Raw genomic sequence first — 72,089 nt, 5'->3', positions numbered from 1 at the left:
TTTATTTCTCAAAATAATATAGAAAAAAAGTTTGTTTAATATTGATTTATTATCAAAATATAAAGCAAAAACATATAATATCATAACAAAGTTTATTTAACATCTTCACAAAACTAGACGTTTTTTCCACGGCACACCAACTAATCACCACGGTACACCAGTGTGCCGCGGCACACACGCGGCGATACAATGGACTAGGAAGTTTGCAAATAAAATGTGGATATTTATTACTATGCGAGTTAGTGTCTTCTTGTAAACGTAGAAGTAAACAAAAATTTAGGGAGAAAATATAGGATTGTTTCTCGCTCTTTCAAATTAGAAACACAGTGCCATTTATGCCATTAAATCTTAATATGTAGTTAATAAATTAATATTGACTCCCAAACTTTTAACCTCATATCTCAGAGTTAAATGGGGTCTGTTTCTGCATAAACAAGGTTTTAACTAGAGAAATTTATAAATAATATATAAACAAAAACATAATTTGTACACATTTAAAGTAACACAATTATCCCCGTATTCAGAACTTCCTATATTTGATCTTGTAAAGGAAATACTCTATAAAAAGTGTTTGGGCCCTCATCCAGTCAAAACTTTAACAAATAATAGATGAAGAAGAATATGGAAGTCTGGGTATTTACAGGGCTTATGACTTGTCTATGTGATCACTTAACCAGTTTATGTTTAAGTGATCACTTTACACGACTGAACTGTTTTATCTAAAATATGAAATATAAAATTAAAATATGAAATAATGAAAAGATAATTCTGGCTGGTAATTTGAATGGGTAGGTTGGTACTAGGAGAGATGGTTTAGAATCATCGCTCGGTTTGTATGGAGATGCAAGAGTGAATGATAATGGGAAGAGATTGTTAGGGTGGAGACTGACCGGAGCCATTTCGTCGTAACGTAACACAATACGATGCGAGCATTTGTATGGTCAGTACAGCGAACCGAGCGCTCCATCCATAGTTTCGGATGCTCGCTGCGAGCGATGTATGGAGATGTAAGAGTGAATGATAATGGGAAGAGATTGTTAGGGTGGAGACTGACCGGAGCCATTTCGTCGTAACGTAACACAATACGATGCGAGCATTTGTATGGTCAGTACAGCGAACCGAGCGCTCCATCCATAGTTTCGGATGCTCGCTGCGAGCGATGTATGGAGATGTAAGAGTGAATGATAATGGGAAGAGATTGTTAGGGTGGAGACTGACCGGAGCCATTTCGTCGTAACGTAACACAATACGATGCGAGCATTTGTATGGTCAGTACAGCGAACCGAGCGCTCCATCCATAGTTTCGGATGCTCGCTGCGAGCGATGTTACGAAGTTACGTTACAACGAAATGTGGAGGTCAGTTTCTACCTTTCGAGGTGTGCCTGGAATGGAATCTCTTTATGTCAAATACATTTGTGTAGTCAGTACAGCGAACCGAGCGCTCCATCCATAGTTTCGGATGCTCGCTGCGAGCGATGTTACGAAGTTACGTTACAACGAAATGTGGAGGTCAGTTTCTACCTTTCGAGGTGTGCCTGGAATGGAATCTCTTTATGTCAAATACTTTTTTGCACACAAGGGAATCCATCAATATACTTGCTAGAGACGAAATGAAAGATCCATTATCTATTATCAAAGAATTAGTGAAAAAGCAGAAGAATATGTGGCTAAATTGTATAGCAGTGAAGAATAAAAACTCCACTGAGTATGAATAAATCAGTTAAAAAAAGTGTACAAGGAATGTAAAATGAAAGTTAAGCAAGGGGTGAGTGAACGAAAACGTTTGTTGAGAAAATAAGAAGGAGTAAATGTGACAAAAAAATTATTCCAGGAAAACATTTTTAAAAAATCTGGAAAGAAGTCAAAAACTCGGAAAAAGATGTATGAAATCGATTGCAGCGAAAGAGGAAAAATGGTGACGAATGAAAAAGATATAAAAGAGAGATGGAAAGAGTATTTCGAGGAGATGTATGAAACACATACGATTAATAACGTTAGTGACGTAAGTACATTTCCTCGAATATATGTGTGAATGATGTTTCAAGAGAGATAAGTATGGAAGAAATAAAGAATGCCACTAAGTCCTTGAAAAATTGAAAAGCTGTGGGATTCGATAATTTTGCTGCAGAATACATTAAGAATGGTGGCAAAATAGTTCTCACATGGTTACATAGGCTCTTTAACCGGTGTTTAGAGGATTATTATAATCCCGTAATTGGAGAAGGGCGGTTATAATGCCTCTTTACAAGGGAAAGGGATCTAGGGTGGAATGTGGGAACTACAGAGAAATACAATCGGTTTATTGAGTGCTGTTGGTAAAATGTATGGACGACTCCTCATAGAAAGAGTAAGAACCATAACTAAGGATAAAGTGTGGGATGTTCAGAGTGGATTTATGAATGGGAGAGGATGTACGAATCAAATTTTTGCTTTGCGCGATATAAAAGAAAAGTTTTTGGGGAAAAACCAAAAGCTTTTCTGCACATTTATAGATTTGCAGAATGCGTATGACCGAGTTGATAGAACGAAGCTATGGAAGGTGTTATCTGAGTATGGAGAAAGCAGTAAACTTGTCCGAGGCATTGCATCCTTGCACGAAGATAGCACTACATGCTGCAGGGTAAGTGGTTCATTTTCATCCTGGTTTAACATCTCTAAAGGTGTCAAACATGGATGTGTAATGTCTGTGTAATGTCGCCTTGGCTGATATTAACCAGCTTTAGATTACTAAATATGGATTAGCGGATGAAAGAGCTGAAAGGCTTAAATTTTAAATGTTGAAGAATGAACAATTTGATTGTTTGTTGCCTTTTGTTTGCTGAAAATGCTGTTCTTCTTGGCGATGGCAGAGAAGACCTGCAGACGTTGGTGACAAAAGTGACATGCCTCGCTTCCATCCATAAGGGTTGGAACCAGGACTCCGTTGCGTACTGCCAGTTTAGCTTTTGTTGATAGGTTTTTATTTGCTGTAACTGATTTCAGTGCACCATCCACTCTGTTCCCAGCATTCACTCTTCTTTCTATGTATATCGCTATCAATCTTTCCATTCCTAGAAAACATACTACCCCGTATATATATGAAATCATCTACCTGTTACAAAATCTCTCCATTTACTAATATTTCACACTCAGATCTACATTCATCTTTTTCAAAAACCACAATTTTGGATTAGCTAACATTCATCAATAAATCATTATCCTTGCACACGTTATACACCTTTGTCACCAACGTCTGACTTTTGCGAATACCAGGAACCACAATATCACTTCCACTATAACTTTCACTGTCACTAATAAAACCACTGAATCGATCCACCATTTTATCATCCTCGTTAGAACTATCATTGACGCTCGAGTTTTTCAAGTTGAAATTAGGGACGTAAAAAACATTTTTTCGAGATTACAACGTTAATTTTAATATCAAAGACTAAAATTTTACGAAAATAAATGTTACATTATCACGACATTCACCAGCACGCGTCAAATGTAAACTGATGTAAAAAGCGCAATCGCGCTGCTAGCGTATATTATAGCTATTATGCTAGCTATATTCAATAAAACTATCTAGAAGCGCGAACGCGCTCTCCGGCGCTAAAACGGTTCATTGCGCGCCACACTAAACTTAGCAAATAAATCTGTAGAAATCACTCTACTTTTTTTTCATGTGGCAACTTCTGTTGGTGAAACGCGCCAAATCGCGACAATAGCAATTTTTTCAATGTTTGTTGTCGAGTTCACATATTTTTATGAAAGTATGTAGATTCTTTTTAAGATCTAGTAATTTGTACACTGTTTTCTTGAGTTTATTTGTTTTTCACAAATATAAGGTATTTTTAAAATCTTTATACCACTTTTTACCGATGGTGATGTTTTCAAGTCTCGCAATGTTTTCAAGATGACTGCAGATATTTCGCAATAAAACACATTTTTTTGTTATCATTTTTACAACATATCTGTTTTCTATTATTACAAAATAATCCGATTCATATTGAGCGTGATCGCATAAGTAATTGTTATATATGAAATAGTTTATCTTTTCAAGTATCAATTTTTTGTATGCTAATTAATTAAGTTTATTTTTACTCACCTCTTAAAATATCAGTATATATTTAAAAGAACACATTTGAAATATTATTTATTTTGACGTGTATTGTGATTTGTTTGTCTTTAACGAAGTATAATTAAAATATGTATAAATACACAGACGCCCCGAGACACGGACATTTCCACTACTTTCAATATACTGTATATTTCAGCATACATTATACATTGCAATCATTTTTATAAATTCGGTTAACATTTTCAAATTTATTATACTTATTGATACCGGTTGATTCACGATATTTTCACTTTATCAAAAATTTTGTTTTAAAGATACTGGATTCCCTTCACTCGGTAGTTCGTATGAAAATTTTATTTAAATAAAATAAAATAAAAACTTCGTATGAATAACTCCGCAAGTTATTTATTGAAAGAGGAGTAAAACCAGCTTTGGCGAACAACAGCAAAAATTACAAACTCATAATATAGTTTTCCATACTTGCAGATCGACACTATTAACTGCGGAGTTTTCTTGTTTTTCCTCCAATAAAAACGAAATATATTATTCCAAAGTTATTCAGTAATCCTTCCCAAACATTATGTGCCCAAAAGATTAAACAAACACAACGAAATAAATAAAATATGCCTTTGTATACTTTATATGTTAATGTATTAAAATGTAAATCAATTAACTTCAGAGTGTCTCTCAACTCTCATTGTATCTACGAACCTATTTTCTTCTATCGGCTTCCCTATTTTCTTCTATTCTATGGCACACAAGTGCCTTGTTAGGTCCCCCCAACGTTGGAGATCACTATGGCAAAGGCTTCGCGATCCTGCGCCGTCCGGAACAGTTCCTCCACTCCTCTCGTCCCGGTCCAGTCGCGAATGTTACCAAACCGCGATGTTCGTTTTCTGCAAGGTCCTCGGCGTCCTTCTATTTTCCCCACCATTATGATTTGCTTCTGCAGTATTTTTCTGCACGAAACATGTGACCCAGATAGGAAATCCTCCGAACCTTGATAGTGGACAAGAGTTCTCTGCGTGATCCGGCCCTTCTGTAGAATACCAAGTATTTTGCGATGAAGCCACATTTCAAACGCTTCAATCTGATTCATCGTGTTCACGTTTAAGGTCCAGGTCTCAGAGCCGTATAGCAGTACGGACCACACAGCATTTCATAAGTCTCTGTACAGGTTTAAGGTTAAGATTGTCAAGGCAGAAGAGCACTCTCATTTGATTGAATGCAGCTCGAGCCGCTTCAATTCTGCATTTCACTTCAGTTTCTGGGTCGAGAGTCTGTGTCATCATACCGACGAGGTATTTAAATATCAGAACCCTTTCAATGTTAGTGCCCTTTAACTGAAGGCATGATCCGAAGTAATCCAGCCGCCCAATGTCATCCATTTAGTTTTGTTGACATTTATGGAGTAGGGTTCTACTTCCTCTCCGGCTGCATCCACACTGTCAAGTAATTCTTGGAGATCAAGTATACTGTCTGCCAGGATAACAGTATCATCAGCATACCGTATGTTGTTAATTACAACACCGTTAACTTTCACTCTTTTGCTAGAGTTTTCTAGGGCTTTTTAAAAACTTTATCAGAGCAAAGATTAAACCGTAGGAATATAATATGCATCCTTGTCGTACGCCCCTTTGAATTGCGATTGATTCTGTTTTCTCAGTTCCATGTCTAATTTCGGCTGTTCGGAACCAGTACAAATTTTTAATGAAGTTCTGGTCTTTGCTGTCTATATTGCACTTCTTCAACATGTCCGTCAAATCAGTATGTCTCACCCTATCAAATGCCTTCTCGTAGTCAATGAAACACGCGAATACCTCCCTGCGTTGGTCTCGACATTTTTGCATCAAAACATTTAATGCAAACCATCTTTCCCTGGTTCCAAAAGCATTTCTGAAGCCGAACTGTGTATTGTCCAGGTCCTGTTCACATTTAGTCCCTTATTCTGGAATGAATTATCTTCTGAAATAGTTTTAGTGTATGACTCATAGGGCTAATCAAACGATAGTCATTACATTTTTTAGGATGTTGCTTTTTGGGCAGTGTGACGAATGTTGACATTAGCCAATCATGGGGAGTAATCCCTGTCTCGTAACCGAATATAACCGTCACAAACCTATTTAGACAAAAAAATGTTTTTCTGCATCACAGACAACTGTACACCAAATTCTGTTTTTTTTAGCATTTTCTTTTCACCCTATTTTGATTATTACAAGCTAAAAAAAAAACATGGCAAACTCTAAAGTGACTTATTTCTTCCGGCCTTTCTGTATGAGAAATCATTAAAACATTTAAATTTATACATTGTATCGAATTTATTAGATCCAGAAATACAGCTTATCGTATTTATTCATACATATGAAACATGTACAACAAAGCGTATGCAAAAGTGTTTTAAAAATTGATAAATTACACTTGATTGTTAAATTGTAATATTTTTACTGTCTGATATCCAGTAGGCAATCAAAGATGAAATGACTCTACATATTGAGTCGATGATAGCAACATGGATTTTTAAATTCACGGTTAACTTTTAACTCGGACTAACAGTGAAAGAAGACCGTGTCAATTTTTGTTTTTTTTTTCTACCTGCGTCTGAAAAAGAGCACCTGAGATGATTTCTACAATGACAGTCGATATGTCAGAAATAAGTTAACATACATAGTTTTAATAAAATTAGTCCGTTGCTGAACTATTTCCTACTTACTTAATATTGCCACAAAAAAAATACAATGCACACATGATATAAACTCAGTTACCGTAACTAAAATGACAATAATAATAATAATAATAAATATGGATAGTTTATTTAGTGCCATTTTTGTAAAATACTAGCTCAAGGGCGCAAGATGGTTACAGTGGTAGTTTGCATAACTCAAATATTTTAGCCTACAATGCTTTTACATTACTTTTTTTGTTGTATACAGACATTCAAGATGCGCTCCATTCTCCAACAAACCACAGTAGGAGAAATGTCTTGGCTTCGGAATGCCAAAGCCAAGAAAATAGTAATAACTTGTCAAGTGACATAGTCGTAAGTCTTAAGGTAAATAATCTTATAATCTTATTTTACAACAGGATAGAAACAATAGCAGTAGGAGCCCAGATTAATGAAGGTAAAGTAGAATAGAAATAACTTCTTCTACAATATGTGACCACAATCGGACTAAATTTTAGCAATACAATATATGATATAATATGTGCGTAGACTTATTTTATGATTTCAGGGGAATAATTATTACACCATTGAAGATACAAAGGAGAATATATCATCAGGAACAGCAACTCAGAAAGCACCACTAAATCAGGTCAAAAATAATATTATATTTAAGTTCTTAAGAAAATCATAATACACAAAGATGCAATGAAATCTCTATATTCATTACCAAGCCATTCCTGAGATTAAAAAAAAATATATTTGATGAATAACGTAGTTTTGCAAAACTAACTGGAATACATTTTTTCATACCCTGTCCTAAAAAATGGCACACATTGATTTTACATTCCTTATTTTTACGTTTTCTCACTTTTCGCACCAAAATATTCTAGTTCAGTTTCACTTTCATACAAATCAATATTAATTTCCATGGCTTTCATGTTGCCCAATGATGTATACCCTTACCGCCTTTAAAATTCAAATTTGACATTCTGGGGGCAAATGGTTGCAAAAAATTTATTTTTTCACGTTATCTTTGACTGTGAGTAAAAAGTGCAGATTCAGAACAAGGATGACTTTGACATTGCCGTATTTTTTCTATTTGAATTTGGTCAGCAAACTTCACCCGGAATGGCGTCAGGACCATTTTAAAAATTACAATGGATGTTAAAACATTTTTATACAGAAACTTATCGAAATGTGTCTAATATCAAATGTCAGGAATATAATGTTTCCATTGTGAATTTCGGTCTGTGGCGGATCAATATTTACGTCATATTATGAGTTGTAGTGGCGGGCAGTATAGAAGAAGTAGGACATATTCGCAGAACTCTTATACCCGGAAGAGCCGAAGGTGACGCAAGACCGCTGCGGGAAACCGAGCCCCCAAAGTTACACTTGTACTATGTGGTCAGATTCCAGACAACATGTGGGCAGGGAGGCACCGTCCTTCGTACTGCCGCACCAATACGAGCGCCCCCCTCCCCCTCTATACTACATGTTTTAAATATCTTTGATATAAGGTTGTATATTTCTGTATGAATTTTATCTCCTCCATATTTTATCACTCATTGGAGGTGTTGTCTAGCCCGGGGTGATTTTCTATTCTTTAGTCCTTTGACTGCCTTTTTCACTTCGAGTTCAGTGACCTCTTCCGTACTGTTATTATGTATAAAATGATCCTGATATTCTTCTGCCGTGCTAAAAAGTCGTTTGAAATAGTCTTCCCATTGTTTAATAGTTACTTTTGTAGTTTGTGTATATTCGTTTATGGTTTTTTTACATTTCCTCAGCATCTTCCAGACCCTCTTTTGGGCTCCGTACAGGTCGAACTCCATTTCTTTTGTGAATCTCATCCAGTAGTCTTGCCTGATTTTATTTATGTCCGAGTTCACTCGGTTTCTTACTGTCACAAATTTAGCAAATTCTTCTAGTGGCGGTGAGCTTCTGTATTTCAGATAGCTTTTCTTCTTTTCTTAGGCGAGTTCCTTAACTTCACCAGTAAACCAAGGTTTTGTTTGTCTCTTTGCATTTATGTTTACAGTGCGTTTCCCTAGAGCCTCTTTAGCAGCATTGTCATTATTAGATTTAATCTTTTCCCATGCCTGATCTACATTGTTAGATTCGGTAACAGCATTTTGAGATATTTGGTTGATAAGTCTGTTTTCGTAAAGAATTTTCCTGCTATCTGTTTCTAATGACTCCATGTTATACTTTTCTATGTATTTTTGAGGTTTAGCTTTTTGTATTGGTCTTTTGATTCTCAATTTTCACAGTATAAGGTGGTGATCTGTGCCTATGTTGGGTGATGTCAGTGCACATACGTCAAGTATCTGCAGGGGTTTTATAGTTCTATTTGTGATGATAAAGTTAATTATGGATGTTTCGCCACGGGTATTGAAGAATGTGTATTTGTGTTGATCTTTATGTGGTAAAAATGTGTTGTTTATTCTTAGCTCGTTTGTCGCGCAGAAGTCTACTAAAGCTTCTCCATTTTCATTTCGTACAGGTTCATTATATTTCTGCTTAATGCCGTTTAGTTCGTAGTTTCCAATTCTGGCATTCAAGTCTCCAAATATTATGATTCCATCTCTACAGGAAATTCTATCAAACAGTGTTTGCAAGCTATTATAGAAGTTTTCGGTGTCCTCTTTTGGCTTGGTGATGTCTGGGGCGTAGGTGCTTATAAAACGATATGTTCGATTCTCCAATTTTAGAGAGACTTTATGTAATCTATCATTGATATACTCAATATCGTCAATATACTGTTCATATCTCTCATGAATCAGAACACCTACTCCAGAATGAGCTCTGTCTTCTTTATTTTTTCCAGAGTGTTAATATACTCTGGAAAAAATAAATGCATATAGTTCGAGTACATGGATGTACCTTTCCCTTTTTTATTAGTTTCGGAAATTCCGCAGATATCGATCTTATGCTTGTCCAATTCATTTATGATTTCTTGATCTCTCTTGTTCCATGAGGTGATGTTCCAATAGGCAATTCTCGTTTGATTATGTTTCCATTTTCTCGATGTCCTAGTCCTAGCATGGGTCGTTTTCCAGATCTGTCCTTTGTCCGAGGCTTTTGCGGCGGTTCTATGAGCCTTTTTACTATTTATAGATAGGTAGCTAGCCTAGTCTATAAACCCTCCTCCTTCCTCATCCGGGCTCGAGACCGGCAATGGCGGAGTGGAATCAAGATTCACGTAATCAAAAGAATCAATCGTCAAATATGTTTTTTTGTTTGTTTACAGACTGGTCTTCCCGGATTGGTCAGACAGTAGAGATGTATTTTGACAGTCCACAGGGCAAGTTCTTTGTGGAGTTGCGGAGCTCACACGCAGATAGCGCACATCCTTTGTATGGTAAGAGTGCCCGGTGTGCGGCCTCATTTATCGCAACACCAGCAGGATGCGAGCATGTCGCAGTCATCCACCCTCACTACCCCCTAGTGAGGGAGGTAGTCCGTGTAAGTGCGGCGCTATCCGGCCTCGACACATTGTTTAATAACGTTATCCCGGCGTGTTTCTTGTCTGACATTACAAAAGGATATATTTGAAATAACAAACATTTTTAGCCACAATCCAATAGGATTTGAACAATCTGTCGAAAGAATTTGAGATTTGAATCTTAGGTGGTGTACAAACTATGTGCCAAATGTGCGATAAGTATTAGCCAAGGCGATGCAGACTGTCCCAACTGCGGGTAAAAAGTTAGAGATGTCTATAATAAACTGTAAACTGTCGGTTGTGACACAAGTCAAGATGACACAAGTCATCTTGACTTGTGTCACAACCGCGATGCGAAAAGTAAAATATCCCAAATCTGTTTTTGTGTTTAATAGTGTTATCTGAATGAGGACAACAAACACCCTCTTTTGATCATTTTTTTATGTTGAAAGATTAACTATGTTTTTAATTTAAATAAAGTTTTTTGTTATTGTTTATGTGGTTTTGTTGCTATGTTATTTATTTTATTTCATCATACACAAAATTACAGTTTTAAATTTACAATAATGTATCCCCACTGGTTTTTTCCGTGCCGAGCTTTTTTTCCATTCCGGTTTGACTAAGCGGTGGATGCAATAATTACTGAGCTTTATTTTGTTTACAAAAACATAAACAATAATTTAAAAATTAAAATACCAAAAAAAAATAACAAATAATTGTTAATAAATAATACTCTGAAAGCTCCCGCCACATTCCCGGATCAGGTATAGAAACTCTTTGTTTCCATTCGGATCCATCCGATCAAAAACTTTTTTAATGGATGGGTCATAATAAATTTAGGGGATCAACTCGCTGGCAATCGCAACACCGAGATCCAATGCTGCCACATGTCCAGCGCGCATATGTGCTCCACAAGCAGTTTTGTGACAGCTACGGTGACCTTTATCTGCACATACTGAGTTAATTCAAACTTATCAACAATTTTACTTCTTCTCCGTCTTATTCCTCATTGCTGAGGGTAGTGACCCTTGCAGAAGCAATGACTCTTCTCCAGTTATCCCTTGACTGTGCTGCATGTAGCGCTCCAACCAATGAGGTGCCTGCTGGTGCCTTTATTTGATCGGTCCATCAATTTTACTTACTATCTGAAAATGTTAGGACTTAAGTTCTGGTGTTTTATATTGCGGAGTAGTAGAGTAGCGAGGTGTAATCCAGAATCCTTACATTTCGTGGACTCATGACTCACAAAACTCACTGCTGGCACGAGGTATGCGTGATTGCCCATTTAGACTTGAAATGTCTGCTATGAGTCCTAAAAACATGTGATATAATCATTTATATTAAAACGCCTTAGCTATTGCTATTACAACTTCTCTGAATTTGCCAATCATCTCGTAGATTCAAACCACGTTTTCAACAAAGAGTGGGAGTAAAAATATTAAACACAAACAAAAAAGGGTTAAAACTTAATAACATGGAAATTTTTTATGTTCGGAAGGCACTTAAAAAAAATACTCCTTTAATCAATAACCAAATTAATTTTCCTTTATTTTATTCAAAAATACTTACTACCTTGGCACCTTAATGCATGCTGGTCTTCGGGTCAACTAAAATATCATCAACATTTTATGTAGTTATAAGTGCGTGAATTAGTGCTATGGTCGTGACGTGTAGTATTGTTTGCATTCTGATGTTGTGATTTTCCTGACGAAGAGACGGGTACGTCTCGAAACCGGTAGTCAAAAAATCTCGGTGAATGGTTATATGCTTATATTACTAACAATTTTGTAAAAAATATAAAAGTACCAGTTCATCAGTTCATCAGTTCATCGGTACAAAATAAAAATTTTGGAAAAAAAACATCTAATTTAATTTGTTTTGATTGTTGTTTCCTTTCATGCAGAATCATAGGACAAGGACGGATGACAGCTGTGACGCTTCTTTTCAAATTCGCGCTTCAATTGAAATCCCTATCTATTCACAGAGCTCATCTGTTAACCTTTCTATAGAAGAAAGGATATGAGTTAGATGGGCCGTTTTTAGGGCTTTCCCATAAAAAATTATCATCCTCTACTTCTTCAGGATTTTCTGATTGAGTGTGATCTAATTCCTCCGTCAACTCTCTAATTCTTTCATTTGAGAGTGGTCGGTCATGCTCATCTCTCAGAAAAGGAGAATAACAGTAATGGATCAAGTACTCGGGGTTGCATTCCCATAGTCGTATTAGCTTTTATAACTTTGACACTGATAATTTGCGCAAGTCGCTTGAGGAGAAAGTACAATTAATATTTTAATTAGAAATATACATAATTGAAAGTCTATTAAATACGCAAAATATTGTTTTATTTTCATAAAATAATAGTTAGAAAGAATTTATTGAACTATTGTGTACTTTGTATATATATATATATACATATATATATATGTGTATTATTATTAATATAAATCAACACGCGATTTGTGATTCTAATTGACAGTCGTGCAAGACCTTGCAAGCCAGTGCCGGACCACCGTAGGTTAACTGACACAGGCTTCGAGTCACTTGCGTACAGTCGCGGGAATATATTGATTTAATAGACACACTTGTATATTCTGAGCTCTAGATCCCGATAAGCTCGCACATTTTACAGCTTGTACAGCTGTACAGCTGTATTACAGCTTTCAGGATTTTAAAGACATTCAAAATAATTTAGGTATAGGTATTAATGACGCAGTATAAAACAGTTAACATCTTAAAAATATTTATTTTTAATGTCAGAAGGTTATAGTAAAATATAATAAATTTCCAATTCCCGTGTTGGTTATGTTGCTGCGTAGCTGAAGTGGATCTTGTGTCAATATACATACTCCAATCGATCCATCTTGTTGACACATTTTCTGGCCACCTGAAGGAACACAATATATACTATTTATATATTTTTTTAAACTAATGACAAGGAAATATGTAGAATAAAACGCTGTTCACAGAAAACGAGTGAGGAGCGCTCTTTTTTAGGTCTGTTTGCCTAGAAAATGACATATTTGAATGCTTCCCGCTTACCTGAGCGAGTACATCAGTCAGCACTGTCAGGTGCGAGGAGACCTCGCGTTCCCCGCGAAGAGGGTCTCTCGGAGAGAGGAGGGCTCCCTCACGAGAAGGAAGTGGAACGGTCTGTTGGCAATAAAGCTCACGTGCGCTAGGATTCTCCCACTTCTCGCCACAGCCTGAAACTCTGCAAATTGTTACGTTTTATAGTACACACTATTATAGTGCCTACAGGGGGAATGTAAATCCAGTTCTCTGTTTTTTGCTGCATCAACCATCATCAATATTGTTATCACTAAAAATACTTAATTTAGTATTAATCATGTTTATATGGAATAAAATATTATTAATTAAAATTCAAAGTACATATTTCATATTTTGTTTATTTTTCGATTTATACAAATAACAACATTAAAGCGGTTAAAATCAACTCGCTTTACTTTTCAGATATTTTAATCAATTCTTTAAATTTGCATCCATCCGTTGATAGTAAAAAAATTATAAATGTGAATAATCTGTAATGTACTTTATATTTAAAGTAAAATAAAATTATTGAGCTACAATAAGTCTTTCTTGACCGAAGCTCCCGCTGAGAGATGACGTCAGCGCATAAGAAGCGCAGAAGCTTCAAGCGGAAGGGATGAGCTGCTTCAAATAGTACCGGAGCTGCTCAACAAACGAGGGAAAGGGCTGAGATGCAAATAGCTCAAGGGGGTGAAATGTCACTTCGTTCTAAATATATACCTGTATAATGAATATGAAACTGAAGTTCTTTGTTTTACCACCCGACATGCGTTATTTTAAATGACCTACTTAATGTTGTGCTTTGTTGCCGAGGAAGGCTTGCCTTGATGTCAAACTAAAATACGGAACAAAGGCAAAATAAAGGAATGGGTAAAAATGATCAAGACAAATCATATGACAAAAACGTTTTTTGTTTTTGTTTTGTGTTTATTAATATTACTGTTGTTAAAATATGTATATATTATATTTATATACACAAATAAATATTTAAAAAAAATATATGTATGTGTTTTTACATCTGCAATCAGCGTGTTAATTAAATCATTACTGCTGATTTAGTATTATGCGTATGCGGATAATTGACTAATGACTTTTGGATTACAGTGAATGCTTGATATATTATTTATCAAATTCCAATGCAAAATTGCTAATTTCCCGGGGTTCTTATGACGGAGGGAGTTAGAAATGTTGGTTGTATCGAATCCAACTCCCTTCCGACTCCCAACTCGGGTGTTGCGAATGTGAACTGTGTGTGCACAGTACGGATACCACATATTACGCTTTACTTTCTCTACCCAAATAGCAAGTGCATATTTTGTTAGTAATAGTGCTCAGAACAGAAATGGGTTAAGCCCTTATTTTCTATTTCTGCTCATCACTCAAATTGATGATAAGAGTAGAGCAGGAAAGTAAACTAACTAACCATCACGCCGCTTCCCCGCAGGGGTAGGCAGAGAGAATAGAATGCCACACCACTCTGTCCTTGCAAACATTCTTCGCCTCTTCTACGTTCATGCATCTCCTCATGCTTACCCGCCGATTGTTTCGGCTCCTAACCTGATCACTTTCAAGTATTTGGCATACTTGATCGTGCCAAGCAGTAAAGTATTACTTAGAATATTCAAATAATTATAATATAAATATTCTTATAATAAACATTATGAATCTCAATGTTTAGATTATGTATTTATATTAGTTAATTGTAGAAACATATGAGGTATTCCGAGATTTTAAATTATCGACTAGATATAAAAATATAAGTTTTTTAAAAGAATGATAAACCAGAGCAAACACTCAGCAAATACAACTTTAGATAATTAAATGTGAGATAATAAATTTTTAATATAAGTTTCCTATTGTCTAACCGAGAGAACTGAAATACACATGATCGGCAGAGGTAATGGACACCGCAAAGCAATTTGAAATATCGGCATCGATAATAAATGCGAATAACGTCCATTTGGAGGTACTCTGAATGTGATTTACTTTCGACTTTATTCTAATATTTTTCTACTACTTTTCATTTTATATTTACAGCAAATGAAAAGAGTATAATCACTCGTTTAGATCGGTGAGCTCTATCATTACTTTTTCTTATTGATATTATTGTTTAACAAACTGTATTTCTGGGTATGACTCGCACCTATTCTGAGCACCTCAAATGAAATTGATGGAAGATTACATAGGATGAGGCGCAGTGTGTGTTGCCCTACTACTACTGCCGGTACTATATTAGTATAGTACCATACAGTAGACGTGGCACGCAGCAGGACTAGCAGCGGCTAAGTGTGCCCGCAAACACGACCTCGTGTCCCGATGTGGTTAGTAAGAAGGAGAAGAGCCGGTCCGCCTCGAACCGCAGAGGCCCCCCTTTGAAAAGCGGGGCGGATAAACTTTGGATCGCGAATCCTGCAAGGCAAAAGGACACACGATACAAAGAATCAATCAAAACACGCTAATCTTGTTTAAAAAGCTTTTATTGGTCAACTCGGACAATGGTTAGAGTCCGGAGTAGTGGCCGCTGAAGACGACGTCCCGGTCCCGCGAGAGCAGCACTAAGCGGAAGGGGCGGTCGGCCTCGAACCGAAGGGGCTCCGGCTCCAACTCCCGGGCGGAAATAGTGTAGATGGCAAACACTGCAAGGTAGAAGGACGTACGATACATCCGATCAATCAAAACACACTAATCTTGTTTAGAAAACTTTTATTGGTCAATGTGAACAATGATTAGAGTCCGGAGTAGCGGCCGCTGAAAGCGACGTCCCAGTCCCGCGAGAGCAGCGTCACGTGGAAAGGCCGGTCGGCCTCGAAGGACACCCGCTGCAAGGGAGCGGGGAGGGCGAAGCAAGCTATGGCAAAGGCTGTCCAAATGAAATAATACACCGAATTAGTATGGCATTACAATAATAAGCAAATATGCTAGTAGCGAATGATCCGTGCATGCATACAAATATGTATATATCGCTCGGAGAAGATCAATAGTGGATACCGAAACCGGATTCTAAGTCACAAAATTATTTGTATCTACATGAGCAGCAAGAATTTTGAAAATTCACTGTAATTTGTATGGTGTACTCAATAATAACTTATTTTGTAGTCCTTCATACGAAATATTATGTCTTTTTCCTAGAGGAAGGGTAGGGTAGGTAGGGTTTTAACCCTACATGCACCTAGTGGTGCTCAGAGCACTGAATTATATTGATTCAGTTATATGCAATAGAATAAAAATCATAAAGATTAAATCATCGCTCTATTGTTACGGCTCGTATTTTAATAGATCTTCACCCTCGATATATTAATATATAATATGTTTAATACGAATATATATATATATATATATATATATATATATATATATATATATATATATATATATATATATATATATATATATATATATATATATATATATATATATATATATATATATATATATATTTGTCCACTGTTATTGCGATTGTGCGAAGAATCATTTATTAGTATGTATTTGTAAATAATTAATATTTTGTATTATATGTACTAATGAAGTTTATGAATGAGATAAATGATATATGAAAAATAATCAACCTAAACTACACATTGGTTTTCACTTTTTATATAATACATTTACTTTTGTTTAAAAAATATGTATGAATTAAAGTCACTCATCTCACTCTAGCGATTAAACAGTTTTGTTGCATAAAAAATACAGGATACACAATCTAAAAAGTACTCCGTATGAAGTAGATTTTGTGGAAATTCAGTAATTCGTTTACACCCATCGATGGCCATCATTAGATTGAAAAAGAAAATCGCAATTTTTTTTGGTTCTATCCAATTATGTATTGGAAAAAGTTCTTTGTAACGGGAATTTAATTATTGTTTATTGGTCCGCTTTTTTAAAAATTTATTTGTATCCAAATTTTATTTTGATTTCAATTTCCTTGTAATAATTCAACAACCAATTGCATGTTCACAATAAATGGTATAGAGAAATCAGAAGGACTACTAAGCGCCCTTGAGGTATTATTTTACGAAAATGGCGCTATAAAAATTATCCATATTATTATTGTTATTACTAGCAAGCAACTAGATGACCACTTGTGGGCACATTCCTGTCTGAACTTGCGAGTTCTATTGCCCTCAGCAACTGTTCCATCACCCGTAAAATCAGACGTAAAGGTTTTTTTTCACCTGTCTAGTGGTTGCATAAAAAATCACAAACAGGCAATTAACCATAGAGAATATGTGATTAAAAAGTTGTTTGGAAATAGTTGCCAGGGCACCCGTACAGACATGCTGTTACAGAAAGTGGCTGCTAAAGCATGGTAACACGGATTGAATTAATTCAGTACTATTGCTTGAAGTTACTGAAGCTACGGGAACAAGGCACACAACGGTGTGCGGCACATTGCGGACCTTGGCGCCTCATGCCGATTCTCTGTATCCCGTCAGTCTGCTCACGCGGTGATGAAGCTAATGATGAACGTAGAGTAGGATAGTATACAAATTGTGAAAATAATAAACGATTTCATCATGCAAATGAATTGTTAATGTGGTAAAAAGATAAGTGTCCATTAATCTCTAAATAATTATGGATGAAAGTATGAAATAATATAAGATTACTTCGATTTTTTTATCCTCTAAATGAACCGGAGAACGCATTGAAGGAGTTTTTCGGAATAATAAAGAACATAAAGGGGCTCTCGGCAATAAAGCTCTTCCGGGGCATCGGGACAGGCAGAGACAGCGTGACCGGCCGTAGAGCTGGAAGTGACAATGGGATTTGTTATTGGATTACTACTGCATACTGGCGCGTGTATCACTCCGTGCCCCCGCCTAGTATTCTGGACCTGGAGCGGGCAAAAAAAGCTGAAAGTGACAACGGGATTTGTTACTGGATTACCACTGCATACTGGTGTACTTATATATGTCGTACTATACTGTGGCTTTTCTAAAAAAATAAAAATATTTACCATTGAAACCTTATATTGTGGTACATCAGACCTGGATTTTGCAAAATAACAAACATTTTAGTTTGTTTATATCTATATAAATAAATGAGCATTTTTATTTCTTGCTGTGTTTAATCCAGGCACGTCAAATCATTCCTAGGTATGGGCTGAACTAAATTATTAAAGTAATATTAAATAAAATAAAACATGTTCCTACTTCTTGTATGTATCTGTGTGTGTATCTATAACCTTGTTAGGTTCTAGGATGCAATAAAGTTACGAATTTAGCTTTTGTACCTTAATCATTCGGATCAGTAGGTACTAGATAAAAACAATAATTGACATTACTGCCATCTGTACATCATTAGCATAACTTGATGCGCCCGGTAGCCAGTACTAACCAACAGAATACTACAGTAGATTCCTATTATAAAATGGTGTGCGTCTCTGCTAAAGCCTCACTGAAAAAACAATAATTATTTTCTAAAAATGTCAAAACCCTATAGTTTTGTTGATTCTTTCTACACTCGTCTTTTATGCGGGTAAATATTACATAATAAATAATATCTGTTCTAGTTGTAACTATCTTTATTTTTAGCACCAAATAATACAAAAATATTGATAGGGTAAAATATTTTATAAAATACATAATCATTGAAAATGTAATATTAATGGAATATTTTAACATTGTAGTTGGTAGAATGCATAAAAATAAGGATTTAATATTTTTGGTCACACCTTACACATTCTGTTGTTATTAGTCAGGTAGAGGTAGAGGTAGAGGTAGAGGTAGAGGTAGATGCAGTAGGTACAGAAGTAGTGAGTTAGTAGGTGGAATGGTTAGTAGAAAGCGGGGACTGGTAGCACGGTGAGCCATTGTGAGTTTGTTCTGCTCACTTCCGCAGAGTCTTGTTCGCTGGAAGTATGTGTAGTTACGGAAGTAAGCACAACTTCTCACTCCACATTACTCTGCAATCTAACATATTACTTAAGGCTGCAGTATCACGTGAAATGTTATCTTAAACACCGACCGCCCCTTTCCGCTGGAGGATACTCCTTATGCTAACAAAACTGTATATTTTGGCTAGGTTATGCAACCGTGTTACAGATAAGTATTACGACATATTATTCGAAGCGATGGATGTTCAGCGCAGAAGTGCTCCACTCAAAAGTAAAAATTTACTGGTACCGATAATTGCATAGTAGAAGAGATGATCGGCTGAAAATATCTTTGTATTTGATTTGTACATTTCAGCTATTAGCTGGCAGTCTAACAGCAGTTTATTAAAATACATACTATTACTACGCATCCAGATGCATGTAAGATTCTAACGTGACTAATACTGTAATATATATGTTAGAGGTGGAAATATGATGTATTATTTAACAGAGTAGAAATGTTTACCGATGTTATGTTTACGGTTGTATGGGACTGTCAGCCTAGAAGCGCTCCGCTGAACAGCAGGGAGTCGTGGAAGAAGAGCGCTACGTAGAAGGGATGATCAGCTGAAAAGGTCTTCCTCGTTACAGGAGACTTTAGAGACATTTTCTTGATAACGATCACTTCTGTTGGAACCAAAAAAGAGAAATCTAGCTACATATACATTAAATGAATCCAGCATAATGTTTACAATAAAAAATTCCTGGTTCATGCTCTTTTTTCCAGTTCTTAAATTTCTATTTAAAATGCGTTATTTTTAACCAAGTGTTACTATGTATATAATAGATAACTTTTTTTATAAATGAATACCACACTATTATATGATAGTGAATTAATAAATATTGAAGACATTCATTTATAAAAAGTTATGACTGCATATAATAATTCAAATAATTATTTGCGAAAAAAGAATAATTACATTTTGTACATTATTGCTAACTAAGTGATTAAAAACGGAACTATCACATTTAAAATAAGCTCAACTCCATACTTCGAATATATCAGATTTTGTATTGTAAAATATATAATATAATTAACATGTGTTTTGAATGAAGTACTCAAATGGCCGTGTGTACAATAAAACCTCTCACTAAGGGTATTACAACAGAATGGTAGTTATTGCTTAAGTTCTTAAAACAGCTTGCAGTAATAATAATTATAATTATGTCACTAAATACCGAAAGCTCCAGAAGATTATTATTTTTCTTACTTAAATCATAACTGGTGATATTTCATCAATGGCATTCAAATGCTGCGTGATATTTATCATTCTTAGCTTAGCTTGTACACTGTAGGAATTTTGTAGTTCCTTAAACAGCACCATTTCTCATAGCATTTTGCATAATATTTATTTCTATATTTTAACAAATTCAATTATTATAAATATATATATTCTTAAATAATTTAATTTCTTAAAATATGAAAATAAATATTATCAGCTATAATAAATGGTCCAATTAAACATGTAGTCGTATTATGCAAGGTCAACCGTTAAATGTGTGTAAAATATCTGACTACCTTTGTGCAAACACTATGGTCGTAACATTTTTTTTGAAAATAATGGCTGATGTATGTTTGTATGTTTACAATTTAAATACGTAAAAAAATTTGACAAAAGTCCAAAGCAGCTTTGTACTCCATGATACAATTAGTTCAGCAGAGAGAAATATGGTAGAAGAGTGTTAGTGGGAAGAAAATATGTATTCTCATCTAGTTGGGAGTAGCGTGAGTGCCGACAAACAGAGTAGCCATGTCCTGGTCCAAGAGCCCAAAGTAAAATGGCCGATCCGCCGTGAACTCTACGCTCGGCATCGGTGCGGATGGAAAACAACGCGCCATCATCACCATGCCTGAGGAAGTTAAACAATTTCACAACTTAGCAGTTTGTTTCACTGTGCGTAAAAGAGTACATCCAGTAATATTACACAACTACACGTTCACAGGACTCACGACACAGACCGTCACGCCCCATTTATCCAGAAAGCAACACACACCTACTATTACTTATTCTTTACCGCATATTGATTTTTACAACTACGGTTTATCGAGTCCCTCTCTCAGCAAGCGCAGAGTCTCTCTACAATGTATCGACTCTCTATAAATCTACCTACTGAAATCATCTTGCGAGAACAAACGCAAGCTCTGATACAGATATTATTTTAACTGTCATAATATGACATTGCGCTATTAAAATTAAAAAAAGCAATAAAAATGGCAACATTAAGTTATTAAATACAATTTTTGTAAGCCTAAGGGGCCCATTATTAAAAATAGGTACCGAATTATGGTCGAGTGGCTCGAAACCCAGAGACTCGAGAAAAACAGAGTTCGCCACACTGATGACAGGACCACAAACAGATATTATAAAATATTATTTTTACATTATTCTAGTGAATATGAAGGACATGACAATTAAGGTAAAGAAATAAAAGTGTAACAAAAGAGGGGAGATTGTTTCTCATTAGGGGTTAGGGGATGTAGAGCGAGAAGGGTGGATTGGCAATGAAGCTGGCGGAGGCACGGTGCCTGTACGGTTGCTCTGGGCCGAAACACAGTACATACTGAAATTAGTACGTATATAGCATTATCAGGCCCCCTAGGCAGAAATTACTCTCCCATTAATATAAGGAGAAATACAGATTAACTCAAAACTGAGAGAGATAAATAATTATTATCCGATCAAATATCTGTCTTTTACTTTAGTTGCAGAATACATTATTTTGTTAATCTAAAAGAAGACTTTTTTTTACTCACAGTTTTCCAATACAATGGTTACTCTCGTGTCAAAAGAGATCACTAAAATTATTAAATACTCTCGTAAGGAGAATTGAGTGTTTTTTTATGACCAAATGCAATCCTCCATATAGCTGATTGAGAAACAACCCCCTGAGAATATGGTAACACGCTCGACTATTAAGACTCTAAGAAATTAGAGTTGTAGATCCATCAAATCAAAGTGAATAATTTAAAACTCTATTATGTATATATGTATATATGTATATATGTATATATGTATATATGTGTATATGTGTATATGTGTATATGTGTATATGTGTATATGTGTATATGTGTATATGTGTATATGTGTATATGTGTATATGTGTATATGTGTATATGTGTATATGTGTATATGTGTATATGTGTATATGTGTATATGTGTATATGTGTATATGTGTATATGTGTATATGTGTATATGTGTATATGTGTATATGTGTATTTGTGTATATGTGTATATGTGTATATGTGTATATGTGTATATGTGTATATGTGTATATGTGTATATGTGTATATGTGTATATGTGTATATGTGTATATGTGTATATGTGTATATGTGTATATGTGTATATGTGTATATGTGTATATGTATATATGTGTATATGTGTATATGTGTATATGTGTATATGTATATATATACATATATATATATATATATATATATATATATATATATATATATATATATATATATATATATATATATATATATATATATATATATATATATATATATGTATATATGTATATATGTATATATGTATATATGTATATATGTATATATATAAATATATATATATATATATATATATATATATATATATATATATATATATATATATATATATATATATATATATATATATATATATATATATATATATATACATTAAGAGAGTGTACACTACAGATACTTTATTCAATATTAAAATTGAAAAGGGGAAGTAAAAATCAATGTTGATAATAAAATGTGATTTAATAGAGAATATTTAACTATTCAATTGAATACAAATAATATAAATAAATATTCAGTGTGAAGAATGGAATGTGCCCGAGAAGATGGGAAATTGTTCCTCTGAGAGGATGTGGAACACGAAGGGTCGGTCGGCCTCGAAGCTCTTGGGGGGCTGCGGTATGACCAAAGAAAACGCCGCGGCTATCAGAGCTGTTGGACCAAAACAAAGTACCATTAAGTACATCCCAATATGATTCCTAAATCGAGAATAGCCAAGTTTAAATTCAACGCACTGCGTAACAGCTCACCTAAATTAAAATATCTATGATGATTGTAAATAGTAGGGTAATAAATAATAGTAGGAAGCGGGCGCCGTTGTGTAGTTGGGTAGATGCTCGACTGCGAAACTGGCGTCGCGCGTTCGATTACCGCCATTGATGTATTTTTCAATTTTACCTTCCCTATCCTTACTATCCTACCTGCAGACAAACCTCTAATAGAGGCTTTGCGGTTTATTCCTAAAAAAAATAAATTCATGTGTTGAATTTAAGTTGACTGATTTGAAATGAAAGTGACTTCCTTAGCATTAATATTAGAATTGGAGATTTTTTAAGCCTCCCTCCGTTTACGAGTGATTTTAAATAGGAGATTAGAAGATATAATCACGAGTAGGCCAAAATTCACTTGGCAGAATTAAAGTCACAAAATACCTCATAAAGTGATATTTAAAAAAAATATATACCAGGCTTCTAATTTCACTTTATTGCTGTGTAATTTTCAAATTGTTTCGGCTTAAAGTAGTGTGTACCGAGGTTGATATCTATGGGTTCGTAATTTTTAAATAACACGGTAACAAAAAAGTAATATTACATTTAGATGGAGCCGATGTAACGAGCGGAGAAGAGGAGAGTGCCTTCTGAGCGACGCAATACGATGAAGAAGGGGCGCTCCGCCACGAACGAGAGCGGCGACGGAGGCGGGGAGCAACACGAGTCAGTCATGACCAAAACTGCTAATTCACACAAAATGATATACACTTTACCAGAGTACCACACGCACAGACATATTGTATGCAGAGTCTAAACCATAGGTTCCCAACGAGAGCCTTCTAGAGGCCCAAGGAGACAAAAAGAAGGACTGGGAAGTGGAAAATATCTTCTTATTTCTCTTCTCTTTATGAGAGAACATTCTGGGAATTTCCCCCGTCAAAATTATGGCAGGAGGCGCTAGATTATAAAAGGTTAGGAACCTGTGGCCTAAACTATTTGCCACCATAAATCTCAATCAAACAAAAAAGGACTATTTGATAAATCCACTCGAACACAATTGTAACGTTCATCGCACTGCTTAAAAAAGAATATGTATTCTAATTATAATTTTTTATTTATTTTATCACAAAAATTACATACAAAAATATTTTTGAGGCACTTAAGAAACCATTACTGAAAATAACTTAAAAGGAACAAATATTGTTTGTACATTTGTTTTTGGCTAGAGGTAAAGGGTGGTAGACAGTGTGCGGGGGCGGGTGTAAGCAGTGGGTAATGGATAATGGGCAGTGAATAGTGGAAAATGGTCTTCTGTGGACTATCACTGGGACTGTAAATATATTCTGATCACTTCTGCAGAGTCTTGTTCGCTGGAAGTATATCTAGTTACAGAAGTGAACAGAACTCCTCACTCCACATTACAATACGACACTTGCCATCTAATATATAACTTAAAACTGCGTTATCACATTGTCATCTTGTAAAATAGCTGCTCGGCTGTCAAAATTTAAAACACAGTAAGGGACATTTCTTTGTAGTGGTTTTTTTTTGCATTTATGGACTAAGTAGACTCTACTTAGTCCAAAAATGCAAAAAAAAAACCTACAACAAAAAAATGTCCCTTACTGTGTTTTAAATTTGGACAGCCGTGCTGCCCTTTTCTGTTAAAGTAGAGGGTTCCTACTAACGAGGGTTGTGGTTGAGGAGGTGGTCCTTAACAGTTACAGATACAAGAAGGGAAGATCATCGCAGAAGTGCTCCACCGAACAGTACCGATTTATCAGAATGGACTATCGCGTAGAAGAAGGAATGGTCGGCTGAAAAGATCTTCAACACCGGCGTGGCCCTTACAGAAGTAGTCCGGCACATCATCACAACTGTTGGAACCAAAATAGATAACCATTTATTTATATTTTGCGAACCCGATATTCATACCCTATCTGCAAACTGCGAATAAGTACGGCAGGAAAGATCTTCAGCCTTGAAAAGGCCACTTTTACACTTTCTCTCAAATGACCATAACTGCTATCTTTTCTGATAATAGTTCCAGTGAATAAATAGTCCTAAAATATATTGTTTTACATGTGATTAATATTAACTGCACTTTCACAATATATGCACAAAAATATATTATAAAGGCATTGCTGATTTATTAAATATAAATAAAAATATTATATTATATATGTATTTATAAATATATATATATATATAACATAAATATATTTAATATGTGTATACATATATTACATTAAAATAATTTATAAATATATTCTATAAAACAATAATAAGAGTATCTCAAATGAGGTAAATTAGTTGCATAATACAACCTTCTTTCTAACAGAATGTTATGTACTCGTAATGCCGAAATATTGTATACTTTATTTGGTAGAGTAGAAATGCGGCAGAAGAGGCGGTAAGAAGGACGCGAGTGGGGAGGAAAGGAGTGGCTCTCCTCTAGTTGGGAGTAACGTGAGTGCCGACAAACAGAGCAGCCATGTCCCGGTCCATCAGCCCAAAGTAAAATGGCCGGTCCGCTGTGAACTCTACTCTCGGCTTCGGAGCAGAGATAGAACAACGCATCATCATCACCATGCCTGGGGAAATTAAATCATTTGTAACTTAGTGCTGTTTGCTTGGCTGCATTGTGAATGGGGTGGGGGAAGGATTATACAAGTATTCAGAAATGTTTTTCATACGGACATGACTCGCATCGCAGATGCCATTACTACTCTGACACGCATATCACTCGGCATCTATGGTAATGGTATACCCACTCGCTCTACAAGCGTAAAGTCTCGCTAACTCATTACGCGCTCCATTACATCTATCCATTTGGGTCTTCGATTTAAGATCGATAATAATAACAGTCGGCTCTAAGAAAACAATTTGTGTCATTTATAACTTTCTTCAATTACGAAGGGTTTGAAGAATGAAAAACTCAAATTTTCAAACAGAAAGGAGAAACTAAAAGTCTAAATTTATGAAAATATTTAATTAAAACAGGATAAAACACAAATGTACAAAAGATACGAAAGTTTAATGTGGAGAAAGCAAAGTGGCGGAGAAGAGGGGAAATTGTTCCTCGGAGAGAAGGCGGAATGCAAAGGGTCGGTGAGCTGTGAAGCTGGCGCGGGAGCGGAGTCTCTTGCCAAAACAAGTTTTAAATCCCGCGACTGTCAGATTAAAACAAAGATCCTTAATGAGTACATTTTCTAATAGATCAGAAGCTGCTCACACATTGTCACTATGGGAAATAGGGAATCAGCTCCCAAACAAGGGAGAAAAGGCCAAAAACCCTCGTTTAATAAATGTTCAATATGCACCTCTAATGTTATATTTTTATCTTCATCTACTAAATAGAAAATTATTTTTTGACATCTCAACATAGACGAAGAAGAATATGGAAGTCTGGGCATTTTTACGGGACTTACGACCGTCATAGGCTGATTTAAGTGATCACTTTAATTTAATTTAATTTCGAAACATTGTACAAGAATCACAAGAATTTTCACGAGAGACATCTATTGGTGAGATGAAGAAGCTTTTTTATTGAGCAGAAACACTTATATTTGTATGCCCAGACTTCCATATTCTTCTTCATCTATGCTGAGATGTCAAAAAATAATATGAAAAATAACTTCTATAATTGAAGATAATCCAGATTTGTGAAAAAGTATTTGGACGCACTCAAAATGTTATTAAATAGAAAATTAATTTGTTAACGGATTGTGAATAACGAGAAACATGTATCATTTACAAGTCAAACTATTTTTTTTCTTTAATCAAATCATATTTTAAGATCCAGTATAAAAATATAATATAATACAAGCTTACTAAACACTACACAAATGTTTTTGCAATGAATATGAACTTTTCAATTGGCATTATCAAAAGATTTGTTATAAATATAACATTCTGGCAATTAGATTCCTCAAAACCATTTGTAAAAAGTTAATACAATTGAAGGATGATAGAAGGCTCATAGCATAAACAGTTTTTCAGTAAATGAAGATATGAATTCACATTTCAATTAGATGAAATTTATTAAATTTCCCAAAAAGATACTAGACTATTGTCATATTATTGTCATATTATTATTACAGTAAAATTTCCATATTTCGGATGCGAATAAATTAATATTGAAGTTCATAGAACAGTCCAATATGGTTTTGAATTTGTGTAAGAAGTAACTGCGTAAGTATTTAAATGAGACTTTGCATTCAGAGCGGGCCGGTGTAACGAGCGGAGAAGAGAGAGCCTTCCGAGTGGCGCAACACCAGCAGGAAGGGGCGCTCCGCCACAAAGGGGAGAGGGAAGCGACGCGACTCATTCATCACTAGAACTGTTCATTTATATAAAACACACAGTGAGTTTGTCTATTCCAATCCACATCATATCTCCAAATCATTTGTTACATACATTTAATACAGTATACAAACAGAAAATAAATTATACAAGTAAGAATAATATACTTAGCGGGTCCATAAGACTGGACGTAAATATGATAAAACTAATACAAGCAGCCATACACAACTCGGTAGGATAAGAGAACACGACAACCGAGTTGAGAATGAACCCATCCGATAAAAAGTGACTGCAGTTAACTGAGGGGCATCCCAGCACCCAGCATCCGTGTCTAGGAACAGAGGGTCGGTGTGCGAGCATACATCTTCATGCACGACCACATAACATAAATAAGCATAATCACAACACAAGTAGTATACATAAAATAATGAGATCACAAATAATCAGATCAATGAGGGAGAAGTGCAGCAAATTTGGGACAAGAAGAGCTCGTCGTGGGGGAGCAGTAAAAAGGAAGTCTCGGGAAAGGGCAAAGAGCATCAGGAGGACCGGTGCATCGTCTGGGGCCTGCCGTGGAACAACTCCAACTAGGTAGTTGCACAGGTAGGTACACAGCCGAATAAAGAAACTAAATAATTCAGTAAATATAATGATCAATCACATCAAATAGCGCATTATCTTTTCGTAAAAGGAACCGGCATATACTGAAGAGAGCGCAAGATGCTCATATCAAATTTCACTAACAGTGTAGTTATAATTACTCTAGATTTCAATTGCTAAAATAAGGAAATTTGTAAGTATGAAATTTATGAATCATAAATAACATAGCACCCTAAAATGTGTAAGTTGTAAAAGTTGGAAACATACAAAACATTGAAACAAATTTTAAAATAGCCCCAATAAAAAGCGGAATAGACAAGTCCTTACCGGTGGCGGCGGCAGCCTCGGCGCCTTCTTCATTGACCTCGATAAAAGCCTTCTGTATAGCCTCCGATACCAAGAGAGGTTCCCCACTCGCCAGCAGGCCCTGCAGCTCCGACCTGTTGTCGAACATTCGGCCCATTCCGAGCTAAAAATTAATCAACGGGTTATTTATATACCATCCGAGTAAGGGCGAGGAATATTTCATCGGAATGTAGGCAAAGAAGAGTTACCTTGGGAAGAACTTTCTTGAGATCGATGGTGGTCTCGATCCGGAACTTGGGGAGGGCGACTTGCACCTCGGCTCGGTACATCCCGTTGAGCACCTGGCGCAGGTCGGCCGTGGCCAACTTGGCCTCCAGGGCGGCGAGCCCGTCCACTTGGTTGGGCAGGATGATCACCATGGACATCTGTCTCTTCTCGTACGGCAGCTCCAGCACCTTGGCGTCCCACTCGGGGACCTCGGCATAGCGGAACTCCGCGGTCTTGTGCATCATGTCTACCTGCGTCTTTTGCCCACCCGTAAGGAAGAAATCTCGCTTCCGAGTCGCTTCCTTGTCGAACTTCTTCTCCCAGTTGCCCTGAAACAAGTTGCGCTCCCGTTATACAATCATCCCTTCCGCACGATACCAGACCCTCCGATCAATCCGACTCTCACCTTGAAGTATATAGCGTTCACGAGAACCAGACGCGTGTCATCATCCAAGGAATCCGCCTTGATGAGATCCTTAATTCTTTCGTTAGTCTTTCCCTCGACCTGCAAATATACATAACTTAGATTTCTCATTATTGCCGAGGCGAGTAGAGATATGAGTAATGTAATATTATAACTCACCCAAGAGTTGATAATTTGAGCTGCCTTATTAGACTCCGCGAAGTTGACATTCTCGGCCTCTGACTGGAAGATGCCCACGGCGTCCTTCTTGAATTCTGGCGCCAGCACGTACTGGTTTCCTTCTTTCACAAACACCTTGTTAGCCACATTGAGGGTCACCCCTTCCACGGCGTTCAACTTGTCAATGGCCGGCTTGAAGGCCCTCCGCGTAAAGTCGGAGCTGGGAAGGTAGAGAGCTGTATTGAGTTCTTTGAGGGTGTCTCCGCGAGCACCGAGGGACAAGAGGGCCAACACTATCTCGGCCGACAGAGGAGACATTATGAGATTTTTGTTGGGGTTTAGTTCCGCAGTTGCCTGAAAATGTTTAAATAATGATTTTGGGGCCCGTCTTCAAGATGGAATATTATTTTAAAGATAACTAATAAGATAAACCTGTCAAGTCACCTTGTAGAAGTCCTGAGAGAACTTATTGATCCCGATAGTCAGTTCATTTTGTTCTTCCGACATCTTGAATGGTTGTCTGGCGCACGCACTCGACACAAGAAACAGGAGAGTGAAGACTGAAACAACACTTTGTGTTATTGAGTTCTGCACGTACACGCAACACATATTACTCCTACATTACCGTTCAGATAAACGGTGACAGAATCATACTCACTGCGATACTTCTTCGCCATTCTCCTTACGACTTAACTTATTATGGAAAGGTATTGTTCTCTTAGGGAGATACATATGTAGTGCAGTCAACTGTCATTGAGAATGTTCTCCGTTCGTTTCATCTACATATACATATGACCTATGTCAGTAAAACTTAAACCCAATAATTTATTTACATCTTATTTTCAATTATGATTCTTCAAAGCATTAATATTTCATCACCTGCCAATATCCTAACCCTTCTAATCACCACTAACAATCTTGTTTGCAAATTCTTAAAATTTCTAATGCTAAAATTTTTACATCTTTAAAGATGTAAAAGTATAATATATTTTAACACACATTGGCTAGAACACACCTGATTATTTTATTTTTATTTTTATTCTAAACCCTCATCTCCTCGGCCTGGAAACTCTGCAACCTAGAATATGCGGATGATGTTGTTGCAATTGATAGCTCCATGGAGGCTCTTCAATTAATTGTCGATAGGGTAAAAAGGTACTCCACGTACATCGAACTCAAAATAAGTGTTTCGATAACTCATGTGTTGCGCAACAACTCGGTAACCTTTGATGTTGAGTAACCAGTCCAATGAGAGGGTCGAGAGTTTCGAGTACTTAGAAGTGAACATATCGTAAAATGACATCCTTCTCGAAGAACTGGAAGTACATTTAGGGCTTGTAAACACCGTATTCATCAGTACGAAGGTTGATATATAATTTCTTTTTAAATACTAACAATACAACAATAAGTGGGAAAACATTATACCTTTTTTTTTTTTTTTTTTGAATATTGAAAGCATTAACTTTGTGGATCATCTTGATAAATTATTTCGAGAAATAAAAATACTTTGTATTCTGATCCACTCACATGTGGAATGTGAGTGGATCAGAATACAAAGTATTTTTATTTCTCGAAATAATTTAAACATTATACCAACTGAAAATGTATGTCATCACCGTGAAAAATAAAAATTTACTCATATGTTTGAAATGAAGCTGATATGCCAATTGATTTTTATAATGTACACCTCATAAAATACTCCCGGGGTCTATCTATTACTAAGGCATTTTCTATGTAAATAAATCAAATATAGTTCAATTTTACATTATGTCTGGACTTTATTACTAACTACTAGTGGCTGTCGATCCGTACTATCTGGAATCTATCTGTATTTTTTAAAAAAGGTGAGTATTTGCTTCTTTTACAAAAATAGAATTGAGGTTTAATTTATCTACACTTGACTTATCTATGTACATAATATCTCTATAATAGAACTACTAGATTTGATTTTTGAAAATGATAGTTTTTTTTTTGCATAAAACCCAATGCAAATTTTGTATATATTAAATGTACCCCGTATACACATAACAACCAACTGATGTGAATCTGTTGCGCACATGATTCGAGATACGCGAGTATCATGTGACACGCATCCCCGTGTGAATGTTTCTATGGAGAGCTTTAGTCCTTGTAAACGTGCAACTGACACGCAACAATTGTTTTTCGTGTCTTTCAGCAAGTACTTATGTAGTAAGTATCCCAACAGTGGTCCAGAGCCGAATCAGTTATTGTGTTAAATCACCTTACTCCCGCAATTTGTTTAATTAAAATAATGCTTTATTATTGCTAATATAAATTTAATTTATACATAATACAATAATGCTTTATTTTTGATAAATTAAAAGCTGATAGTTGGAGTTCGTAAGCGGAGCGCTTATCTGAAGACACAGATAAAGCTTTCAGATTAGATTAGAAAATAAGTTGTGAAATTTAGTGACACATACTCTACACACAAGTCATCCATCATTACTACACAGTAACAGCTCACCTGTATTCATCACTATGTACGAGATTATGTCAGTACTTACCTGTATTCATCACTACATATGTATTATCAATATAGGTACACTAACACATACATATTTTTATACCTACAATACCGGAAGATGTTCCATTGTCTATTGTTCTTAGTAATAAATTTCACAAAAAAAAACAATATGAAGAAAATAAACACTGGTACTTGACACACCAGCTTTGCAAGTTCAAGGCCAAATGGCAAATGTTGACAAGGTCCGAAAGTTATTTTTGTACTTCAAATACATCCTCGATTCTTATAAGAAATCAGTTAGAATAAACCATATACGTAGGTATTATTTTTTTGTTAATACAGTAAAATATATGTGTGAATAGAAATATATATTACGACTTACAATTCGGTCTGTAGTGACTAACAGCCGGCGCCGGTGTGTTCGCGCAGAAAACTGAGCACGAGTAACGCCCGCCTGCCGTAGTCGGGACTAAATTAAAACATGACGTTATCCAAATTCCGATAATAACGATATTGATTACTCAAATTTGGAACAAATTTCTATTCGAGTTAACTGACAGTGAGTCACATTAAAGGCATATAGAAGTATTCAAAACTTATTTAAAGTTTAAATAAAAAATTAAAATCAAATTGCGGTCCCGTGATTTGAGTTGCGGAGTCAGAGTTTCTGGGTTCGAGCCCACTCAATCACAACTTCGTTTCTATTTTTAATAACGTAGTTGAAAATTATATCAAATTAATACACAAAGTAGTTTAAAATTGAAATATTTATATGTATAATAAGAACAGAAATATTTCTCTTTAAAAAAATATATACATGAAAAAACTCCTCACGACTGCCATCCGACAACAAACAACTGTCAAACAATCTAGTTACACCGCTGAATACTGTCAGTCAAAAACGAACTGTCAAAATATATAAGTAGGTACCTATCGCACATGGGAGGACCTACTTTCGCGGTACAAAGCCTATACTGTAGTTCTTTCCTAATACCCGCTAATATTTTAGTGGTAGTAGTAGTCATATTTGTATTATGATTCCTTGATGAACGAAATGGGTAGAGTGAAGTGCAAAGGTACATGCACATAAATACTTTAACCGTGAGTAGTCCTCGTATTTACAGGTACAGTGAAACCTCTCATAACGAGTAATCCGCATAAAGAGAATTATTTTTAATGTTGCTCTCTTAACGAGCGATGTTTCGCATAACGAGTAACAGAAGAAGGGCAAGTCCCCTTTTCACGACATTCACTTGTGAACCGGGACTTTCGGGGCTCGGGAAAGAGGTTTACCAAGAGGACCCACTTCTGCAATATCATGGGAGGTGGATAACAACGATATTGAAGAGCTTGTGAAAGAGTACAGCCAAGAGCTGACCACCGAAGAGGTTATGGAGTTGCATCGTGTTTCACATCAAGAAATTATGGAGAAGAGTTTGTTAATGGAGGAGGAAGAAGTAGCAGAGCAACAATATTCTAGCACAATAAGAGAAATGCTGAAAGCACGGAAAACTGTCGCATCGTACGTTAAGAAGCATCACCCTAGTAAAAACGTGTCAATAATGGGTAGAATTGGTGAATGTTACACGTATGTAAAGTGATCACGTAAACCAGTCTATGACGGTCGTCAGCCCCGTAAATGCCCAGACTTCCATATTCTTCTTCATCTTTGATGAGATGTCAAAAAAAAAGTTTTTTTCGGCCATTATCGTATTTTACATAGATTTGTATGGGGTAAAATATTTCGCTTAGCGAGTAAGATGCTGCAACGAATTAAACTCGTTATGAGAGGTTCCACAGTAAATATTTATTTTCTGTTCGGACGTATGTTTATACGTCCGCACAGGAAATAAATATTTACCTGTACGCGTTATATACGTCACACAGTTTACTGTGTGACATATCGCTCACTCCTTTCAAGAACGTCATAAATCAAAATTCGTCAATTTTCAGTTGTACATGTTTTCGGAATGCCCAGAAAATGTACTATATCCCAGCAAAAGAGGCACATTTTTAACTTAATATTTACCCGCTCCAGGGCAGAAAGTGTTGTTTTTGCATTTTGAAGAAAAGGTATTGTTTAATTATTTTTTTAAATAAACTAAATATTTTTCAAATGCAGAAAAAACCATCAGGTTTTACTTAAAAAGATCTGTTGCACAGTAAAAAGTTCAGTAAGTGGCTTGATATTTATTTTTAACACATTGTATTATATTTTTGAACTTTAAAAACGTTCTCCTGAAAAATCAAGTTTTTTGATTTATGACGTTCTTGAAAGGAGTGAGCGATATATGGAACGCCATGCTAAAATATGGCGTTCCATTTAAACCGTTGATGTACACGTACACCCATGAATAAATATCTGAATTGATCTGAGTGTTTCAAGATAAAGCTAGACACATCTAATAAGATATGCCGGAACTGATAAATATACGTTAGTAGCCGCTGTTTAACTACTCGTATAAGCGTACATCAATAATTTGGACGGTAGCGAGGCGTGAAAATACGAAAATGTAAACAATCTAAATAAATCGTTGAATTCTTGATAGATACTAAACATCCGCTATAGTAAGTATGTAGCTACCGCGCGTCAACTATATACATACATCGCTCACTCCTTTCAAGAACGTCATAAATCGAAAAACTTGTTTTTTCAGGAGAACGTTTTAAAAGTTTAAAAATATAACACAATATATTAAAAATAAATATCAAGCCACTTGTTGAACTTTTTACTGTGCAACAGATCTTTTTAGGTAAAACCTAACTGTTTTTTCTCCCTTTGAAAAATATTAAGGATATTTAAAAAAATAATTAAACAATACCTTTTCTTCAAAATACAAAAACAACACTTTCTGCCCTGTAGCGGGTAAATATTAAGTTTAAAATATGCCTCTTTTTCTGGGATATAGTACATTTTCTGGGGATTCCGAAAACATGCACAACTGAAAATTGACGATTTTTGATTTATGACGTTCTTGAAAGGAGTGAGCGACATATGTATATCATCCACAGGATGATTTCGAAACTTTTAAGTTTCGAAAGATTCTATCAATATTACGTGTATTGATAGAACCTTATACAGTCACGGGACGATATTGAATCAAATACATATTTATATACACATGTCACGATAAATTGCAAGTAACATATATCGATTTTTCTTCAATGAAAACTTTACTATATACCTACCTAACTACTAAGGTAGACGCGTTTGGCACTGAATTATGATTGGAAAAGTTACAACCTACACGTATTCCTGGTGGTCAGAGCAATGCTACTTCTTCTGTTTCTTGCATTCGGAAACGCATTCGGAAAACCCTCTTACCCCACCCTCTTGCTCTTTTTAGGTTACTACATATTCAAAACTTAACCGCCAAAACTTCAAATTATATTTTACTGGCCATTATCCTTCACATTGGCGCACATAGCGTGGCTGAACAAGAAAGTGAAAGAAAAATTATCTTAAATCCGCCCGCAATTTAAAGCATTCTTTTAAGTTAGAGACAAGCAGCACATTGATTGGATAATTGGATTTTAGATCAAAAGCACATAATTTGAAAAATGCTTACTTTATGGAACATTTTAAAGTTTAAAATTGAAATAAATGCTGGGTCATTTTTTAGGCATAAATTAAAAGGTATGTAAAAAATAAACTTCATGAAAAAAAGAAATTGAGTTTTTTCGGGCATCAAAAAGCCGACCGGAAATGCTGGATAAAATTTTTAGGTATTTAACAATTATTGCACACAACATGGATGGAAGCAAAACGAGAATTTTCTGTCTTAAGAAAAAATATATAAAAAAGAGATAGTTGTACCACTTTTATTTATGGTATACATATCTTCTTTTTCTAAGACTTATCCGCACCCAACGGTGCATAGGGCACTGCATCATATAAACGCAGTGTTATCTAGATCGTTAATATGTGAAGGAAATGTGATCAGCCCTCCGCTTCAGGTACCAGTCCAGGGTAATATTGAATAAATATTAGAGTAAAAATATCACTTTTATTTATTTGACCCCCCCTCTGGGAATCGAACCCGGGACCTCCAGTGCGAGTGCCGAGCGCGCTGACCATTACACTACGAAGGCGGAAAAATATACATATGTATATGTATGTTTATTGACATTAAATTTATTCACTGTTATTCAGAAATAAATTCAATGCTTCTTACCTATAAACTATTTTTAATTTAAAGGAAGTAAACCCGGGTTTTAAATAATTATAATTATAAACCCTCAAACCCGTAACCCGAGTTTTATAAAAAATCGAAAACCCTAGTCCAGGCGCGAGGCTCTTGCAACCCCACTTGTCTCTCACTCCTAAAAACGGTATTGCTCGAAAAATATCTTTATTTTCTCCATACCACTGCTAGCCTTCACTTTGCTTTTCCCGTCCCTTACGGGAAAGAGTTTACTGTATAATAAATATATATAAGTATATGAAAATATTACGTCGCGACACCACTCAGTCCAACTTCAGAGTCGCGGGTTCGCGAAAGAGGTATCTTGTTTAGGAAATCCGGAAAATCTGTATCGGAGTTAAAAAGAGTATAAAAGAAGAAAACGTTTTATCATTCAGATAAACTTTATATAACTCCCTATCCCCCGCCTTGTCTCACAAGTGAATAATAATAATTAGCGCGATATACTTTTGTGTGTAATTAATTAACTGAATATATGTTTATTGCGGAAAGTTGGAAAAAACGACGACCGTGACCCGCAGTAATGAGGGTTAGATTATTCATTTTATCTTATTATTTTATGTCTATACCAAAGTTTATAAACATCATTTACATATCCGTATATATATTTTCCGTGATTTAGCGATTTTTTCGAATATCTAGATTAAATAAAATATCTACCTACTTTATAAATTGACATCTTAATTGTTTTAAACATACTTATTTAAATCTATCACTTTTTTTATTTTAGGGCAAAAATGAATGATTTAGTAGTTCTTTATGTACAATAAGTTTTACATATCTTTCGTTTTCTTTCATCCCTTTTCTCACTTGACGGTGCATAGGGCGCCCCGCGAATTGACGCGTTGTTAACTTGACCGTTGATTATGCAAGACAAGGTGACCAGTTGCGTTCTGCGCTCCAAGTTCCTGAGGATTTGAGAGTGGAATAAATTTGATGGGGTAAGTTGAGGACATTACTGCTATATGAGAAAGGAATCGGACGAGGCATAATAGGAAAAGGAGAATAACAGCAAAGGATTGGGCACTCGGGGTTGCATGAACTGTGCTCGCACTAGCTTATGCCCTTGAGCAGTGGCGGATTTAGCTCAAGGCTCAATTAAATTTCGGGGTCTTCTTGTAACAAATTATTTGAGTGGCGACTCTCTAAATAATATTTAAAATAATTACTATTGATTTTTAAAAATCTAATTACACGTATTTCGATGCATTTGTCATTATTATCAAACACCGTACAATTAAATTAAAATAAATTGGTAGATATTACCAGTTGGCAGTTTTTATCAGAATTTTGGCTAGAACCAGTCAATGAGAAGTTTGCACCTTAGTTACCATTTAAATGTCGCGACATTGACAAAACCGGAACAAAACAGTAGGTATGGTTTGTCACAAAAAATGAATATTTTTTCATAAAATCTTTTAAATCTACGTTAAAGAGGAAAAAATCACATCGAGAGCTTCAATCGACAAACTCAAAGGGCCGTTTAAATAAAAATTACAGCTTCATAGAAATACTATCGGATAAATTTTTAATTGTATTAGTAAAATCGATTCCATTTTTTATGAGAACTGATCGCCAATACCAGATCGTGTGCACTGTAAATGCCCAAAATTTTAAATTCCTCGTTGAGACGTTTCATATCTTGATACAGTATATTGTCCCCAGCCCCCCAAAGCGGTCAAATCCAGTATTTGTGTAATGTTTATTTTTATTTTGTTAAATAAATACGAATAAAAATATCGATTTAATATATAGTTTTATTATTATTTAATTTTAATTTTCTTGTAGAAAATATATATTTAATATCAATACCTTCAAAATGCAAAAAGCGTGGATATTCACATTTTTTTAATCGAAAAAAATGTTCATTGTGAGGGTTTTTTTCCTTAGAAGTACATTTTTTAATTATTTTCCCAGTAACGCTTTTTAATGATGTAAATATTATTTATGGTTATTTTTGATGTTGTTTCATTATTTATACTACAAAAGTATTAAATTAATGTAGATATTTTTTATTGAACACTAAATAAAGTAAACAAAACATATTGTTATGATTTTTTATTTATTTGTAATACACATAATATGTCAATATACTATAATTAGCATTTGCTTTTCATTCAAAATTGTGTTAAAAAGATTCTCAATAGTATATTTACAGATACGCGATTGCCTGCATTCTATACGTACCTATATTATTTTATCATAATGTTTATCCACAATACACAGGTGATAAGTACAGGTGATTAGAACTATGGCTACGTGTAGTCGGAGTGAATAATACGTGTTGGATAATGTATGTAGGTGTAGGTATATGGATAGCAGATAAGGGGGCTAACGAGTCGGTGAGCGATGATAGGGGAGTGCGGACGCGCTATGTTTCCAGTCGAGTAGAGTTATGGTACTTACGGAACAGCGCACTCGGGAGGGATGCCATCGCGTCGGCTGCTGGAACAAGACTGAAGAACCGACTACTTACAGCTGACCAACTGACCTCCCCGAGATTAATTACAATCACACTATATTATCTTCCATCAGTGAACTAAACGGCGAAACGACAAACTGACTACCCAACTTAAAACAGTCTTACGAAGAGTAGCGCTCGGGACCCTGTTCGACGCCAAACCCGAGGGAAAACATCATCGAGACAAATGTCGCTCTCCTCAGTGTACCGTGTGTAAAACCACTTTTGGTGGTTTAACAGTCGAACCCAATGCACGCAATGCAAGAAACTCTAGCCCAACAAAACCGACCAATATATACCGAAGGGTCAACCTAGCATATAACATTCGGCGGTAAGTGACTAAGATCTGCTAGTATTTATTTAATCCAGATCCTGGGCTGCCTACTGAAGTGGAGTGGCTACTAAGTGCTGGACAAAAAGTACTTTAGCGACACACCAGACCCGTCTGATGATATCGGTAACGAAGACGGTAGCTCTTGCCATCAGCTGACTACAGATTGACATTACGCGGATGTGTTTATGGTAAAAGAAGATACAACTGTTTCTAGTCGTGCTATATGTATATTCTGTAGTTCATGAATCTCCATACAATAATCCGTGAGAAACGGAGACAAGGGTGGAAATTCAGGTTCGTGAAACATTGTAAGAAATAAATAATATAGCTCCGGGATAGAGACTGGGTACATGTTACACGCATATTAGGTTTAATAGAGAACTCCGGTTAAGTATATTTTCCATTTTATCCGCTGATGAAACTAAGAAACGCGTTTCGTTTTGAAATTCACGCGGAAACAGGACAGATAATTTCCGAAGAATAATTAAAAAAACAAAAAAAACATCTTGTAAACCACTCCGAAAAGGCAATAACAAATACTTATCTTATTGGGTTCTTATCGGTATTCAAGTGGGTAGATTTACTTGGTTAAATTCCTCGAATCTGTTTTGAAAACAAGTGTAAATATTATACATATTATGTATGTACGATTATGTTCGAATTATGTATTAACGACACGTTTTGTCGCCTTAATAGCGGACCCAATTCGTATAAAATGCTCTTCTCTTCTTCGTCTTATTCCTCATTACTGAGGGTTGTAACCCTTGCGGAAGCAATGACTCTTCCCCAGTTATCCCTTGAGTGCGCTGCACGTAGCTCTCCAACCAACGAGGTGCCTGCTGCTGTCTTAACTTGATCGGTCCATCGTGCGGGATCTTCCATTCCCTCCCTTCCCCTCCAGGCTACCGATCACAACCAGTCGTTCCAGGCTACCCTCATTACCACGTGCAACATGTCCAAAGAACTGCATATAAATACATAAGATATATAATATATATAAAATACATCTTTCTATAATTATTGCAAAGTACTTTTTCTTTGATAATCATCTTTAATAATCGCGTGGTTATCGCTTTAAATCAATTGCGTAATGTAGATAATCTTAACTTTACTTCTGGATAACCTTAACTTTAATTCTTAATTTTGGTATTTTTAAGCTAGTTGTCGGTGAAATTTATCAGAAAAGTACCGAAAATAAAATTAGTGAATATTTGTTTTTTACCAAATAGAAATAACATTAACGTTATCGTTACTACGTACTTAACTCGTTATGTTTTCAATGTATAATAATTCCTGCCCAGAGAACATTAATTCTAAACTATTTCCCCGCAGACGGGCATTCTATCTAGACTGGCGGTTTTCTTTTTCGGAATTCCGAATGCATGATTCCTATAAAAAAAATTAAGAACGCGGGATTTTTTCCACTCCCAAAAAATGATTGTGCGCTTGATACTCAGTTTTTGTATGGGATTCACGCATTCGGAATTCGAAACAGGAAAATGCTAGCCGAAAATACTTGCTCGCGACGCGTCGGTCGGTGGTCACGACGCGTCGCGACGGTCTGTAAAAGTGGCAAAAAATATTTGAGAGCACTAGTGTAACTCTTTCAAATATATGTAGTTCTCTCTCTAGACAAAAAATACATACAATAAATAGCCACAACAGTCTGCGATAGCCATGTATGCTGAAAGGACTCGATAACGTACAATTGAATGCCGGTGACAAAGATGTAAAAATGCTGTTTTTTTCGTGTTCTACTATTTTTCCACAGACTTGCCTGCTAAAAATATAATATTCTAGATAACAGGATTTTTTTCACTTCTAAATGATAATTTCAATATGTTATCCGGCTATAATTCTGGTATCTACGGTTTCCTAGTAATATATTTGATATATGTATGACTGTACATTTACAGATTTATATAGTGAGCTGATTATTCAATAAAATCAAATCATAATTATAGTTACAACCTTGAATTTTGCATCTAAAAAAATAGAGGAGAGCAGGGAAATTGGGATCACATTAGTTTTTTAGAAAATTATATCAAGTTACAATAATTTTCATTACACTTCTCATTTATTGGGCTTAGGTACCTGACACTATAAAAGTGACAATTCAGTCGCCGATTTTTCCCTTTGTTCTGTGTAATGCAAGAATTTTGATAAAAACTCTTTTTTTTCGACATCTCATCGTAGATGATCACATGCATGAGAAACACTAGAAAATATCCTTTTGATTTTATTCTTTTAGCTTATGATTTGACCAGTTAATTTATTTACAACATTTTGAGTGCGTCCAAATACTTGTTCACAAATCTGGATTATCTCCAATTACAGTAGTTATTTTTCATATTATTTTTTGACATTCAATATACATGAAGAAGAATATGGAAGTCTGGGAATTTACGGGGCTTAGGACCGCCATAGGCTGGTTTTAAGTGATCACTTTACACACATGTGCATTCACCAATTCTACCCATGATTGACAACCACGCTATTCAAATTCTCACAGACAAATTAATGAGTTTCTGCTCAATAAAAAGCTTCTGTCACATCTAGTGAAATTCTAGTGATTCAAGCACTATGATTCGAAATTGAACCATATACAGTGTATAGAACTTCCGAGAATTAGGTGACACCATTTTCCCCTAGAACCCATATATGTATATAAAAAGTTCATGTTCACATAGAGACCATGTAGAGGATACACAACTTTTTTTCCCAACATTAATGGTTACAAAAACTATTGTGTATTTTTTGTGATAATAATTATTATAATCCAATTTCATTATTATACCTACGTATTATAATAAAATTGTACAATTACCTGTGTCAGTCCAGTCCAACCGTCATCCAATGGTACTCGTCTGGTAATTCCAATCTAATTCATCATCACTTTGCTTCTTTTGCATTGCAGGAGGTAGTGGAATTATAATCAAATAAAATCAATAATTTAATGAACAAAGCAAAGTGAAATGAATATATTTACCTACTTGTATTTATATATAACAAGTAAATAGAGGAAATCCTCATGGCAATATGAATTTCCTATTTTACTTGGAAAAATAAACAACTTCAGGTCTCAAACCTGACTCTTGCCATATTCAATCAGATGATTTTCCTGTTCCCAACACAGATTCAAATAAAAACACTGAATCAGCGAGAAACAAAAATCCACTAAATGATCTACAATATAAACCTTGTACATAATAAGCAAGGTAAATAATAAATGCAATTCCCATCTAAAAAAAAACAGATGCTTTTTCCATTAAACTAACCGGTCAGTTATCTCGAGCGAATCCCTTACGAACTGTCATCGCCTGATTTTAAGTGATCACTTTATATATTGTGTAACATTTGTTCAAACTTTATTGATAAAACCTGTACCTTTTGTAATTGTAATGATCGATCATCAAGTACAAGTACAATACAATACCGATAGTATTATACCATTATTTCAACTGAAATACAATTTTCACAAAAATTTTATCATTAATATGAAACTCTATTTTGTATAAATTAAATATTTTTTTTTTTATATAATTAAAATAAAATAATTAGAGTAATAAAACATTATTTGAAATATGTTTACAATTATGTATAATCAACATAATATTTTGTTTTATTTCCCCGCTGCATTCAGAGATGCACTTAAACCAGCTCCAGGGGTGCAACACTGAGAAAACCAACAGCGAAGGTGCTCCACCGTCCGGGATCCGCAGTTGGCCTTGATGTTGTTATTAGAAACATTCCATTTGGATTGTTTATTCAGATTTACAAAACCATTACCGTGAAATCAATTTCGTTTGATCACATATTCCTCAAATATTACGATCAATGAGCGTGTGTTCTCTACTGTTTGTAAATAGTATATTTGGCACTACTTCAGATTTAAAAAAAAGTGAATAGAACAATCAATAATACCTTTGGAGTTTATTATTCATTAAACCAGGCAAACATTTTTTGTTAAATCATTAAGATATTTGCCTAAGAATAATTTAGTAGCTAATTTTTTTGGCTGGCTACTGTCTACCGACGATTTGGATAATTGTATTATTTTATAGAAATACTGACTGTATAATGCACAATCAAATATAAAAACATTCAAAGTTATACTGTAGTTTTTTTTTCCAAATTTGAATTGTGATGTTTTTCTCATAAATGGCCAAAAGATGACATATTTGTTTGGAAATTTAGCTCACTAGAGAATCCACCATATAAGCTACAAATGATTTATATAATACTACCAACTAAGACCACTCTGCGAGTGATATAATAATATCACGAGGACTGTCATGAACCGTGGAGACCTGGCCATGAAATGTGATTCCACAATAGAGACTGACTAAATTACTAAAATAAGACGTAAACAAAGTGTATCACCATTACATGACATGACTGCTTTTAATTTCAAACTCCTCTTTTATTTTAATCTTATTAAGACTAAAATCATATACAGCTTGTCTTTTTACGAGAAGTTGTTCATTTACGAGAATACACTCTACGTAATGATGATTTATGCATCTGCTGCGCCATATTACCGTATTTTTCATAAAGTCAAACTTTCTCAAAATGTTGCTTATTAAATACTTCCTGTAATAGTTGGAAAATTCCTTTATTTTTATGTAGAAGTATAAAAATATAATATTAAAACAGAAAAGACTGTTTATTACGGAGAAAGCAAAGTGGCACAGAAGAGGGGAGACTGTTCCCTGGAGAGGATGTAAAGCAGGAATGGTCGGTTGGCCGTGAAGGTAGCGGGGGCGGGAAGTCTCGTGGCGGAGCCCCCAAATCCTACAAACACTGCTGGACCAAAATAAAATACATCAATAAGGACCTTTTCATAAATCCCAAAATCATTCTCTACCATTACAATGCGATTTCCATAATATTTTAGATTTGAGTGGACACAGATTAAAGTTTAATAAAACGCTCCAATGCGTGGCGAGGTGATCTTATCTCATATTATATCAAACTTTGTGATCTCTCAAAGGGATAACAAATCCCGAACAAACTAAATGAATATTTTCATTTGACATATTCGCTCCCGAGTCCGCAGAAAAAATCAGTGTTTGTAAAAAATTAAATTATCTACTCATATTGTTCACTTGTGGTTCATGATCGGTCCTATGGAAAAAATTGATCCAACCTTTAAGTCGTTACCCAACCTGACAGGTCGTTGAGGTCAATGATTTTCCAGGAGACGTAATTGAAGCGTCGTAACTTTATTATGTAGTCATAGACATTAACATATTGCCAAAAGTTGACTCCATCTAATTATTATAAAATACCATAGCAACATGATTACTATGTTATAACGCTTAGAATGTGTCTTCTGGAAAATCATAAATTTTAAGTAATGACCCTCAGTCGCGAGTGAGCAATATGAATGCTCTAATTGTAAAATTGAATTTACAAACGAAATGTTATCTGTCACCATTTGTAATTTTTATTTTATGGTTAATTTCTTAGTAATTTTTTTTGCAGAAAAGTGGTAAGTCAAATTCCATGCAAAAATAATATATTATATTATGTTAGTAAATCATTTTATTAACAATTAATAGAGTATATCAAGCACAAAAATATATGTCATGTATTTAAATATTATATATATATATATATATATATATATATATATATATATATATATATATATATATATATATATATATATATATATATATATATATATATATATATATATATATATATATATATATATATATATATATATATATATATATATATATATATATATATATATATATATATATATATATATATATATATATATATATATATATATATATATATATATATATATATATATATATATATATATATATATATATATATATATATATATATATATATATATATATATATATATATATATATATATATATATATATATATATATATATATATATATATATATATATATATATATATATATATATATATATATATATATATATATATATATATATATATATATATATATATATATATATATATATATATATATATATATATATATATATATATATATATATATATAATATTATATTGTAAAATCATTTTCTGGCCACCTCTACAATTTAGTTTTATAACAAATAAATGTATTTAAATATTATATATATATATATATATATATATATATATATATATATATATATATATATATATATATATATATATATATATATATATATATATATATATATATATATATATATATATATATATATATATATATATATATATATATATATATATATATATATATATATATATATATATATATATATATATATATATATATATATATATATATATATATATATATATATATATATATATATATATATATATATATATATATATATATATATATATATATATATATATATATATATATATATATATATATATATATATATATATATATATATATATATATATATATATATATATATATATATATATATATATATATATATATATATATATATATATATATATATATATATATATATATATATATATATATATATATATATATATATATATATATATATATATATATATATATATATATATATATATATATAATATTATATTGTAAAATCATTTTCTGGCCACCTCTACAATTTAGTTTTATAACAAATAAATAAAGACTAGATAACATTATTAATAAACTAGCAGAAACAAAGTATATTATTAAACATTAATAAAATTGTTTGAAAAATGAGAAACATCGGACTAAAATACATATAATAAGTACACAATAGTTGCAAAACACATATATTCATCACAAAGTCAAACTTTACTGTGTTCAAATCAATTGCCAATTCTTATACCGAGAAAACACCAGTACTATGAAGAAGAGAAAAAACATAAATTTGTCATAATTATTATGCTAGAAGAGGTGGTTAAAAAACTATGAGGGGGAGAAGGAAACAGTTTTTCTCTAGTCGGGAGTAACATGAGTGCCGATAAACAGGGTCATCATATCTCGGTCAAACAGCCCAAAGTAAAATCCTCGATCCGCTGTGAACTCTATCTTCCGTATGGGTTCCACCACGCAACACATCATCGCAACCATGCCTGAGGAGATTAAACAATTTGTTAACATGGTAGTTTCTTTTGTCTCTGTTCAAATGCATACAATATTCAGTGACATTATTACACAACACGGGTGTCATTACACAGTATGCAACATTAATTACTCGCTCTATAAGGGCAAAGTCTCACTAAATTATAAACATTATCTACCCACTGGAGAATCTCAGCGAGAGAGTGTTAGCTGTCAGCTGTGAATCCGAAATGTTAGTAACTCTCTTGTCAACATGAAATATTCAGTGTGGGGAAAGCAAAAGATGAGGAGCGAGAGGAGTGGACTGGCCGTGAAACTAGCAGAAGCGAGACGCCTCGTGCCGGAAGACCTCTGAACCCAAATAAACTATATTATTATTAGTAATCAAAATGTAAATCCTCGTAAATTCCACTAGCAACCATTATTTCATTCATGTCACAAAAAATAAAAATAATAAGTAGTTTTGTGTATATTTGGTTTTTAGATTTATTTATAATCATTATTAATAGCATATAATTCAAATCTACAAAACAAATGCCACTTCAAATGAAATGTGTAAGTAGAACCATCTCCCACACGTTTACTATCAGGAATTCTTTAGTTTGTATAAAATTAATTAATATCTGACAAATAGCGTGACAGGTTATCCTTTCCGTACTGATCACCCAAAAATTACACATGATCCGAAGCGGGGTACCAAAAGCCCCTAGTTCATATTTGTATGGAAATCGTAGTATGCAGCTCGCAGCAAGTACCAACTCGCCGCCAGCTGAGGCACAGATTCTGCGTTCTATCCAGCGCGCCGCCAAATGCCACCTGACGGCAGCCATCCGATAAGCGGGAGGCCGGAAATTGGATGAAACAAAAGCAGAGCCGTCTAATTATCTCACTCTCTTTTTGTGGTAATACCATATTTATTAGAGTGAAAGAAATATGTCGCTAGCAGACAAAAAATTAACATGCGGATATACAAAAACTGATTGTGCTTTTATCAAAAGCAATACATATTTTGAAACATTTAACGATTTGAAATTATAAAAATAAAAAAGGAAATATTCTTTTATATTTTTTTAAGATTACAAAAAATATGGAGTAAGTAGCTCTTAAAATACTATAGTTACCGAATTAAAATTCATATATGGGGGATTTCAATCCCCCTGTTCGAGAGGGCTAGGTTAATTATGTCAATTTTAAAAGTAAATTGATTGGATACAATACATATTGATGTATAAACATTAGCCTTGTCTTAATACATAAAATACTGACATAAGTTAGATCAGATCAAGAGGTAGAGTGGGGTAAATTTGAGTATTATTAGTGAGCTGTAGCAGAATCAATCCTGTTAAAGTTCGTCGTGTGGGAGCGCCGAAACGAAGTCTCGGGGAAGGACAAAGCGCGTCATGAAGAGTGGTGCGTGGGCCGTGGCGCCCGCCTCGGAGCCACCTAGGATTAGGTACACGGCCGGGCGGTCGCACGTGAACTCCCTCCGGCGCGGCTCCTCCGGCAGACAACGCTTCCTCCGCATTCCGAGCGCTGCAGACATAACATAACTGCCACTTAGCACTCTCCCACTCCTCCATACTGCACCACCCATCAACATTCATGCCATACATTTTTTACACATAGGGCACTGAGTTATATTTCAATTATAACTCATTAGAATCAAGTTTTAAAAAAGCAAATGCCAAAGTACTAGAACATAAAGGCACAAAATAGAAAGTTCTTACCGGTGGCAGCGGCAGCCTCGGCTCCTTCTTCGTTGACCTCGATAAAAGCCTTCTGTATAGCCTCCGATACCAAGAGAGGTTCCCCACTCGCCAGCAGGCCCTGCAGCTCCGACCTGTTGTCGAACATTCGGCCCATTCCGAGCTAAAAATTAATTAACAGGTTATGTATATACTATCCGAGTAAGGGCGAGGAATATTTCATCGGAATGTAGGCAAAGAAGAGTTACCTTGGGAAGAACTTTCTTGAGATCGATGGTGGTCTCGATCCGGAACTTGGGGAGGGCGACTTGCACCTCGGCTCGGTACATCCCGTTGAGCACCTGGCGCAGGTCGGACGTGGCCAACTTGGCCTCCAGGGCGGCGAGCCCCTCCACTCGGTTGGGCAGGATGATCACCATGGACATCTGTCTCTTCTCGTACGGCAGCTCCAGCGCCTTGGCGTCCCACTCGGGGACCTCGGCATAGCGGAACTCCGCCGTCTTGTGCATCATGTCCACCTGCGTCTTTTGCCCACCCGTAAGGAAAAAATCTCGCTTCCGAGTCGCTTCCTTGTCGAACTTCTTCTCCCAGTTGCCCTGAAACAAGTTGCGCTCCCGTTATACAATCATCCCTTCCGCACAATACCAGACCCTCCGATCAATTCGACTCTCACCTTGAAGTAAATAGCGTTCACGAGAACCAGACGCGTGTCATCATCCAAGGAATCCGCCGCGATGAGATTCTTAATTCTTTTGTTAGTCTTCCCCTCGACCTGCAAACATACATAACTTATATTTGTCACACAGAGAAGACCTGCCGAGGCGAGTAGAGATATGAGTGATGTAATATTATAACTCACCCAAGAGTTGATAATTTGAGCTGCTTTATTAGACTCCGTGAAGTTGACATTCTCGGCCTCTGACTGGAAGATGTCCACGGCGTCCTTCTTGAATTCCGGCGCCAGCACGTACTTGTCTCCTTCTTTTATGAACACTTTGTTGGCCACGTTGAGGGTCACCCCTTCCACAGCGTTCAGTTTGTCAATGGCCGGCTTGAAGGCTTTTCGCGTCTGAATCAGAGAGCGGAGTCACAGATACTGTCACATCGCACACACGAACTGACAGACAGGAAACATGCGTAGGATACTCACAAAGTCGGAGCTGGGAAGGTAGAGAGCTGTATTGAGTTCCTCGAGGGTGTCTCCGCGAGCACCGAGGGACAAGAGGGCCAGCACGATCTCAGCTGACAGAGGAGACATTATGAGATTTTTGTCAGGATGCAGTTCCGCAGTTACCTGAATTTTTTCAAATACTAATTTTGAGGTCCATCTTCAAGATGGAATATTGATTTGTAGATTAGTAATAAGATAAACCTGTAAGTTACCTTGTAGAAGTCCCGGGAGAACTTGTTGATCCCGGTAGTTAGTTCGTTTTGTTCTTCCGACATCTCGAATGGTTCTGTGGTGCACGCACGCGATAAAAGGAACAGGAGAGTGAGGACTGAAACAACACATCGCTATATTGTCGGATGAATTGAATCAACTCGATGCAGTTTAAATATTACCAATGATTTATTGAATGTTCCTTGTGTAACAATGAATCAGAGCATATCCAAAGTGGTATTTGATAGAATCATACTTACTGAAGCAGTTTGCGGCCATTTTCCTTGTGAATTAAGTTACTATAGGGAGATGTTGTTCTCCCTGGGAGAGAGTAGCGCCCAACTATCGGTGAGGAATTAGGTACTCAAAATATTATCTTTATATTTGGAAACTAGCGCCGCAGAAGGTACAACAATAATACTACTAACAAATCATGTGACCAACCAACTATTTAAGTGTTTATAAAATTATAAGATAATATTTGAATTTAACTAATTCTAAATGTTACGTACACCGCGGTCATGCTGTGGTTAATATGTTTAATCCGAGGTTGGATTCCTGGTGGGGCAGCCTTTAATGTCTATTGATATACAAGTATGTACCATATATATTTATTTGGCATACAAGCGACTAATTTGCAAATTTTAAAATAATATTTCAATTTAACTTAATTCTAAAAGTTAGGTACACCATAGTAGTACACTGGTTAATACATTTAGTCCCAGGTTCGATTCCTGGTGGGGTCAGCTTTAACATTTATTGTATTTATACTTTTGGTTGGTTGGAATATATTAATTTTTAGCAATAAGCCTGCCAATGTACTCATTTATTTTCTGTACATGAAGTTTAAATAGAATGAAATAAAATATTAACTTTAGACAATTTGCGATAATGCTGCATCCTTTGATACAGTGCCCTAAAGATAAAATTAATATAGTCGTTTTATTGTAAAAATTTAATTAGAGATTATAGTTTATACCTAAAATCATTGTATTTACAATAATAGATACCTTCCTAAGTTTTTTTTATGTAAGGTAGTATCAAGGCCAATGCCGGCTAATGTGAAATATTCAAGGCCAAACACTCAATAATTTGGGCAAATACATTTTTATTATTCAATTCTTACGACAATGTAAATATTAAGCGCAAAATACATTACAAAAATACATTGTAGTAAATTATTCCGACTTACAGTTCGGTTATAGTTGTTAGCAGCCGGCGACAACAACACAGTGAACAACGCCTGTCAGTCAGGGCTGGAGATTAAAATGAAATATGACGCATTCCAATAACGAAATTGGATAGAAAAATTGGAAACATTTGGAGTAAACCGACAGTAACAGCGGACGGCACGTGAAATATGATAATGTAAAAAAAACGTCCGATTTAAAATTTCAATCAACCCATGAAGAGAATGAAGTATAAAATATTTTTAGAAAAGTGGTATCAGCAATCAAAGATTACATCGGCGCATACCACGTACATACTACAAACGTGTTATCAAAATATCAAAGATATAATATATATATACTACAGGGCACGGACTAATTGTACGGAATTTCTATATACTAGAAACATGTCAATATCGTTTATATATCAACAACCAACAATCGTATACATGTTTCTCATGTCAACAACAAACTGTCAAAAAACGATCTGTCAAAATTATTTGCAGAAAACCAGTGCTACCTATATAAAGAAACAGACAAGTGCCTTCTAAATACTGATTTTTCTTCCTCGAGGGAAATAGGTAGGTGGGGAGAGGATATGTGGTTAGTTTTTTTTTGGCTTTACTTCTTCAAATTTATTTTTTTTAATTATCAGTACAGCACATATTATTTTTATTACAAATACTAGTCATAGGCTTGGTACACATATTGAAAGGTGGTTTGTAAAACCACCACTAAATTTTCTAGAAGTGCCCCAGTGTAGGCAGTGAAAGAGATTAGTAGTTAGTTCAGTGAGTCAGCAAGATCCGATTCCTACCCGACGTTGGCCGGTACACAGACACCTCCACTACCCCGACCAGAACAGCAGACAGGCACGGAACAGTGCCAAGACATTTGCATAAAATATTCAGTCATCGCATTTTCCACTCAACTATTATTCATCTACATTTTATTACGGATCCCTTTCACAAGTTATGATTTTTTTTGTTCTTGATTTCTCTCATTGACTTCAGCGTCAACATTGATCACCCATTGTTTATATTATCCTTCTCCGTCATTATTACTTTCCAATACAGCTATAACAACAGAAGTTTTGAAGTCAGTGAAATAATGCAAATTTTGTACATTTGGCTAACATGCTTAAAGTCCCGGGTTTAGTTTCCAAGAGGGTCACAAAATGTGTATGTTATTTTTACTCTAATATTTACTTAACATAACCCTGGACTGGTACCTGAAGAGTGCCCTCATGTGATTAACAATCAAGATAACACTCTGTCGATACAATGTAGTGCTACAAGCACAATTGCATGCGGATAAGGGTTTCAATAAGAATAAATGAATGCGGCTCGATTTATGTTATTGTGTTCGGTAGCAATTTGTAGATACATTTTGTGTTCCAAAACATCTCTGATTGCCTTTTGCATGTTAGCTTCTGAAATCTCATCTCCAATACCCATATTTTTATATTCTCTAACCATGATATTGCCAACAATCTAAAAATGAACAGTATAGGGAGGTTTTGAAAAAACTGTCAAGGTTTGAACTTATCCCAACAATTCCATCAATCATATTCCACTACCACATGAAGGATCTGGGGCGCAGGACTGGTCACACCTTGTCTTCATGTAATGCGCTCAAGGTAATACTTGTGTCGATTCGATGCAGTGACCTAACACAATCTAGCCATGGACAGGGGTTGAAGGAAAAATGATCTTAATGTACCTAACTTCCATCAGCTGTCATCGAAACACTGATTTTCAAAGTTTTCCATATGTTCTGAAAATACAAAATGAATTCAATGAAATATATTTATAAAATACATTTATGAAATATATCTGAGTATGCAAAATACATATTTTGCATACTCAGCATGTTATGCTTTATGAGATCAAAAACGGCAACAAAGCAACGAAAACTGTGATGAATATCAATGCAGTATATAGAGATCAGACTATACACATATATTCTACCCATGATTGACAACCACACTACTGAATTTCTTGAAAGTTCTACATATATTTGATCCGATTTCGAAAAATTGTGCTTGGATCACTAGAGACATATTTGTGAGATGGAAGAAGCTTTTTTATTGAGCAGTATATTTATAGGCTGGTTTAAGTGATCACTTTACACACGTGTAACATTCACCAATTCCACCCATTATTGACAACCACAGTACTCAAATTCTTGGAAGTTCTATATATGTGAACCAATAAGAAACCTTGTTCTTGAATCACTAGAACTTCACTAAAGATCTATTGGTGAGATGAAAAGAAGCTTTTTATTGAGCAGAAACTTTTATACTAGTATGTGAGGTCCGAATCCTGGATTATAATCACATACATGAGAAACGCTAGAAAATATCATTTTCATTTTTATTATTTAAGCTTATAATTTGACCAGTTAATTTATTTATAACATTTTGAGTGTGTCCAAATACTTGTTCACAAATCTGGATTATCTCCAATTATAGGAGTTATTTCTCATTTTATTTTATGACATCTCAACATATATGAAGAAGAATATGGAAGTCTGGGTATTTACAGGGCTTACGACCGTCAAAGGCTGGTTTAAGTGATCACTTTACACACGAGTAACATTCACCAATTGGTAAATGTTACACGTGCCACTCTTGTCAGATTGTAACGTATATTCATATTCCGAACAACATTTAAACGTTACCTATAATCTTGCTGCATGAAGCGTCCGCATATCAGTGTGATGTCATTCGTATGGTTGCCATTGTTAGTATTATGAATATTTTTGAAGAAAAAAATAAAATTTCAAATTGCATATTTCAACACTTTCTTAGTTTTTAAAAATTGTTTGTAGCTTGCCAATCCCACCAAAATTTAAGCTACTATTATTTGAACTCACTTAAAATTTTATTTGATCATCAATTTACGATTCTATTTTTGAAAAAAATTCAATTCCATCACTCCATTTAGTTCAGAAATTGCACCAGCTTCACTTTCCTAAAATAATAAAACACAAATGTTCTCCTTATGTACATCAAGGTACAATCGCCCCAGAATAGGTTAAAATCATTCGAAGATAAAATAAAACAATTTGTAGAATATTTAATTTTTATTAGTATTTTTAGAAAATTCCACCTACACACATTTAATTAGAATCCATAATTAAATTTGTATTTTAATAGAATCCACAATAAAGTTGTATTTCTGGTCTTTTTCTCGGAAAGGTGACATGACGAAAAACTTAATCAAACAACTAATCCCTAAAAATTGTATTAAAACTTCTCTCTTCATCACCATGTTTCCATAGCTGAATTCCATAGAAATATGGAATGTATAATGTCACGCCTTTTAACATTACCTGTGATTGGAAATATAAAATTTTTCTTTTAAATGTTCATTTTATAAATATAATGCAAATACTATTTATTATAAGTAAAAATAGTAAATGTAACACGTTTTAACATGACCATCCTCGGCATTTTAAATTTATAAATACAACATTAGTACATATTACGTATCACAATTAATAAATCTGTCACAATTTACATACGAAAAGCAGTCAAAATAAATAATATGTAATAATAGTTATATAAACTGACCGAAACGAAAGCTCATTTAAATAATAACAACCGTACAAAAGTAGTAATATTGTACTGATGTACACAAATACCCGGAATGAAGCGGTACCTACATACGTACATGTTAATACTTGCATAAGTCTACAGGACTACTAAACTTCTAGTCTAGTAGCTTTGTGTGCCGCTTGCTGAAAATATCGCTCTAGTACTACATATCGCTCACTCCTTTCAACAACGTCATATATCAGAAAACTTGATTTTTCAGGAGTTCATTTTTAAAATGTTTAAGAATATAATGAAATGTATTAAAAATAAATATAAAGCTACTTTTTGAACTTTTTACTGTGCAACAAATCTTTTTAGGTAAAACCTGAAGGTGTTCTCTCCATTTGAAAAAAAATTGTATATTTAAAAAAATACTTAAACAATACCTTTTCTTCAAAATGCAAAAACAACACTTTCTGCCCTGTAGCGGGTAAATATTAAGTTAAAAATATGCCCCTTTTGCTGGGATATGGTACATTTTCTGGGCATTGAAAATTGTCGATTTATGATATATGACGTTGTTGAAAGGAGTGAGCGATATGTACGTATCCAGTCGTGATATCATAAGGACTGTTTTCCAATTACGTCTAGAGTGATCAAACTATAAATAAATTATAAGCCAGCGATTTACATATACACGTACATACATAACACTGACAGCCTTCAGTCTTGTATTAATTTTGAAAGATTTCTAACAAAACAAAATATTTGTTATGATTGCATGAAAGGTTTGCAGCAAAAAGTCAAAAATGAAATGCTCTATCGCATCATTCTGGATCAGACAAGTCGGTAACCAACTATAGTGACCTTTGTCAACCTGAAACACAAAACATAAGACATTTTGACAGAAGATGATTTTCTCACATTCATATTATTTGTTTATGTTTATATTTTGAGTAATAATACCAGCGCTGTGTGTGGTAGGAAATGTCACCATACGTCTGCTGCAAAACAGCTACTGTCTGTTTGGGGATGATAGAAAATAAACATGAATACATGCTGTGAGATCACTGTTCATTTCCATGAACAGTGATCTCACAGCATGTACAAGGGTAGTCTCAGAAGTAACCGACCTGCTGTATAGATGAATACATGCTGTGAGATCACTGTTCATTTCCATGAACAGTGATCTCACAGCATGTACAAGGGTAGTCTCAGAAGTAACCGACCTGCTGTATAGATGAATACATGCTGTGAGATCACTGTTCATTTCCATGAACAGTGATCTCACAGCATGTACAAGGGTAGTCTCAGAAGTAACCGACCTGCTGTATAGATGAATACATGCTGTGAGATCACTGTTCATTTCCATGAACAGTGATCTCACAGCATGTACAAGGGTAGTCTCAGAAGTAACCGACCTGCTGTATAGATGAATACATGCTGTGAGATCACTGTTCATTTCCATGAACAGTGATCTCACAGCATGTACAAGGGTAGTCTCAGAAGTAACCGACCTGCTGTATAGATGAATACATGCTGTGAGATCACTGTTCATTTCCATGAACAGTGATCTCACAGCATGTACAAGGGTAGTCTCAGAAGTAACCGACCTGCTGTATAGATGGTGGTTGTTTGAAAAAAATTATTAATCTTAAAAAAGGTGAGGTTTAATATTTCTAAGCACTACGTTTAGTATTTGTTTAACAACCATCGGTGAGTTTGTAAACGTGAAAAATTAGTTATTGTGACGTGATACGATACTTTTATTTTAAAGGTATCAGTCCAACCAATATCAAAGCCGAGCTAGATTAGAGACAAGTGCCGCGGCGTAGTTGGGTAGACGCTTGACTGCGAAACTGGAGTTGCGGGTTCGATTCACGCCGATTGCAAAATAAATTTTTATTTGCTGGGGGTCTGGGTGTTTGTGATGTATTTTTCACATAGGTACTTCTGGGACTACCCCCGTATATTAACACAATTCATATTAACTTCTTTGATATATTGCAAATGTGAAATTGTAATTTTGTTATTTTTAGAAGGGCAATTTGATCATCTCAATTTAATAATTTCATCCATAACCGCAAGCTAATTTCCACTTTTTTTTACAATTATTTACATAACATAAATAATTGTAACGCATTTTTATTTTATTCTGAGGTTGAAATAAAATAAAGCTGCGTCAATTGATCTGATGGAACTTCAACTCGAACATTGTCCATTATACATATGTAAGTAGAAAAACTAGAATTTACAAAGTGGTCACACCACGCTTCCTCCATTGTTCATCCTAAAAAGGATATTTGTCAGTGTGTCCGGTAATTTAACAATCCACATTTGATCTGAAAAAATAGAAAACGTAAAAATCATACAAGAAAAAAGACAGATCTTGTTCCTTCGAGAAAGTTTCCATTAAAACACTCACGAGGTCGGATCCGGGGAGGCATGCACGGTCCGCAGCAGCGAGGCGACATGGCGGCGCGCCACCAGCGCCAGCAGCGGGGAGAGCAGCGCGGCCACCGCGCCCAGCGACAGCGCGAGCACCTCGCGGCGCTTCGCCGGCAACACCAGCAGCCGCAGCGACATGCCCGACCACACCGACTCCGTCCACGTCGAGAACCGCAAAGACGACAAGTCGTAATCTGAAATCCAACTTCGTAAGAATCGACACCGAAAGAAATACAAAAGGAGTTGTCCGACGTTTTCGGACGGCGGGAACTCACCGGGTATTTCGAAAGCGGGACTGGTGGCGGAGGTGGTGTTGATGTTGGCCCGGAAGCAATGGCCCTCGCCGTCCCATCCCGGCAGCCACGCGTAGTACTGCGAGTCGGCGTCCGGCGCCGCGTCGCAGCGCTCCTGCGGGCGGTCCAGCACCGTGCCGGCCAGCAGCAGCGCCAGCAGCCGCAGGCGCGCCGCGTAGTGCGTGGTGGACTCGCGCACGCCCACGTAGGGCGCCGGCGGGGGCGCGGGCGGAGCGCTCGCGGCGGGCGGCGCGTACACGCCGGCCGCCACCATGGCCGCACACGGCCCGCGCTGCAGCAGACAGTGCAGCAGCTCGTCCACCAGCACGGCGCTCGCGCGCAGTTCCCCGGTGTAGGGCCGATCCGCCACGTGGCGGAACAGCGCGCGGCCCAGGGCCGTCGACACGTTGGCCAGGCGCGCCTGCACGCTGTCGGGCGGCACGCGCGCATCCGGGAAAGGGGGTCCGGCACCCGTCAGGTTCAGGTAGGTATAGTCCAGGTTGTCTGCGTCGTCCAGCAGCGAGTGGTAGTAGGGGTTCGAGAAGGCGGGGCCGTGGTCGGCCAGCAGTACCGAAGCGAGCCGCGAGTCGCGGGCCGGCAGCTCGCGCAGGAAGGAGTGCAGCGCGGAGGGCGGCACGCGCCCGCTCCCATCCGTCTCCACGGCCACCCCTACATCCGCGCCCGACGCGTTCAGCCACGAGAGAGTCTCCTCCACCTGCGCAACATCACCGCATAAAAATAAAGGAGATTCCACTCTATGCGGAGTCACTTCTCGGGATGAGTCTCACCGCTCGGTTCTTGTAGGACTCGTTGTAGGGAGGCACGAAGGCGCGCAGCGAGCCGCGCGTGTTGCGCAGCTGCCCCACGTGCACGTGCGCACCGAGCGCGGCGAGAGGGAGGGAAGGGCCCCCTTCTGGGAAAGAGCCGCGGGCCAGCTCCCAGGCCAGACGCTGCGACCCCATGTTGTCATAGGCCTCCCCATTAAGGAGCACAAACAGCACATTAGTATCTGCAACAGGACACGGACAGATACTTGCCGAGAGTAATGACTGAAGAGGTTAGTTATTCGCAAAACAAATATACTGCAAAAATTTTAAATCTGGGAAAAACAAATAAGTGAAATATTTTTGGCTGGTGTGCCTATTTCTCCTTAACTATTTTGTCACCGATCTTAACCGGCGCCGCTTTAATCAGCCTCTTCTAGGAATGTCTTGTGTCCAAAATACACGCAGACAAGTAGCAAATAGATGTAATGTTCATTAAAAAAATGGCACGGCTACGGTTCAATTAAAAAGTCAATTCAACACAAGAAGCAGCACAAAATAACATAATTTTTTAATCCATTTTAGGTCTACTTTAAAAAAAAAATCGGATTGATGTGTGGCTTTTTCCTGTACATATTTTTTACAGTTAGTAAAATGTTAAATTTAAATGTGTAAGTTTCTAATACAGAATAAATGTTCTGTTTTCTTAGTGGATTGAAAAAATTGTGTAGATATTTACTTATTTATTTTTTTACAAAAATGTTAATAAAATTAGTATATAACCACTCACCGAGATTTTTACGTCTACCGGTTTCGAGACGTACCCGTCTCTTCGTCAGGACAATCACTAACACAGCATGCAAACAATACTACCCTTCACCACCATAGCACCATTTACACACTCAAAACTACACAAAATGTCTAACACATGCGATTTTTGGTCGACCCGAAGACCAACATGCACTATAGTTTTCAATACAGACATGCGTTACGAGCCGAGGTTAAACGTATATTAGAATTAGACTAGGAATCGAATCTATTTATATACTTGTAGGATGAGAGGAGTGGGGGGGGTTCGAATTGGATATTGACGAATCGTGTTTAATCGATGTCGAATCTAACAATGGACTATATGTAAAATTTATTTGGTTGTTAATTAGAGGAATATTATTTTTAAGTGCTTTCCTAATATAAAAAATCTCCATATTATTTAGTTTTAACCCTTTATTATTAGTGTTTAATATTTTTACTCCCGTGTCTTTTTTGAAGACGTGATTTGATTCTATGAGGTGATTGGCAAATTCGGAGAAGTTATTATTGTTTAGACATCGTATGTGTTCTTTTATTCTGGTATTAAAATTACGCGACGTTCTACCAATATATTTCGAAGGACAAGAATCACAAGTTAATTGGTATATACCAGAATTGTCTAGGATATTATTTTTATCTTTATGATTTAAAAGGATTTTCCCAATATTATTATTAGTATAAAATGCCGGTCTTATATTTTTTGGTAAATATTTAGTTACTTTATTCGTTATATTATTTATAAACATTATTTTTCTCCATTTATTATTATTATTATCATTAATTATTTTGGGATATAAAAACTGTTTTAAGGTTCTTTGTTTAATTTTTTTATTTAAAAGAGAATTAATTAATTCTACATTATAACCATTATTTAACGCAATTTGTTTGATCGTATTAAGCTCGGTGTCAAAGTTAGATTTGGATAACGGGACATTCACTAAGCGATGTATCATCGAGTGGAAAGCGGAATGTTTGTGGGAAATTGGATGATTGGAAATATTATTAATGACCGTATCTGTATAAGTTGGCTTACGAAAAATATTAAAGTCTATAGTGTTATTTAGTACTGTTAAAGTTAAGTCTAAGAAATTTAATTTATGGTCTTTTTCAATTTCAAGCGTAAATTTAATATTATCGTTAAAGGTGTTAATAAATTTTAAAAATGAAGTTAGTTGTCGTTCTGTTCCTGTCCAAATGCAAAAGATATTGTCTACATATCTTTTCCATAAAAATATGTTTTTAATTAATTGATTATTAGATTTAAATATACTATTTTCAATACTATCTAAAAATATGTCCGCAACTAATGGGCTTATTGGAGAACCCATTGCTAAGCCTGAGGTTTGATTATAAACTTTATTATTAAATTGAAAGTAATTTTGGTTTAAACAAATGTTGAAAAGACGACTTAAATCATTAGAAATGTTTTCAGGTAATTCTGAAGTATTCAGAATATCTTTTATAATTATTTTTGATTGTTCTATATTTACGTTGGTAAATAAGTTGACGACATCGAACGACACTAATTTTGCATTTTTGGGGAGTACCAGGTTTTTAAGTGTGTCTAATGAGTTTTTAATTGTATACTTAGTTTGGAAAATATTTAAATTATTTGATGTATTTGTTATAAATGACGCTAATTTAAAAGCTGGGGAATTACAAGAGGACACAACCGGTCTAATGGGATTATTATCCTTATGAATTTTTATTAAGCCATATAATTTGGGAATTTGAGGATTTGATTGAACTAACTGTGATTTTATTTTATCATTTGGAAACAGATCGCTTTTACATGATTTTATCGCATTTTTTATATTATCTTGGAATTTATTTGTTGGGTTATTTGGAAGGATTTTAAAAATATCATCGTTTAAGAAGTTTTCTACCTTTGAAATATAGTCTTTTTTATTTAGAATAACTATCGAATTGCCTTTATCGGCTTTTGTTAGAATTAATTCTTTATTTTTTAATGTTGTCTTAATGTTTGATATTTGGGTGGAATTAGTATCTTTTATAATCAAATTATTTAAATTGCCTACTTCATTATTTAAACTTTCCGCACATTTATAGTGATAGGACTTTTGTTCTTTAAATAATGCTGTTTCAATATCCATAGCTAAATTATCTAACGCGGGTTTAATATTTTTAATATTGTACTGTAAGTTGAATTTTAAACCCTTTGACAATAATGAAGTTTCATCGGGTAGGAATGTGTGTGAAGAGAGATTCACTACGCGATCATGAAATTTATGCGTATTTAGTATTTTTGGGTGATCTATTTTTAGTGTTTTTTTATTTATCAACTCGTTAATTTTTTTATCTAATTGGCATTTTTTATTGTATGCTTCTATGGATGTAAAGTGTCTTACTTTATCATCGAATAAATCCCATTCAATGGGATGTAGGATATGAGTTAGTTCCATGTGCAACACTTTTAAAATTAATTTTGTATCATTTCTTATTTTGAAGGCATTTTTTAAAACTTCTTTCAACAACGTTATTTTTAATTTGAGGATGGATTTTTGTGGGATATTAGAGGATTTTGAGAATGTTACAAATTTAGACTCAATGAATTGAGGAAAAATGTTATTTTTAATACATTTTTGATAAAAGTATATGTTTAGGGAAGTGATTCTATATTTTTTTGTTAGTTTTTTATAATGATTTGCTTTTAAGGCCGTACTCGCCATTATAATATTCTCAATATTATTAATATTTAAAGCATTTACTTTGTGGTTAGTCATTTTTACTTATTTATTTTTTTACAAAAATGTTAATAAAATTAGTATATAACCACTCACCGAGATTTTTACGTCTACCGGTTTCGAGACGTACCCGTCTCTTCGTCAGGACAATCACTAACACAGCATGCAAACAATACTACCCTTCACCACCATAGCACCATTTACACACTCAAAACTACACAAAATGTCTAACACATGCGATTTTTGGTCGACCCGAAGACCAACATGCACTATAGTTTTCAATACAGATATTTACTACTATTTACTAGAAGGTAGTAAATGTAGACATTTACTACCTTCTCTTTAACCGGCTTTTTCATATTTTTTAAATGCACGATTCATATATATGAACTGTGAAAACTGAAAACAAAATTTTAATGCCCTGCTGTGACTAAAGACTCATGTTTGAATCATAGATTCTTCAGAAAAAAAAATTATACCTTAAAGTAGAATGTTTGAACAATACTACAATATGTATAATAGAATTTGAAAAACAAATTCACAAAACAGAATGCATCCTAATAACTTTAGATTACGGTAATAACTCTAGATATTTTGATAACAGCCACATATGGGATTACTAGCAGCCGAGTACACGAGAGAGTAGTAGAGTGGGTGGCACTCACCATAGTCCGTATTCTGGTTGGCCGGGAACATGGAGTGCAGCAGCTGCACGGCGGCGAGCACCGCCACGAGGCCCGAGACGGAGGACACGGCTCCCATGCCCTCCCCTGCCACACAAACACCACTCCGTCAACACTCGCCACCATACATCACACTACTCTCAAAGTAGAGCTTCAATATTTTTGTTATTTATTGATTCGGCATTAACTTTGTGGAATGGCATGTTGATTTTTTTTTAAATTAAACACCTATAATAAACCGCTTATGAGTTTTGTTTCAGTAAACACGACCAGTTTTAATTACACAATTAGTTTTCAAAACTAGTCGTGTTTAATGAAATAAAACTCAATAAGTGGGTTATTACACGTGTTTAATTTTTTTTTAAATAATAAATATTTATATAAATTTTTCCAAATATTAATAAAGAACACAAATTTATTAGTTTGTCCAATTACAGCATCATGTTACTACAAAAAGAAAGTACTTTTTTATAATTGTATAACTTAAATAGATAAAATTTTCACTACATTTAATTACTTTATAGCAATTTTCTCATGTGCAGATTTATAAACATATTTTTTCAGTTTCATACAATTTTTTTATTTTTTTTTAGTGCCATCACTTATTGTAAAAACTAAATCTTTTTAAATTTTAATATTTTCACATAAAATATTCATATTTAAATCATTTCTTGATATATGGAATTTTATACAAATAAGTAAATGCTGCCTATTTAAAAACAGGTATTTCCTGTTTTTATTGAGGAGAAACAGTTTAAATTTTTGCATGTGATTTGAATTTGATTTTACTTAACTGAATTTGATACCCTTTTCAAATAATATTGTATATTTGTCATTTACGATAATAAACTCTAATTTTCGGTACTTAACAGAACTGAAGTGAACAGTCAGGTTGTGGTCTTGCGGTCAGTGTGGCAGACTAAGTCAGGTTTTATGGGTTTGATTCCACTCTACTACAACTTGATTCCAGTTTGAAATAACGGGCTGCTTTGGTAAATAGTATGAAATGGAAACATTTATGTTTATAATGAAAACAAAAATGTTTATTACTAAAAACAAATTTGGAAATTTACTGATGAATTGCTAATTTCCTAAATTATCACCTATATAATTTTTTTTAAATAAATAAGAAAGTTACCGTCAAAAAAGGAGGTGGAATCGATGTCAGTCGTGACAAGGAATATACTACTGTTCCTCTCGGCAACTGGCTTCCTCACGACCTTGGGTTCGCTAGTCACGTTACCCAGGAACTGCAACATACAAACACAGCGTCAACATCGAGAGTGTATGGGTGTGTGTGTGAGTATGGGCGTCCGCAAGGAAAGGATGTACTCACGTATTCTTCGGGAGAGTGCGAGTACGGCCCGCGAGGGAACAAGCTCAAGAACACGGATTTGCCACCGAGCGGGTCGCAGTAGCGCACCGAACTCAGGTTCTTCACCACGCGCGACCTGAACAACACCGGGCCGGCGGTTAGTTTATACTCGGTTAGAAAACAGACGGCGTCGTATACCGACAACACTTACTTCCTCAAGCAGACTCGGCTGTCCACGGCGGCGTACATGAAGAAGTCCATGTCCACGGCGCACAGGGAGCGCTGCGACTGCCCATCCAGGTCGAACGAGTTGAATCTGGGGATGAGCCGAACGATAAGATGAAGGACCGCCGTCGAATAAAGGTCGGAAAAGGGTAGTAGGTCACCTCTGGAAGCAGTCGTACAGCGCCGCGATGGAATCCATCTTGGTCGGCGGCAGGTAGAAGATGGGGAAGGGGAAGTCGTGGCGAAGCAGAGCCGACCCGTGCGGGTTCCAGACCTCATCGTCGGGCGCGTTCTCGCGACACTGCGGGCTCGGCGCGGGCGCCTGCGAGCCGCTGTTGGGGCAGCGCGCAGAGTGCGAGAACCAGGAGGGCCTGCAACGGGGACGGGGAGTCAGCGCGAGTCGGTGCGAGTCGGTGCAGGTCGCGAGGGTAAGGTCGGAGACACTCACTTGCTCGAGGAGTTGCGCACGAGGATGATGCCGGCCACGGCGTCAGGGCGCGCGGCGAGGCGGCGCAGCAGCGGCGCGCGAAAGTCCTCGAGCGCGAGGACCACGGCGTAGGGACCCGCAGTGCCGCGCGACATCACCCACTCCGCATCATCGTCGCCGCGCACCACGTGCACCGCGCCCACAGACCCGCCGCGCCGTGCTGTAACCGGCGCTTATTATATTATACAAATTGATTCAAAGTAATGCAAAAATCGCTTATTTCATTCAGTTACAATAGCATTCCATAAATAATATGAAATAATGAATACCACACTTAAGAACACACTCGAGAAACAGTGTACTAAAATATTACGAGTCCTAAACGTGGATATTTTGAATCCTGGAACGATGAGCTCAGTGAGAACACCGACAAGTACCGGTTGATTAAGTTCTTCGTTGATATCGGAAAATACATTATTAATCAATGCATGTAAGAGTATAAATATATAGATACGCACACGAACAGCCCGTCTGGTGGGTGCCATTCAGTCGTCGAAAGCAAGCGGCCGCCCCGAACAGCGACTTGTACATGTCATCGCGCAATCTCTGACTGCTCACTGGAAACAAAAACATACACGCGTGAAACGATCACTAAAGTTTAGCAAGTATTTTTCCTTGGGAAATTAATATAATCAAAGCCTAAATTATGAGTTTTTTAAAATAATTACCGTTGTTAAACGAGGCAATAAATATTAAAACTGCCGCTACATAACTAAGATTACCGCCTGCCATATTCATCTGTCAAAGTGACAAACCTAGTTAATACGAGTGACCACAGACTACTTATATGTATTGAGTCAGAAAGTGATTCATAATCGCATCAAATGAATTAATTATCTATAAAATACGGAAAATACACTTCAATCAAATTTTATTTGTTATATGCCATTGCCCGCTAAGGTTATATGCGGCCGAAAGATTATGTACAAGAAAAGTATGAAAAGATTGATACAAAGATTTTAGTCTATCCTATTGGCTACTTTACTAACATTAACCCTTTGGCTACCGAAGTTGAAATTATCATCTTTCGGTACTCTAGCGAGAAATGCCAGATCCGTCGGATTTGACGTATCTGGAGCCGGAGCATTTCGTCGTAACGTAACATGTTACGATGTGAGCATTCAGTTAGTACAGGGCTGCCAATCTGTGGGAAATTCCCCAAACTGCGGGGAATTTGTGGGGATTGGCACTTTGTGGAGAAAATGCGGGTATTTTAACATTTAATAATTTATCGGACGGATTGACAGTTAGTGATTAAAATATCTGTTACAATAAATGACATCAATATTTTTTATCTATTGATTTCCCACGTAGCATTTCTGGCAACAAAAGTGTACAAATGGTAGATTATTTTTAAATGTATACTTAATGTCGCATTTTTAACAAAACGTGCTAGATTATCGATACAATGACAAAAAGGGATGCAGCCCTACCCGTCATATTTTCCAAAACGAAATAATTTAATATCAACACTATATCAACTTAAAATAATTCAGTGAATCCTCGGACATACGGCAACACTGAGCAAAAGGCCACTAGCCAGGACTGATCGCGGTCAATCAGCAATGCCGCAACGTCATAACGTAACATGCTCGCCGCGAGCGATGTTACGATGTTTTGTTACGACGAAATGCTCCGGTCAGTCTCCGCCTTATGGAGGTGGACATTCAACAAGCAGCGTTTACGTGTTAGTCGATTTCTTATAACGTTGCATCCATTTAGTTGACAAAACTCGGAGAGATATTTTCGTCACGCCAAAAATAAAATTTAAAAACAGATTTGTTTCAACAATGGCACGAGTGTTTATAAATTATCGAACACATTGCTTTTGAATAATTTATGCTCAAATCGTGGAATTTTCAGCATAGCAACCTTAAAAGTTGTGGTAGCCAAGGGGTTACAAACTAAAATAATAATAAAAAATAACGACACCTACAAAAATGTTCTATGGAATTTATGTTTCCATGGAAATAGTTGCCAGCATAAAAAAATATGTGTACAGGCGATAGAGCTGCCATATTTTTTTTAAATACCTACCCAAGAACCTGCCTTAAAATAAATTATATAAAGAAAGGAATGCAAAAATAAAAGTTATCGCGATTGTTTTTGCCTAGAATTTAACTCATGAATTACATGAAATTTGAAACATAAAGATTAAATCCACTCACGAGTAGGCATAGGCTATAAAACTTAAAAAGTTGAAGCCTGAGTAGGGTCATGATAAGCGGTGTTGCATAAGCCGTAGCTAGATTTCAGTCACTTGGACGTTAGGTGAAAAAATAAAAATAAAAATCAGACGATCGATACAACATGCTTTTACGAATCGCAGTAAACTATTTGTCGAATCAACTAGCGGAAATGCCAATTCTTAATACAACTACCAAATTTACTGCAACTAAAAGAAGTGTATGATAGCATTTCCTGTTATTTTGATCTTTATAATTTTCAATGAGATTGACAAATGAAAAATTGGAAATTTACCTTACTAAGCCATTATCCAGATTTTTTTTTCTTGCCTGAATTGGAAGGGATGAAGCTAAAGGATGTTCGGTTTTAGTTATTCTCTGGACGACTCGTCCTTCTAAGAAAAGATTTGAACTGGCCAGCGCGCTCTCCCAATTTGGCCCTTTGTAATTTTTTCCTATAGGTATACCCAGGGCGTTTTTTCCATATAACGCTGTGTAACAGCTTCCGGCACTTTTTTTTACGGATAATTTATATTTTATTTAAAATTTCAAAATCAATTAGACGAAACTATTCGCGCTTACGTAATTACAATCTATATCTATATAATTCGTCAAAATGATAGGCAAAGTCGCTTTAAATTTTATTTCAATGATATTTGAATATATTTTCTTTTAGTAAAGTTTGTATGAAGAGAGTTCCGGAACTTAAAGCCCTGAGTATACCTAAACCCTGAGCAACCCCCAAAAACATTGTTCGAGCCCAAATCGCCTTCCCATGGCAATGCTTCAAAGAGCGCAAGAAAACTTCAGAAAAAGGGCTTTCTCAGTTTTAAGAGTATAATGGTCGCCATCCAGGCGATACTTTATAAATATCCATGTAAACTTAAATTTCCCATGTTAAAAAAAAAACTTAATCTAAATCAAGACAAAATTATTTAAATTTTTTTTTAACAGATTGTTTTATTTCATTTTAAAATCCATGCGTCTGCCTCGCGCAAACTTGTATAACAAATTGTATGTAAAAATATCACAACTTTTATTTTAATAAAGTTATTGTATTGCTCTTCTTATGCTAACTGAAATGATAATTATATATGCAGCCTATAAAAATGGAGATTCAAGGTACATACAAATATTTTGTTCAGGGTTGAGGCTTAATTACATAATATAAATATACATATGCATACTTGTATAAAAGGTAAAAAAATCGCTGTGAAAACTACTTCACTACGCTTTCGAAAACTGTTTATAAGCGGGGGTTCCAAAATTTTCAAATCAATATATCTTAACATCTCCTCTCTCGACCACGCTTCTCAAGACTGAACTCGCTATCTGGCTCCATCTCAGCCCTTTTTTCGCTTCTCTGCGCTGAATACTAAATAATAAATCTTCACATCGGGACTGATGTTTTCATCTTCCTCCTCATCATTATTATCTGCTTCTAGTACCACCTCATGATATAACGATTTTGTAAAGTGTTTGTACGTAATGACTGCGCGTGAAGAAGGCGGTAAATAACCGAGACTTTAGAGGCAGTTTTTTCTACAGGACCAACTCCAGGAGCGGGACGAATGGCGCGAGGGGGGGGCATCAGGTCCGACACGGGCCTGCACTTGATGAACGGTGATCGTGTCAGAGTCTGCTTGGAAGATACGTCGCTCGATGACACGAACTTGTTAATGGAGTTCGAAGGGGTCTCGTATCCTTCCGCGCGCAACTTTATCACGGTAACTGGTTTGTTAGGGTGACTTACGATATTCCATCGTTTCAACGGTTTTCTGGGCGAAGTTTGTTGTTTAGTCGTGCTCGGAGTGCCACCTGCGTCTGGGGCTGGGCATCTGAGTGGGACCACCGCATTCGGGTTCAGAGGGACAAATGAAGTAAGGAGGGGCGTGGCAACAGACGGGAGGAGGCCTTTATCGACCTTCTTTTTTACAATTTTTGTCTTCTTTTTTTGTTTATTTTGTGCATAAAAAGAAAGTAGTCGCGAGGGATCCCTCTCCTTGTCTTTTATTTTAATCGGCTTGGATATGGGACCTCCGACAGTCTTTTCTTTAGTGAGTGTCTTCGAGCGGGACTCCACTCTCTCGGTCAGTTCAGTGTACCCTCGGTCCACAGATGGCTCCGCCTCTTCACAGGAGAGACCAGAATTCTCTTTTCCTGTAAAAACAGTATAATAAATGCCTGTTGATAAGGAAAAGCGCTAGTTGAAAGCGTATAATTTGGAATAGTATAATTTCACAATATTTAGAGCGTGTCCGAATCTTTGTTCACAAATCTGGGTTTGTTTACTAATTTATCGACTGACAGCAACACCAAACCGATTTTTAACAGAGAAATTCATCATTATAATACACGAGGACAAAATAAAATACATGTGGAGCCTATAAACATAACAAAGTTTGGAGTAAGGTCTTAATTAACCACCTGCCTGACATGTATAAAATAGAACCCAGTCAGGAATCCAAAATGAATGAACTGAAAAAACTTTATGGAACGATATTATTGTGTTGGCGATTAGTTATATTTTCTCTTTTTTTCCTTTAAACATGCTTCTTACCTCATGTTTTTTTATATGCTTATTTACTGTACCTTTTATTGGTTTGTATTTTACATATTATACCCTGTGTTTTCTTATTTGTTAATTTCCTATCTGTTTTGTCAGACTTGTTAACCTTAATCCCATGTCCCAAAATTAGTAATGGAAATTACTCATCGGGAATATTATATACATAAGTGACTTATGTATGTGATTTGTTAAATAAATAAATAAGTTATTGACATCTCCACATATATGAAGAAGTATATGAAAGTATGGGTATTCAAAGGGCTTGCGACCTGTCATAGGCTAGCTTAACCATTTGTAACCAGGAACTTTTGGGATTACTATGCCCTAATTTACTTAAGACATCAAATCCAATTTGATGACATCAAATTTGTTAAAACTGGCTCTTCCCTCGCGATGGAAAAGCACTATTTTTTTAACCTGAAAATTTATACGAGTATTTTTACAATTGAAAGTTACGAAATAATTAATACTTACCGCCGTTAATACCCACGGAGTCCGAAAAAGAGACTGGCAAAGGCGCACTAGGTGGGCTTCCCTCGACTTTGCTGTTCTCCGTCCCCTCATCGGTGGTGCTCGCGTCGCGGCTCGTCGGCACCTGCGAGTGGTGGTGGGAGGTGGTTGCGCGAGTCTGGAACTGGAAGGGGTCTGAAGTGGAAAACTTGACAGACCGGCCCGGGCACAGATCGACCCAAGACGGATTCCAACTCACTTTACTTTGGAATGCGCCAAGCTTCTCCATACGGATGCAGCAGCTCTTGGTGAGTGCGCATGTGAACTTCGAAAGAGTCGAGTGACTATTCAAACGATGCGTACGCAACTCTGTTTGGTTATTATAGGCCCGGTTACAAAATATGCAGTGAAATTTGATACATCGGGAATCATTTTTATCGCTTTTAACCTCGGTTAAGGTTTCCGGGACAAATGTCGGAGCAGTGAAGGGAGCAACCGGGGCGGCGGTGGGGGACGTACAAGGTAAGGGGGGGACGGGAAGTATTGCGACCGACGTGTTTTCATCCTTGACAGATTCCTGAAACAAAATACAATTTTTGTTCCAGTTCAATTCCTTACTTTGTTTTAGTTCAACTCCTGAAACTATGTTGGAAGTTGGAAATAGCTCAGTTAGTTACCTTGAAAATGAGCCTTTCCCTCCTCTCCAGTTGGGCTTGCTGCTTCTTCTTAAACCGCTCTTTGATCCGATGGAACTCTCTTACAGTTAAGAGGCACTTTTCACAGATTATTTGGGAGAGGCCGTCAAATGCCTCTATCTAAAAAGTAATATTTTATTTCTAAAAAACTATATCATTGTGGTTGGTTAAATTAAATTACAAATGCCGTTCCTTGCCACCATTTGATCAATTCTGTAAATTCATTATATGATGAACTTCAAATTTATTACAAACTCGCGCTTTATGCGTAAACCCTTACGCGGCACGCATAATTTGCTATTCGGGTACGATAAATAAATTTTAAAAATCGATATTATTCTACTGAAGAATACTTCCTATGTGCCAACTTTAGCCCGACACTGAGGAAACTTAGTGGATTAATACATATTTAGTTTTATACCCTAAATTATAGAGTTTAGTATATTTCTCCACTTACTTTAATTGGTAATTATCTAAATATAAACAAGTGGAATTAATAGAATCCAATTTAAAAGACAAACAAATATGAAAATTGGTTGCAAAAATAGTAAAATACCTTTATGTTGATGAATTCCTTGATCAACTCTTGCAATCGAGGTTCTATGTAATACTTTCCATTCTGTTCCGTGCAAAGTCTGCACAGAATAAGTGTCTCTGTGTCAACTATAACACTATTCGAGTTATAAGACACCATCGCACTGTGGACAATAATAACAAAATCAAATGTAACATAATCCGTTTACATATAAAACAGGGTGTTCGGTAGCAGAATTTGGATTTCAAAATCAAATAAAAAATAAACTGCAAAGGACATACATTGATTTCAATAAGTATCACAAAGAAAAGTGCGGATTTTATTTCTTACAAAAATATTTCGTCTTAATGTAGATCGTCACGTCGGACACACTCTTGAAATCTGGCCTCAGTATTCCGTGCCACTCGCTAGAGAATTGATGTCTGGATGCCATTGCACTTCTCTTCTTTGTGATATAGTTATTAAAATAAATGTTTATCCTTTGCAGTTTATTTTATATTAGAATCTTAAATCCTAATTCTGCTGCCGGACACCTGTATAAATACATAACAGAATATACATACTATTAGGAATATTACTAGGCAGATATTATTCTTGAATAATAAAAACTTTAGCAACTCAAGTGTCTTTTATTTCTATATGTATATCTTATTTTGAAAAATCATTACACAATTAGTATTGTCAGTATGGATTTAATTTTTTTTTCTGTATACAGGGGCACATTTAAAGTTTTATTTCATTGGGTTTTTAAAACGACATCTTGAAGGTGGCCACCGTCCTCGTCAATACGCTAAGATAATAGAATTTCGACATTTCTGTCCACTTTTTTCAGCATAGGTGTACCAATGTCGGCAATACCAACACGAACATTGTCTTTCAGCTACCTAAGGGTCTTTAAAAATTTGTGTAAACCAATATTTTAAGGTAGCCTTACAGTAAATAGTCACAGGGGGATAGTAAACACAGTAAATAGTCACAGGGTGTCCTGATGGTTATGGAAAGTCCATTATGTTTCTCCTTCACACTACCAGTATCCCTAAATGTATCCACCTACAAACAAATCGACTGACGATCAGGGACACGATCTGCAGACGCAGTATTGACGTGTTTTCCGAATGCACGCTGAGTTGCGATGATGGAATAGCCCAAGGAAAAGTAGCCCTCCACAGCAAACGCGCGCTACTTGTTCGTCCATGGCAAGGTTGATAAACTAACTGCTAAAAAAACATCAGATCCCGTGCTTTGAAATGCGCTATAGAAACGCTCTCTAAGAGTAAATGTTGCTTTAATAGTGTGAGTTTCAAAGAAGGAAGTGACCGCGGCTCACCCTGTAATTATGTCTTGTATTCTATCGTTTGGTATCGTTGTGCAGAGAAAATGTCATTCCTTGATAACGCTTAGGAGTTATTATAAAAAAAATCTCAACACAGATAAAGAAGAATATATTCTTCTATATAAGAATATTTATATATATATATATATATATATATATATATATATATATATATATATATATATATATATATATATATATATATATATATATATATATATATGTGTGTGTATGTGTGTGTGTGTGTGTGTGTGTGTATGTGTAGGTACCAGGTATTTATTAGACGCAACAAATTTTCCATGTTGGTAGAACCTACCGTGATGGATCGCGTACAATACAATATAATATTTAGCATCTGTCAAATTAAGTAAGGTTAGAATAACGTTTTAAAGTTTTAAATTATTATTTAACGTAAATATTGATTGCAATGACTCATATTACCTATAATATAATTTTCTTCCAAAATTGATGCCAAATCACAGCTAAATCACACAATAACAATATAATAAAAATAAATCTGACGCACTTCAAAACAACCATTTAAAACGGAAAAAAGGAACTGCGCGTAGAACTGCGTATCGACAAACTTGTCAAAATATTTTTTTGGGGGCGCTGCCAACGCTTTTTAAAAAAATAATTGAAAACTAATTTCGACAGTCAAAAATTTACAAAATTTGGTGACATAATTTCAAATCTAACGAAATTCATTTCACAAATAAATTTATGGAACTGTTAAAGAATAGCTTTACATGTTTGTATCGTCAAAATATTTTTTTATAAAAATGGTGACAAAGTCAATCAATTTCCATCCTTTATTCGAAATGTAGATGGATTTCGATCAAATATATTGTTTTTGGACGATTTTGGTAATTCCATCTGAATTTTTTTATAACTACACAAAACTATGTATAGGTACTAAAGTCCCACACATTTTCAAACTAGTTTATAGTTTGTAGGTATATAAGTATGTAATTTTCGCAATGTGGAATAAAATCGGTAGACAGAAGTAAATATTTCAGTAAATTCGGGAAATTTGCTGATGAATAGAAAAGT

At 35.6% G+C, this 72,089-nt stretch overlaps 4 protein-coding genes across 45 annotated transcripts; all 4 read right to left on the bottom strand.

Annotated features, from left to right (window-relative positions):
- Window positions 1-12,895: 12,895 nt before the first annotated feature.
- LOC148302666 (serine protease inhibitor 3/4-like) lies at window positions 12,896-38,305 on the bottom strand. 38 transcript variants are annotated; one of them, XR_015838608.1, is made up of 10 exons: window positions 38,254-38,305; window positions 29,599-29,714; window positions 29,155-29,508; window positions 28,978-29,076; window positions 28,553-28,900; window positions 28,326-28,467; window positions 19,559-19,719; window positions 15,403-15,629; window positions 13,212-13,383; window positions 12,896-13,056 (listed from the first exon to the last, which is right to left on the bottom strand). XR_015838608.1 is itself a non-coding variant. In XM_088271232.1 (8 exons), the coding sequence occupies exons 1-7, from the start codon at window positions 38,279-38,281 to the stop codon at window positions 13,238-13,240; spliced, it is 1,233 nt and encodes a 410-aa protein (XP_088127358.1). In that variant the 5' UTR covers window positions 38,282-38,305; the 3' UTR covers window positions 12,896-13,056; window positions 13,212-13,237. The 38 variants fall into 38 exon arrangements, 26 of the variants coding, with proteins under 26 accessions (XP_088127358.1, XP_088127372.1, XP_088127370.1 ...); XR_015838614.1 differs by lacking the exon at window positions 38,254-38,305 and adding an exon at window positions 32,025-32,077; XR_015838609.1 differs by lacking the exon at window positions 15,403-15,629.
- Window positions 38,306-43,232: 4,927 nt separating this feature from the next.
- Window positions 43,233-50,486, bottom strand: LOC148302665 (serine protease inhibitor 3/4-like). Of its 4 annotated transcripts, none has more exons than XM_088271262.1 (8): window positions 50,021-50,486; window positions 48,831-48,946; window positions 48,598-48,741; window positions 48,307-48,516; window positions 48,121-48,219; window positions 47,696-48,043; window positions 47,469-47,610; window positions 43,233-43,448 (listed from the first exon to the last, which is right to left on the bottom strand). In XM_088271262.1, exons 2-8 carry the CDS (start codon window positions 48,891-48,893, stop codon window positions 43,312-43,314), a joined length of 1,143 nt encoding a protein of 380 aa, XP_088127388.1. In that variant the 5' UTR covers window positions 48,894-48,946; window positions 50,021-50,486; the 3' UTR covers window positions 43,233-43,311. The 4 variants fall into 4 exon arrangements, with proteins under 4 accessions (XP_088127388.1, XP_088127389.1, XP_088127386.1 ...); XM_088271263.1 differs by having other exon boundaries at window positions 43,233-43,445; XM_088271260.1 differs by lacking the exon at window positions 43,233-43,448 and adding an exon at window positions 45,436-47,274.
- Window positions 50,487-53,065: 2,579 nt separating this feature from the next.
- On the bottom strand, window positions 53,066-64,238 carry Nct (Nicastrin). Its single transcript, XM_088271231.1, has 13 exons — window positions 63,937-64,238; window positions 63,727-63,825; window positions 63,230-63,428; window positions 62,943-63,152; window positions 62,768-62,872; window positions 62,578-62,692; window positions 62,380-62,491; window positions 61,224-61,328; window positions 57,068-57,288; window positions 56,262-56,994; window positions 55,964-56,180; window positions 55,152-55,880; window positions 53,066-54,767 (listed from the first exon to the last, which is right to left on the bottom strand). The coding sequence occupies exons 1-12, from the start codon at window positions 64,004-64,006 to the stop codon at window positions 55,862-55,864; spliced, it is 2,205 nt and encodes a 734-aa protein (XP_088127357.1). The 5' UTR covers window positions 64,007-64,238; the 3' UTR covers window positions 53,066-54,767; window positions 55,152-55,861.
- A 2,156-nt stretch (window positions 64,239-66,394) lies between these two features.
- Window positions 66,395-71,599, bottom strand: LOC148302663 (uncharacterized). 2 transcript variants are annotated; one of them, XM_088271265.1, is made up of 5 exons: window positions 71,478-71,599; window positions 69,725-69,866; window positions 69,151-69,288; window positions 68,498-69,050; window positions 66,395-67,614 (listed from the first exon to the last, which is right to left on the bottom strand). In XM_088271265.1, exons 2-5 carry the CDS (start codon window positions 69,860-69,862, stop codon window positions 66,896-66,898), a joined length of 1,548 nt encoding a protein of 515 aa, XP_088127391.1. In that variant the 5' UTR covers window positions 69,863-69,866; window positions 71,478-71,599; the 3' UTR covers window positions 66,395-66,895. The 2 variants fall into 2 exon arrangements, with proteins under 2 accessions (XP_088127391.1, XP_088127392.1); XM_088271266.1 differs by lacking the exon at window positions 71,478-71,599 and adding an exon at window positions 70,034-70,149.
- Between the last annotated feature and the right edge of the window lie 490 nt (window positions 71,600-72,089).

Source organism: Brachycentrus maculatus, unplaced genomic scaffold (genome assembly GCF_059751285.1).
Source record: "Brachycentrus maculatus isolate JH-2025_06_01 unplaced genomic scaffold, ASM5975128v1 h1tg000423l, whole genome shotgun sequence".
NCBI classification, from domain to species: Eukaryota; Metazoa; Arthropoda; class Insecta; order Trichoptera; family Brachycentridae; genus Brachycentrus; species Brachycentrus maculatus.
This window is presented reverse-complemented; position numbering and strand designations above follow the sequence as displayed.

Excerpts from the sequence above, each read along its gene's own strand:
- LOC148302666 (XM_088271232.1), bottom strand. The coding sequence starts at position 38,281 with ATGGCATCCCTCCCGAGTGCGCTGTTCC. Across the intron at positions 29,509-29,598 it reads TCTCTCAGGACTTCTACAAG|GCAACTGCGGAACTAAACCC; the intron begins GTGACTTGACAG and ends AAACATTTTCAG. Across the intron at positions 13,384-28,325 it reads CGAGGCTGCCGCCGCCACCG|AGTTTCAGGCTGTGGCGAGA; the intron begins GTAAGGACTTGT and ends AACAATTTGCAG.
- LOC148302665 (XM_088271260.1), bottom strand. The coding sequence starts at position 48,893 with ATGTCGGAAGAACAAAACGAACTAACTACCGGGATCAACAAGTTCTCC. Across the intron at positions 48,044-48,120 it reads TGAACGCTATTTACTTCAAG|GGCAACTGGGAGAAGAAGTT; the intron begins GTGAGAGTCGAA and ends AACTTGTTTCAG. Across the intron at positions 47,611-47,695 it reads TCAAGAAAGTTCTTCCCAAG|CTCGGAATGGGCCGAATGTT; the intron begins GTAACTCTTCTT and ends ATTAATTTTTAG.
- Nct (XM_088271231.1), bottom strand. The coding sequence starts at position 64,006 with ATGAATATGGCAGGCGGTAATCTTAGTTATGTAGCGGCAGTTTTAATA. Across the intron at positions 63,429-63,726 it reads CCACCAGACGGGCTGTTCGT|CACGGCGCGGCGGGTCTGTG; the intron begins GTGCGTATCTAT and ends CGCCGGTTACAG. Across the intron at positions 61,329-62,379 it reads TTCCACCTCCTTTTTTGACG|GGGAGGGCATGGGAGCCGTG; the intron begins GTAACTTTCTTA and ends TTTGTGTGGCAG.
- LOC148302663 (XM_088271265.1), bottom strand. The coding sequence starts at position 69,862 with ATGGTGTCTTATAACTCGAATAGTGTTATAGTTGACACAGAGACACTT. Across the intron at positions 69,289-69,724 it reads AGGAATTCATCAACATAAAG|ATAGAGGCATTTGACGGCCT; the intron begins GTATTTTACTAT and ends ATTACTTTTTAG. Across the intron at positions 67,615-68,497 it reads CTCCGTGGGTATTAACGGCG|GAAAAGAGAATTCTGGTCTC; the intron begins GTAAGTATTAAT and ends CTGTTTTTACAG.